Source organism: Mytilus californianus, unplaced genomic scaffold (assembly GCF_021869535.1).
Source record: "Mytilus californianus isolate M0D057914Y unplaced genomic scaffold, xbMytCali1.0.p SCAF_41, whole genome shotgun sequence".
NCBI lineage: Eukaryota > Metazoa > Mollusca > Bivalvia > Mytilida > Mytilidae > Mytilus > Mytilus californianus.
This window is the reverse complement of record NW_026262692.1, coordinates 1,363,349-1,435,437: the sequence shown is the minus strand read 5'-3', so window position 1 is coordinate 1,435,437 and position 72,089 is coordinate 1,363,349. Positions and strand designations below refer to the sequence as shown.

The 72,089-nt window shown below is 32.0% G+C and overlaps 1 pseudogene; it reads right to left on the bottom strand.

Moving 5' to 3' along the window:
• Positions 1-26,360: 26,360 nt before the first annotated feature.
• On the bottom strand, positions 26,361-54,832 carry LOC127699791 (macrophage-expressed gene 1 protein-like; annotated as a pseudogene).
• Between the last annotated feature and the right edge of the window lie 17,257 nt (positions 54,833-72,089).

The window sequence follows — 72,089 nt, the reverse complement described above, 5'->3', positions numbered from 1 at the left end:
CAGTGCCTTGAGCAGACTAGACTGCTTTAAAAACTTTTATGATTGTTGCTGGGAAGGGAACACAGTTTGTTCGAAAATTAGGGATCATTCAGTGTATTTTTTTTATAACCGCCACCCTTATTTTCGGAGAGATCAGTATGCTAGCAATCGACCATTTTGTGGGTTACAACCTATTTCATAGCATATCATCTATATTATCTGCAAGAAGCGGACTCAATATTTAACACCAATTTATTGAATTCATGTCCTGCTTGGTATCAAACCGTCTTTATTTTTATAAACTGTAGATCCATATCTAGCACATTGCCAATCGGTAAAGATATTGTATTCCGTTAATTTTCGACGGTCCAAGTACGAGGGTCGTGATGGGGTTTCTGATTTTCTGATTTCTGAATTCCTTAATTTATTAGGTAATTTTTCTTTATCTTTAAAGATAACACTCATTCTGTAAAATTCTCCTGAAAACGACTTTACTATTATTTTTATCTGTAATTATATGATTTCTTTATTCTGTACATCGTTCATTTCTGTAATCAGTATTGTATTACCAAATTCTTTTATTTTCCACCGTTACTCTTTATACTTTTGCACCCCATTATACTCCATTTTTTAAAATTTTTACAAATTTTTCTACCTTCAATATGTTATTTGGCCATTATTCGCTATTATGTTTACCCAATCCAGCTAGACTTTTATGTTCATTGGTTTATTTGGCCAATACGAATGAAACTGATTTTACAGAAAAAGAGATTTAATGTGCTAATACTTAATAAGTAGTTTCATTTTTTGACGCCGACTTGATTGTTGAAAAGTTGTGATATTAACAAAATGTATATATGACATCGAGTATCAAAATTTGCATTTAAGATATTTTCTTATAGGTTACACTTTGTAAATACAGCTGTTTCACAAACCACGCCTCTTTTGGGGAGATATATAATGTTCATAGATATTTTGTTTTGTCTACGTACTGGTTCCCAGATATGATCTCTATGTTTCATCTCGTAGAGACATAACTTGGGAATGTTACCAATATAAATACACATTGTCGCGACGAAAATTGAATTCTGAGGAAGACCCAAAGTGAAAGGAGGGGTAGTACAGAACTTGAGTATAAGTTTAAACTCTTAGAAGTTCGGGCATATAAATGTTGAAAATATGCCGCACAGCCCTATGTTTTGACCTTTGAATAAAATAGTAGTGCATATCAACTTTCAATTCTAGGATATAATTTTTTACGAAACTTCATAGTAAAAGTGGCACAGCTTTAGCCGTAAAGGGAGTTCCTATAGAAAATTGCATTGTCCATATTTACATATTAAGTGAGACCTATATTGGGTGAAAATAGAGAACATGTAGAATTTCACCAAATCTGGTTTATCTCAGAGATTTTAATGAAATTAACTCAAATATAAAGTTTGATAAATATTTTATGAAGATTGAGAAAACCCTGGGCCTTTACTTTGATGACTCAGCATAAATTCACAGTTTACAGTATGCATAGTTTACTGAAAGCCCTGAATGCGAAGTAAATTCATTATATATGCATATTTGTAATCTTAATTGTTTAGAAGTGCTTATATTTACTCTTCGCAGTCATTGAAACTCATAAATCCTTGATGGATATTGTTGTTGGGGTGTTTTAGTCCTGTCGATAACCCAAAAGTAAGCCGTAACACCTGAATTTGCTTTTTTGTGACCGCGGCATAGAAAAATACAAGCTAGAAATACAAAAATACCTCAATAAAACTAACATTAGTGTGCTCTATCCTAAATATGTACTAAATATTCCATATTCACAGAAACAGCAGAATTATTTAGAAAATGTAAGGCCCCAATGGCAAAAAACAAAGAAAAGTGCCTACCACCTGGGTCATAAAACAGATAATTTAACCTGTAAATGCTATGATTTTATTATTATAAGAGTCTTTTGTATAGAAAACAATAACTGTGCTTGGAAGTTATGGAAAAAACAGATGTTAGCAGTCAGTTCTATAAAACTTTTAGTTAAATCATACATCAGACTGGTAACTTCATACAAACAACTTTTTGCAAATATGGCTTTGTTTAAACACTTCTAGTTCATATATTAGCTTAATTATGTTAGATATGATTACAGATGATATTGTTGTGACAAGATTTCTAAACTGACCATTTGAGGCAGAAATTGTGAATTTTTATTGTTAAATAGGCATACAGTAAGATGTGGACTGGAGACAGAGGCAGGATTGGATACTTTATATAATCTTGAATGTTGGAATAATTAACTACTAAACTTTACATTTATAGTATTCTGAACTGCTTTCAATTTGTTATCAGAATAGTTTCAAACAGGTTCTAGACATTTCATGTCAGAAAACATGCACATAGGATAAGCTGACAATAATTAAAGTCATGTTTTCAAATTCTTTAAAAATTGAAACAGGGATGGGGTTATAGAATGTACTGTAAAAGAGAATTTAGAGTATATGCAGTGATTTCTTTAAGGCTATGATTCTGATAAATAAGTATTGTTGTGAGAAAAAATGTTTTTCAAGATTTTTCTATTTGAATAAATGTTAGTATAGGTTGCACTTTGTAAATACAGCTGTTTCACAAACCACGCCTCTTTTGGGGAGACATATAAAATTCATAGATATTTTGTTTTGTTTACATACTGGTTCCCAGATATGATCTCTATGTTTCATCTCCTAGAGACATAACTTGGGAATGTTACCAGTATAAATACACATTGTCGTGACGAAAATTGAATTCTGAGGAAGACCCAAAGTGAAGGGAAGGGTAGTACAGAACTTGAGTATAAGTTTAAACTCTTAGAAGTTCGGGCATATACATGTTGAAAATATGCCGCACAGCCTTATGTTTTGACCTTTGAATAAAATAGTAGTGCATATCAACTTTCAATTCTAGGATATAATTTTTTACGAAACTTCAGAGTAAAAGTGGCACAGCTTTAGCTGTAAAGGGAGTTCCTATAGAAAATTGCATTGTCTTTATCAACATGAGTGCAACCTATAGTGGCAACACTTTCCGCTGAAGATAATACATACTATATAAATTAGACCGTTGGTTTTCCCATTTGAATGGTTTTACACTAGTAATTTTTGGGGCCCTTTATAGCTTGCTGTTCGGTGTGAGCCAAGGCTCCGTGTTGAAGACCGTACTTTGACCTATAATGGTTTACTTTTATAAATTTTGACTTGGTTGGAGAGTTGTCTCATTGGCACTCATACCACATCTTCTTATATCTATATAAGTTGACCAATATACAACGTCTGAAAGTGCACATATTTTACAATTTGAAATGAACGGATTTGTGAACAATCAACATCAATGGAAAGCGTTTAGCGTCATGAACGGTTTTGTTCTATTTTTGTTGAAGACCGTACTTTGACCTATAATGGTTTACTTTTATAAATTTTGACTTGGATGGAGAGTTGTCTCATTGGCACTCATACCACATCTTCTTATATCTATATAAGTTGACCAATATACAACGTCTGAAAGTGCACATATTTTACAATTTGAAATGAACGGATTCGTGAACAATCAACATCAATGGAAAGCGTTTAGCGTCATGAACGGTTTTGTTCTATTTTTCTTATTCTTTATTTTACAGAGGGAGGGGTAGCGGGCGAAGGGGAATAGGGTCTACGGAGACACGGACCAATTTGCTTGTTTAATTGCTCAAGTGCCATACCAACATGTAAAGGTGTAATACCACCATTGATTTTCCCCCATTAGTCTTTGTTAAATTTGCACTTTTCAAAAAATTGTGTAGAATTTATCTTTGTTTCAAATAATGAAATACTTGGCATGAGTGAAGTTTTATCCTGTCCACTACTATAGACAAAATTTCACATGACATTTCATTGCATATAAGACAGTAACCATCACTTGAAGCTAACCAATCAAATGTTCACCTCTTTTTAACCTGTGTACAAGCTTTAGTAACAATGACTTTGTAACCTCAAGTTTCAAAAATATAGAAACACCAAATAAAAAAAAAATATTGGTGCTTTGAAACACCCAAGATATATGTGTATGACCCAGAAATTTTTTAATGCAATGAAATGAAGGATTAATTTCCTACAACTGTCAAATTCAAGGGAATATTTTTTGTCGACCCTTTTTCGTATGCAACCGGATGTGACGTACTATGATTTCGTGGTTTTTCACCTAAATTGAACAGCTTTGTTGGGATAAGACCAGGATGAAAATGTCTAGGTTTTTTTTTTGGCTGTTTTGGTTGTTTACCATGAAGAATTGGATAAACGTTATCCCGAGGATAAATAATTGAATAAAATAAGAAAACTTACATACCTGATATCTATCATATTTTTCCATATATGGAAAACATACACACACATTTTTATTTTCAGACTGTAAAAATATTCAAGTTCTTTTGTATCTCAGTGTTAACCCTTCTTTTGAATGCCATATGGGAAATCTTATTTTTGGGTCAATATTTCTAAATGCATAAACCTTGGAATTGTCAGCAGTAAAAAACTGTCATACGCACTCTTATTTCTTTATTTCAAAATATGTTATCCTTAATTGTCGTCCAAACTTTTAAAATGCTGTTCTGAAAAACTGTGCTGTCCTCCTCACTATACGCTGATTCTTCGATATCGAAATCCTGGAGGTAGATAGTTTTGCGTCTTTCATTTTTCCCAATAATCTAAAGTATACAAAGCTGCAACTTGTTTAGAGATATACAAATCTGACATAATATACGAAAAAAAAAACATTGAATAATGTGTTAAAAAAGAGAGAAAGAAAACCACACTAAATACAAACGTAAAATACCTATTTCACCACTAATAATTCAATCGTTGTGTACGTAACCGTTACATATAACTACTATGGTTGACGTTATTCATTTTTGTACTCCATGTAAATTTGGTAAGCTGTGTTTTAATTAGCTAATAAAAAGTGTTAATTTTCTTATCACCTGGCTGAGAGTAAGTAGGTTGCATTGTGTCAAAATATTCCTCTAGTCAACGAGTTAAAGTTATCGGAATAACACACTTTTTTTTTTTTTTTTGTTTTATTTTGCAAATTATTGGAAAATCGTTATATTTAATTTGCAATCTTGATTGTCGTCGTAAGTTCCCGTGGTCACGATTTTCTGAATTTCGTGCTTTACAGGCTACCCCCAGATACCGTATTGTACGATATAAGCGACAGGAAAGTTTTGCCGGATTGACCATTTTTTTTCATCTGTTGCTACGCATGCTTATTTTTTTTTCCGCGGTTTGCTGTGCGAAAAATTTATTTTCACTTTTGTACATGTACACATTTATATCTTCAACTTTTCTGCATTTCATGTTGCAGAGTATTCATTTTCATCCTGTCTTGTGCAAAGTCATTTATTTTTCAGTTCATACCATGCCAAATTATTCATTTTGTAAATCTTCCTTCCCTCCCCCCTTTTGAAATCAGATGGTCGTCCCCTTACTGAAAGCTAATGAAAAGCCGTCATCAATAGTCTGAGAAAAGTATGATAATAAACATCATTACCGTAAAAACTAGGATTATGCAGCATGTTTTACTAACTGCTTGAAATATGTCGAAAGTCTTAGAGAAAAGGATTATATATTCTTTATATGCCTGTCATAAGTCAGGATCGAGCCGAAATTTGAGTGGTTGTCGTTGGTTCATGTCTGTCATATTTTTGTTGGTAAATTGTTTTGTTATAAATTAGGCCGTTAGTTTTCTCAAATGCTTTGTTTCTAATTTTTCATATCGGGGCCTTTTATAGCCGAACATACGGTATGATTTTCTCATTGTTGAAGGCCGTACGGTTGCCTCATTTTTATATTACACAACAAGTATTTCATAAAATAAACATTATCAATGTTCCATGTAAATGAGGTAAGGTCAGGTGAACTCTACCACAAAGACATGTACATCTTGATACAATTCCATACACCACATATATATATTTCATCCACTACTTATAGTATCTGAGATATGGACTTGACCACTGAAACTTAACCTTGTTCACTGATCCATGAAATAAGGTCGCGGTCAGGTGAACCATGTCTGTCGGACATGTAGACCTTGAAAGGATACCATATATTAGTAACCAATTATAGTTATCCTAGAACTCATGATAAGTGAGACATTCACATGACGAAAAAAGACTATATAGACTTTTAACAGTCACTTAACCATGAAAATGAGGTCAAGGACAATTATTTAATGACAGACGGGAACTTTGTAACACAATGGATCTATATACAAAGTATGTATCATCCAATTCATCTACCCTCTGAAATATAAAGATATACAAATAGTTTACGGTGTTGCCACCGCCACCATCAGATTGTTTTATGTATGTCTCGTGATTAAAAAAAAAATAACTGAAATAAGCTCTAACCTAAACCTGGTCGGTGGGCTTTCACTTAACAGTAGACAATGAAACGTCACAGCTACTACTAGCTTTGGCAATATTTCTATGTTGTTTCAATCTGATTAAAATTCTGATCTATATTAACTCGAGTGCTCGTATATATAACCTCATATGAGGTTATTGAAATCAGAGATCTATATTTCAATTTGATTAATGTTGTTTACAAGTGTTCGTAAAATACATCATTGCTGTACATAACCCTCTTTTTGTAGATAATCTTTAACTTCATGTCATTTGTAGGCCAGTTTATGCTCAATAAGTCTTATAAGTGTGTAAGATGGAGTGATTAACCTGTTTCTATTTGTCATTTTGTTTTCATAACTTTGACAGAAACCCTCCACCTTTTTGACCGTTTGCGTTTTGTTTTTTTTTTTTATTTCTATAAAGCAAAGATATACCCAGACCTGCTTATTCAGTCCATTCTGCGTTGATATTACATCAGTTTTTGGAACTAAGTACAATTTGAAATATTTACCCAGAAAATCATTACGAACACCTTCTATCATAAGACGGAAAAATAACATTTTGGGAGGGCAACTTATAAATGTTAATATCTAAAAAACATCTTTAGAGATCACTTGTATCAGAATCTTATGTAAAAATTCCGAATTTTGAATTTTAATGGGTCAAGGTCACTGTTATTTAACAGCTGAATGAAAATTGTAAATGTGCACCCTTTAAGTACAAATGTCAACCTCGAACCATATTTGGCAACATAACTATCAAATAATTCCTAAAAATAGAAACTATAGTTAAAATCCTTTGAAATATTCGAATTTATTTTGCTATAAACGCATATATGTAGGAGCGGCAATGTGGCAAATTTGTTGAATTTTACACTAATACCTAAATGGTTTACCTATTTTATATCGCATCAGATTTATTTTAACATTGAAGCTAGATTAGACTAGTTAAACATATGCCAGAAACACAGGAGACTATTTTTACTATTTCGAAAAATGATACTAACTAATTGTATTCTTATTGAACTTTTTTGCAACGTAGTTACACAAATCTTTAAATCTTTAACTGTCACTGAAGTCATGTCATTTAAATGATATATGACACCTATTTAAAATACTGGTTGCTTATTTGCTTATATATATATAGTAAAATGAGGACTGAAGTGTCATAAAAAGTCCTAGTTGCTCATAAAAATACATAAGGTACCTTTTTAAATTTAACAATATATACATCGTATACATTTAAGTTAGAGTGCACAATCAAAATTTAAATCAATTGATATAAAATTCTAGAGAAATGTCGTTTTATGTAGTATAGAACTTTCAAGTAGTAGTTAATTCAGAAACAATCATTAACGAGCGACGTCAGTTACGAGTTGATTACCGATTCCGAATCCACTTCTTCTCATATATTTTATTACTTTAACCAGTTTTACGCTTTTTTTATACAATTCTTTTCTTAAATTAAGAACTTTAGCCTTATCCTATGCCATTCAAACATCAGAACCTAGTAAAACGTATCTCTTAAGAATCACAAAATCTTAATCAAGGTTTCAAATATGACAAAAAAAAACGGTTTACAAAATAATATCATGGTCTGACTTAAAAAAATATGTAGTTATAGAACATAATATTTACCATATTTATTTTATTGAAGATCAAAATAATAAGCATATACTAAAATTATATTTAAAATCAGGGATAGATTCATCACTATGTATAAAACATTCATCATTTAGTAATAATACATGAAATAAAAAGTTTTGAACTCATCCCTTGAAAAAGATATAAATATTTAAGTTTGAGTAACAGCTCATCAAAGATTGAATGACAATGGACAATTAAGTCAAAGTTTTGTGATAATTCGACGAAAAGTGATGAGAAGATAATTGGGATTTTTTTCTAATGTATGAGGATATATCATCTAAGTCTGAGAATGAAGAAACTCTTATCAAAATCGATTGATGAAGAGTTATCGTCTGCGTCAGACGTAGACATAATGTGTACTTTGGTAGATCGTGTAGACTATGAACTGCGCATTAAGCTATGATCATCAAGAATAAACAAGATTGTTTCCGGCAACCAAATAGATGAACAGTCTGTTAGATATGTTAGAAGGTCAGTTTCATATTTACTTGAAATATTACTTTGCCTTTTTTTTTAATAACCCCGTTTTTAGGCTTCCTACAATAATGTACATAATTAAGCTTGCTAGACCCGTTTGGAGACTACGAAAATTTACCTGATAAGGATTAAATCATCTGAGAAAAGTAGTTCATAGTAAGTTAAATATGTTTGGCAGTCATTTTTTTGGTGGAAATTATTAAGAAACCAATTATCACTTTAAAAATATATAACATTATACCCGACATAATAAAATGAACCTCCCCTTCAAATTGAAATCTGAATATAAAATGTATTTTTTAAAATATATAATAAATATATCTGATAAAATTTTGCCCCTCTACAAAGAAATTTGTTTTGCATGCACAAGTTTAAAAATTGCGGTTTTTATCCAACGCAATCATATGTTTGAACGTTGTTTTCAATTTAGGCTTGTTTTTATTTTTTCGTTTGGGCTTGTATTATATTTGCCTTCGGGTTTATATAATCCGTTCATCCTATTTCGACTCTTCAAAATTCAAGAGTCTATCCTAAATTGAGGTAAATTATATGGCCTTCCAAATACCGTTTCGATTCATAACATCACTGAAGAGACATTCATTGTTGAAATCCGGATATGGTGTACCAATTTTTGCACCTTATGTTTACGGTATACCATCTTTTCCGCAAGTTTATTGTTTTCTGTTTGGTATTAAAGTAATAATTAAAGATCCATTTTGTTACATCTGGTGATCCGTTTAATTGGCAACCGCCATGGCAGTCAGCAGGGTTTAAGAACATATGTTGTTCGACCAGCTAGTCAAATGCGTTTTGTTAAAATATACTTTTTTTTCACTTTTTTGGTCTTTTGAAAAATGTTGTTTGTGCTGTATTTAGACCCCTCTAACAAGAAATTTGTTTGGCATGCACACGTATACAAATAGCGGTTTTTATCAAACGCAATGATAGGTTTGAAGGTTGTTTTCAATTTAGAATTGTTTTAAATAAATATATATATAAATAAGGAGATGAAGTATGATTGCCAATGAGACAACTGTCCACCAAAGTTCAAATAAAGTGGATGTAAGTAATCATAGGCAGTCATACGGCCTTCAACAATGAGAAAAACCCATACCGTATAGTCGACTATAAAAGGACCTGAATGAAAAATGCATATATTTATATATGTATAATTATGTATATATATGTTTTTGCTTAATTGTATTATAATAAGCTTTATCACCTATAAAATGATTTTTTTTCAAAGTAGTTAAGAGTATTATAAAAAAAAATGAAATGTGAATATAACCTTGTCGACAGATGGGAAACAAAAAGAAATATTATAGCCGTGGTTGATTTCAGTCTTAATATAAGCGTTATTTCAACATATCAAGAAGTGATGACAAAGGATGAATTGTGTTATGCCTTTTCTAAGTTCATTTGTGAGATTAAAAAAGAAAATGGGGAGGAATACCATGGGAAACTCTTTATGAACTTTTGATAAGCATAAAGTTATATTTAGAGATAATGAAAAATATTTGAATTTTCTGTATTGTTTCATCCAGATAAAAAATACACTCGATTACACTATGAAAGAACGAATGCGGTCTGGTTTCAAAACTAACAAGGAAAAAGCACAGGGAATTACTTATGAAGAAAACATGCTATGGAAGAAGGGAATTCTTTGAAATACTACCCAGCAAAAACTCCTTGATATAGCTATCTATTTATTTGTTATAAATTCCCTCTTCGTGCAGGAAAGTAGCATCGAGATCTTAGATGAGAAAATAGTCAAATATCAGAGCACATGGATACAAATGCTGACTGAAATCTTGGAAGTGCAAGCAAAAAAATGGTTTTTGCCTATGAAAACAAAGACAATCATCAATTGTAGAATGTTATAGAGACTGCATATATCATTGATAGGTTTTCCTTTTGCGACAAAGTACAAATCATTAGTGTACTTATTTCCATTGTCAGAAATTTTCTATCCACAAAAAAGTGTTTTTTCATGAGTAAATTTTGCACAACTTGTAGCTTGACTAAAGGACGGAGAAACATATATTATGACAATAAAGAGATGTGGTATGATTGCTAATGAGACAACCATCCACCAAAGATCAAATAAAGTGGATGTAAGCAAGTATAGGCAACCGGGTGGCCTCCAACAACGGGGAAAAAACATACCGTGTAGTCGGCTATAAAAAGCCCTTACATGTAAAATATGAAAAAAAAATTCATTAAGAAAACTAACAACCTACTTTAAAACAAAACAATTTACGAAAACAAATATGACAGACATGAACTAATAACAACCACTGAACTACAGGCTCCTGACATGGGACAGGCACACATAGCACGTAGCGGGGTTAAATATGTTATTATATTTTGCAAATAGCATGGTAAAATCTACATTACAAGTATGAGGAAATTCTACCAGAGAGGAAATATTTATTGATGATCTACCTTAATCATGTAGCGCTGAATTACAATTTGATTTTTATCGAAACATGTACAATTGTTGACAACGGAAATTTAAGATTAACTTTTTAACATTCATACTCAAATACGATTTGACAGCTTCAGATTTTGACCATGACAGAAGAGGTGCTTGTAAACATTGAAATATATTACACTTAGAACTATACATTTTCTAAATTTCATTCATGTATTTAAAACAAAGAAGAAACGAAAAGTACCGATGTCGTTTAAGATAATTCGAAAAGAAACGTCAACGAGAAAGGTGCAACACAAACAATAATTATGCAACGAATATCTTTATTTGTATAACACACATCTGTTGACTCTATTAGCTAATTATAAAAAAAAATGTGACAGGCTTGTTTTTGATAATAAAATAAAAACCAAGACAGTTGAAGTTTAAATTAGTCCTTGAATTATACTTGACAGATAATATCAAGTGTTTTGTAATTTCATCCCCAAAAAAAGACAAAAACATGCCTTTTATTTGAAAGCGTTTCAAATATCGACTTGAAGTGTTTGATTTGCTGCTATGCCCGTGGGCATAAATATGCTGATTGCAACCTTTGCAAGATTATGTAAAGAAGCAAGGCTCCAATTCGAACCACTCGCTTTGCGCTACGGCTTTTAATAGATTGTACGAGGATGGACAGGGCGAACAACTAATATCAGAAATAACAGTCCACAAAAGCAACGATGTGTGAAAATACACACAAACGAACACATACATGAATCAAAAGGCTTATCAGATGACACACAGCAAGTCAACAACAACAAAACAAATTTTGTCAGAACGGCAAAGCGAAAAAAAAAGGATTGTTATTACTAGAGATGTTTAAACAGAGACACAAAGAGGTCATGCACGCAATGAATTTAACTAGAACTATCTGATTTTTTTTCATAATTCGTCTCTATTAGATTTTACTCTTTAACCGTTAAATTTGTTTTCAATCAATCATGTATTCTACACACACGCGTTCCATTTGATTGAGTTTACAACCAAACAAATGTTAAGGTTACCCAACACAGTTGAAAAAATTAGCAATTATGGTGTCTGAGAGCATTTGTTATCATTTCCTCTGTGTTCTGCATTGTCAACAACATTTGAGCTTTGGATACATATCGATCTTATGCACGTACACAAGTACATGGTTAAGACTTTGATTGATTTTGGAACATTTAAATACAAAATATAAGGTGAATTTTGGTCTGTTTTGTAGGGATTTTATATTAGCAGATATAGACTTTCGTTAGAGATTTTTTTCAACCCGAAATAGGTTAACATATGAATAATTTTGGTAAATAGGCATTCCCTAATTAGGGATATTATACAATTGAAAAATCCATGATCTATTTCCAATAGAAATATAGGGATTAATGCCTACAATAACATTGTTTGTAGTTAAGTGTTCTATATCCAAAACAGGATGTGCTTTATATTTTTATGGTGCTTGTCTATTCAAAAGACAATTGAACAAATAGTTACTCTTCATGTCCATAAATTCAATTCCTACATAACTTTATATATCTCTGTCAAATATTTAAGATATCGCGTTTTTAAATATCATGTTCAATTCCAAACCTTTTAAAAATGGGACATACAACAGTCTAACACTCACACAACGATTTGTTAATTAGTAAACATAAGTTATTTATTTCTTCGCTTATAATGTAATCTACTCACTCATCTCTTTTATAATTGAATGAACCGTGGTGAGTAGTGTAACATTACTAGTTAGTCATGATAGAACTTCAGTGGATTCTTGAAAAAATAATCCAGTTCCTTAAATATATGATGTCACAACAATAGTTTAGATAATATCTATATTCTCAAAATAAAACCTTAGCGTAGCCGTATTTTGTTGAATTGAGTTTATTTTCAAACAACGTCGAAAGCCAAAATTTGATTTTCCTTTGAAGGGTTTGAATTGGTATTTATTCACAAAGTTTTTATTTTACATATAGCACGTTTTAATCAAACTCTAACGATTTTTGGTCTATGAGTTTTGTTTTTTTTAAACCATAATTCTAAGAAATGAGTCAAATTGATAAGATTACAACGGAATTATAATTCATCCCCATCTGATGCAGTAAAATTGGTACCGTTTATATCACAAGGCAAACTGTTAACAGCCTATAACAATGCCTTTTCAATCGGTTTTGGTAAATCACGGAATTAACATATCTATGAATTATATTACTGCAACACTCGAACCGATGCATTACAATTATGACATTTTCTCTTCTTTATTTGAACTTTAAAAACATGAACGTTACTCAAACTGTTTAGGTATATACAATCTCTTTATATTCTTATTTATCAAGCGAAGAATATCTCGCGTGAAAAGCCCGAAGCCGAATGATTTATTGAGCAATTCAAGACGTTTTAACTTTCTTGTCCACAATTATAAGTGATAGAAACAAGTTATGATTTCATCATAATACAACTTCAACGAAATAAGTCTTGTGTAGGAGACTTGGTTATTTTTTATTTATTGGTATTATTTTTTTAATTTTTGTTTTAATTGTTGTTTTATTTTTATTGGTTTTTAGAACAGGTGGTGATAGTCGTTCCAGTGATAAAACGACTTATATATGTAGTCAGCACTGTCTCGATATTTATTTCTATGTAAAATGTAGATTTCGAAAAATAAAAATCTGCAAATTGTTTACATATAATCCTAATTCAAAACTTCACTACAAGTGCATCTTTTATGTTCTTGAATGACAAATTTACAAATAACGACCTTCGCTTTTGACCGACTTTAACATACAAACAGGTTTTCAGAAGTACGTTTTGTAATAGCTAAATACAAAGCATCGAACAACTCTCTAGAAATTTAAACAAAAAGTATTGAATATTTACAAGATGACCTTAAAACGTTCACTTATTTAAAATAACTTTGTCTGTGATACTTGGTAAAAAACAGAGGGGAAACTTTAAAACTTGTAGTTCTTGGAAGAAACAGTTCACGTAAATTCTAAATTAAGTCGAGGCAACTTTAATATTGTTTAGCAATAATAATACTGTTATAGTGGGTAGCGTGTCATTTTCAAAAGCGATGATATTAATATGGAAGTCATTATTGGAAAGAGATAAACAACTTATTTTAAAGGTTTAATATTTCGGGTAATTTTGACCGTACTGATGAAACAGTAGATGTAAGATAAACAGCTGTAATCTGAAAATTATCAATTATCTAGGCTTATGGTGTAACTGCTTAAACCCTTGCAGTCTGTTTTAATGATCTTTGCGGATTTGAGTAGTAATGGCATTTTGATGATACTCTATTCGTTGTTGGACAGATTTGTATGCACGCTCTTAAGAACAACATAATTTGTTGTACAATTAAGTTCCTGGTTCAACTTTACATACCTAATACACTAAATTTTGCTAATGACATATTAATAGTTAACGTCTTTTACTATTAGTCTTTCACTAATGCACGTCAACCCTGCTTAAAAAACATTTTAAGTCTGACACAACAAAAACAGCTAAACATGTGTTCGCTACAACAATGATGAAGAAAATTAAATAAACTGTAAAATATACCTACCCACATAAAAGTATTGTTTCACTTTAAATAATATATCACTGGAACACTTATGAGTCAAGGAAAAAAGAAATGAAATCTTTTGGGCATATAACTGATCGTCAGAAAAGTGAGCATTTTTTACATTGTGTAACCATAATCAGGATTTTTTTTGGCGATGATAGGAATTATTTTTGAGACTTGGAACTGTGTTTCAATATTCAAATTTTCAAACGAAGAATATCTCGCATGAAATCCACGAAGCAGAAATATTTATTGAGCAATGTAAGACGTTTTAACATTCTTGTCCACAACTATAAGTGAGAGAAACACGTTACGATTTAATTAAGATACAACTTTAAAGAGATAAGCGTTGTGTTGGAGACTAGAATATGACAACCGATGGTTCTCAATAGTTCAAAATAATGGATAATATCATGTCTTAAAAATGTCTCACGATTAAGGTGTAATTTGAAACGCAACACACCTGCATACCCAGAGTAAGATTATATCTATTTATTTTATACTTAAGAGCAGATATTTTAATCTTTCAACATAAAAAGACATTAACAAAACTATTCATCGACCTGGAAATTAGATTTCGCGTAAATTGTTTTATAATCATACTACAATTATTCTTACATGGAAATCGTAAAACTAAAGTCGTAGGCTTACAACTGTTTTACAACGAAAACAATCGTAATAAGGAATGGTCACTTACCCGAATTTAGCTTATGTTGATTATTTGATATTTAGCATTCAGATCATAACCTAAAAGACAACGGTACTTATCTCCGGATTTTAACGACCATGAACTGCACGCTCTTAGCTTAAAATTTTAAAACCTAAATCTGCAAAAGTTGTTAAACTATGATATCAGAAGCCTAGTTTACAGTAATTAAACGAACACAATGATATTACCAACATTTTAATAAATTTGTTGATTTACTTGTTGTATTTTCTTTAATTTTTGGGGGCATTTCTATTTTACTTCTATTAATTTTTGGACAGGTGGTGATGGCTATTCTTTTCTATAAAACAAATTATATATGTAGTCAGCAACTGTCCAGAATGTTATTTCTTCCTATGTAAAATTCGGGAAAACATTCGCAAATTGTTCACATATAATCCAAATTTAAGACTTCACTACAAGATGTTCTTGAATGACATTTACAAGTAACATAAACAAAAAGCGTTAAGGTTTCAGAAATGCATTGGTTTGAAATTTAACCTCTAATGGCTATTAAAAAGTAAATGCAAAATATTTCAACACTGTCTAGAAGCTTAAACAAAAGGTATCAAATATTCAGTAGATGACCTTAAATTGTCCTGCATTATTTAAGATGACGTTAGATGTAATACTTGGTAGATTAGCATGACTACTGTGTGAACAGGTGTTTAACTTGTATTTCTTGGAAGAAACGATTCATATGAATTTTTAAATTATATCGCGGTAACTTTCATATTGTTAAACAAAAAAAACTTTGATATTTGTTTTTGTGTCATTTTTCAAAGTGATGTTATGTATTTGTAAATAATTATTGGAAAGAGATACACAACATATTTTAAAGTTTTATTTATCAGGTAATTTTGAACATTTCTGGTGAAATATTTAATGTTAGACGAAATGCGGTTATCTGAAAATTAATTATTAAATAGGTTTATTGTATAACTGCACAAACTCTAACATTCCCTTTCAATTACATTTTTTTACATTTTTATCTATTTCGTGTAGTCGATATTTCTTCATTTTTTCTAAAGACTTTGTGTTTTTTTCTTTCAAATGTGTAAGTTTGTTTTTGTTTGTTAATTTTTAACCTTTTTTTGTTTTTTTTGTTTGATTTTTTTTTTGGGGGGGGGAGGTTTTGTAGTATTACATGTATAATGCACTATCCAGAAGAGTTTTGCTCCCTATCATTAAAGGGGACGCGCAACACTTTGACTTAAATAGATGTGGCTCGTTTAATTTTTATTAAATTTTTACAAAATATAAACTTTGACCTGTTGACAAAATTCTTTAAAAATCAAGAAATTTGAAACACGCAGTTCACAGGAGTAATTTCATTTGATATTTAACAGTTTAACAAACACTAATTTTGAAGTGCAGCTTGATTACTCTTTACTATTAGTTTTTGATTAAAACGTTCAGCTGATTTTAAAGAGTTATCTCGCTTAGGTGTTCTGTACCAACTTAATGCTCAATCTGATGAACATCTGAAACTCATTCTATTCAATATTCATTTTAGACATTTATTTAATATGCTTTACACTAAGACTTATAAACTAGTTTTTCAAATAACCATATTTGTTTCTGACTACATATTTTTACATAACCTGGTTTTAAGGTTTGTCAAAAGGACGTGTTTAAAGTTAATCTCAAGATGGTTACTTAGATAACCTAAAAGAAATCATCACTTTTAATATAAATAGCCAAAACTTTCAGCAAATATTTATTGAATACATTAGTTAAGAAGATAGATTACCTAATAACTTACACTGAATAGAATACAATGATACAGTTTAAAAAATGGAATTATTAGGTCACTAGCACACTGTGTAACGAGTTTATCTTACCGACTATCTTAACATGTGGTATTTAGACTAGTGGCCTATCAAAGTGATCAAGTCTTCAATACCGTTAGTATTAAGAACCTGCATCCATTGGTCATTGCAAAAACAAATGCCAACAATAAAATCCTGTTAACTTTAAATGTGGCTTATCAATTTATTTCAATCGTTCATTATCAATTTCTTCGTCTGTTGAAACCTTTCAGATTTTTCCTCAACACCGTGTTGTTTTTATAAACGGACGTGACACCATTACTAACCGTGTATTAAAATAAGCCCCGCCTACTAACCCCATATGAAATATACACGAGCTCCACGCGGTTGCTTTTAACCAATCATATTCTTAGTAATGTTTAGGAGGTAAGATAATTTTTCATATTAAGTCAGTGGTCGTATTCTATTTTAAACACATGGTCAACAAAACTCTGTTTTTCTCACAATTTTACATGTATTTTAAAACTAAACTATCATTGTTGCACATGCTTTTAAGCAGACACATGTCCTAGAGACGTTGACTTTCCTACTGTAAATATTTGAATGTTGTGTTTAATGTTGTGCTAAAATTGTTATAACAAGATATACAACTACGTCTATATTCCCCATGGTAAAATAGTCGATAAGATAAATTCTTTACACAGTTTGCTATTAACCTAATATAATATATAAGGGGTCAGTTAATTCCATATCGAGCTCGAGCTTCACTCGCACTAGCGCTATGTGGGATTTACTGACGCCGTAAATATGATATCATGTCACCAGCACAATGTGTAAGTAATGATATTATATCGAAGCAACTTTACTTTTGTTGAAATTGCATTATGGGAATAGCAGAAAAGGTTTTTAAATGGTGTCATTTAAGTACCTTTTCTATTTCATGTTTAAATGATATGCTAGCTAGTTTGAAATTGAGTTCGATTGTTTTCATTCACTTTTTTTTTCTTTGGTGTGTACACATCTTTGCAGCTTTAATCAGGAATGACATTTTGATGATACTTTGTTCGTTGTTTGACAGTTCTGCATACACGCTAATAAGAACAACACAATGTGCTGTACACTTAGATTGTAGGTTCACCGCTATCAACGAATTCCTCAAAATTGGTATTCAAATATCAATAGTAACCGTCTATTACTGTTATTTTTTAAAAATGCATGTAAACCCTGCTGATAAAATATTTGAAGTTTGACGTAACAAAAAAAACAGCTCAACATGTGTTCGCCACAACAGGAAGTCACAACTGTTGATTGAATTCCGCTGTTTAATAAAATAAAATAAAATGTAAAACATATTATCTAACCAAGCGACAATAGTGCACATTATTCATTTACTACTACTCTTATTGAACATAATATGATAAAAACTGCCCGTGCAATACAAAAGAGTCAATACAGAATAACTCGACTAATATTGATCTTTTTTCGTACTGACCGCGTTTTGATCTGATCAAGACAAGAGTTTTTATTGTCTATGGTTTTTAGGCCGAAAGTCATTAAGAACACCAACTTAGTGTTAACTATCATCTGGAATACGCTGTTTTAGACTCTCTTAAAACAGAAGCCGATACGTTTAGTGTGACAAATATTTCAGACCGAAGACACTAACCTTTATGTAAAAACGCCCTTTGTAAGCAGACAATTTAATTTGTCAGGTGTGGGAAACGAGTCTGTAGATAATCACAAAGTTTCTTTTCATGTCAATCTCATAACTGAGGATCTTGATGGGGTTTACAGTAACACAGGGGGTTAACAGTAATACAGGGGGTTTACAGTAAGAATAATAGTTAAGAAAAAAAAAAGAATAGAGAAAAATATGCAAAAAAAAATAAAGAATAGAGAATAATAGGGTGCAATAAGTGTATTATAATTATCTTCAAACTGTATATCTATTGATAATATTTTACTTTTCTTTTTTTTGGATGCATTTTTGTTACATTTGTATTTTTTTTGGTTTTGACATGTGGGGATGGTCGTTGTTTTTATAAAACGACTTATATATGTAGTCAGCACCAAGAAGAAAGATATGTCTTACTATGTTTAATTCTGACTTTAAAAAACATCTGCAAATTGTTTACATATAATCCTAATTTAAGACTTTACTATAGGATGTATCTTTTATGCTCTTGAATGACATTTACAAGTAACAACCTTCGCTTTTGATCGACTTCAACACAAAAACACGGTTAGGTTTTCAGAAGTACTTTTTTTAAGCTAACTCCTAATGGCTACTAAAAAGTAAATAAAAACCAGGTTACTAAAAAGAAAATAAAAACCAGGTTACTAAAAAGTAAATAAAAACCATCGCGAAACTGTCTGGTAATTCAAACAAAAGACATTTACCTTAAATAGTTCACTTATCTTAAACAACTTTGTTCGTGATACTTGGTAAAATACAGTGGGGAAACTTTTAAACCTTTAACAATTTGTTATTTTTGGAAGAAACGGTTCATGTGCATTTTAATGATGTCGAGGCACTTCTAAAATTGTGTAGCAGAAATATTACTTGGATATTTGATAGTGTGTCGTTTTCAAACGTGATAATATTAATTTGTAAATTGTCATTAAAAAGAGATCAGCAACGCATTTTAATTTTTTTTATTTTGGGTAGTTTTAAACACTTCTGATAAAACATTTGATGTAATGCATGAAAATATTGATTAACTTGTTTTATGGTATAGCAGAACAAACCCTTATATTCCATTTCAGTGATATTTTATGCATTTCAATTTACGTGGTGCTAGTCACGCTTTTCATTTATATTATGATTTTTTGTATTTGTTTTTCAAGTGTTTTTATTTTATTTAGTTTGTTTTTGTGTGATAACTTGCAACTTTTGTTTGGGGGGTATAGACAGTTTTTTTTAAATTGCTTTATTTGTTTTTCGCTTCTTTTACATGTATAAAACACCATCCAGGAGAATAAATCCCCCTATTATTAATGCCCACTCTAAAGAACATCTGAAACTGATTCCATTTAATATTCATTTCAGACATTTACTCAATATGTCTAACACTTATAATCTATACTAATAAACAAGTGTTTAAAATAACAACCTTTAATTCTGACTGAATATTTTTACATAACCTAATTTTCGTTTTTTCAACAATACCATATCAAAAGTTAACCTCAAAATGGTTACATAGACAATCTAAAACAATGCATCACATTTACTATACATGATATAATTAATCAAAACGTTCAACAATAGTTAATGAATACATTAGATAGGAAGATGCAGTTAAATGTCCTGTAATTTTAGATTATCTTTTAACGTACATAAGTTATCATACAATGAGATATTTGTAAAAATGGAATTCTTGAACGAAATGGTTCAATAGATTTACTTATTTTACCTCCAAAAAAAGTAAAATAATAAAATTACCAAGGAAAATTCAACGGAAAGTCCTTTATAAAACGGCATAATCAAAAACTCAAACACATCACGAAAGAATAAGAAAATGACCATACCAAAATCACATAATGGCGGGATGTATAAATACCGAGCCACCCCAAAAGTATAACCAAAAATGGACTAGACAGAAAAAGTTAAAAATATGCAAAGAAAAATGAAAAGAACGGATGTCAAGTCGGTTCACTATTCAACATTCAACATTCAACATTCAAATTTATTTATTATTTTTTTTTTTTTCAACATTCAATTTCAACATTCAACATTCGTTTTCAACATTCAGCATTCGTTTTCAACATTCAGCATTCGATTTCAACATTCAACATTAAAATATTTTGTTTTTTCATTTTTTTTTCAACATTCGATTTCAACATTCAACATTCGTTTTCAGCATGAATATTTCATCCCGCCTGACCAGGTGAAAATATTTTTTTTCGTCGGGAAGCTTCGTTATATAAACCAACAATGAACTGATCAATTTTGATTATCAAAAGAGAACTGGAAGACTTCTATTCAGATTCAAATGGGCGTCTGCTTATTCAGTTGTAATATATATAATTCATGTTTCATATATTTTAGACATTACTTGCAGCACTACTTTTGTGACTCGTAAATCGAATTTTGTTCCTCGCGACTCGGCTTTCTTAACTTGCAAACCGACTTTTGTAACTCGCAACTCGCCTTTTCCTAACTTGAAACTCGACTTTGTAACTCGCAGCTCGACCATTTAATACTTGCAACTCGAATTTTGTTAAATCGCAACTCGACTTTTGTAACTCGCAACTCAACTTTTTCAACTTGCAACTCTACTTTCTTAACTCGCAACTTGATATAAGAAACCCTCCCTAGATACAACCCTCAATAACCAAGAAAGTATTGTCCATATTTTACTCGCATTCGAATGAAACGAATAGAGTCATGAAAACGCCCATTGTGTAACTGTTCCGGACCATATGCGTATATACTTATATGGTCCGGGTAATTAAAACGATGAACGTTGACCAGTAATTGCGTTAATCATAAATAACCCTTCAAGTTGTCATACATTACTGATGTTCTCTTGTACACCTACGTATCTGAGGTTTAATAATAAAGTATTGACTATTATCTTTTAAGATTTCATAGCTCGCTAAAAAAGGACATTTTGACTTAGATAATAGTTTGGTAATGATTGTAACGTGATAAATGAAATACAATAAATCTTACTCACAAATTAAAATTTTAGTAGAAGCATTTTTGCATGGTCATTATTACCTTGCCTTGCCTTTACGAAAAACAATATGTCGACTCCGAAAATAACTGAATAGAAGTAAACTGTTTTACACAATAGCAATTGGAGCATTGAACCCTCCTTTTTTTCTTTATTTTGGTGTTTCAATTTGGTTTTTGTAAATTAAAAGGTCTTAAACATTTCAAACTAATTTCACTTAAGATTTAATTTGTTCATCATCCTCTTTATACGATTAACAACTACCGGTCAGGATGTCCATGCCCCAAACACCTGTGATTTCACGTACGGACGAAACTATTGACAGGATAAAGGTGGTTAAAATTGACTCTAGATAGCGAAGGCGAGACAACAAATATACCATCAGTTAATAACTTGTGCCAGTTTTAGTTCAGAGAACGATCTGTGTGTTTAGGAAGTTTGAATTCATTCGAAAAATACCTATATGGTCTAAATATTCATATGGTCCGGCCCGTTAATAACCAAACGAGTATGTACTCATATGGTCCGACCATACTGCTGAGTGATGAGTGAAATTAACGGTTATTTTTCACTTTAAAACCACGGTATTGTATTGCAACCAATGTAACAATACCTTATGATATAAAAACGAGAATAGATGCATTTAATGAAAATCTTTCATTTGAGGGGTCCATTGCCAATTTTATCATGCTGATTCTTTTGAAAATCTTATTGCTAATCATTTTTTGCTGTTCAAAGTTTATATGGAGTCGATAGACAAATTCGGATTGATGACTTATTGGCAGTTCGACCTTACTTGTTATTATCGTTTGGTGTGTTTACAGTTCCAGCCTATGCCACATCTTCTTATATCTATATACGATTTTTTGAGGAAATGGTACAAAATGAAAACAAAAATGGCAAAAAAAGAGTCAAATACGTGTAGTATCTCTTTTAACGAGTCAATTGACAATTTCATTCATATTTGTAAATGTTTTCTTTGTCTATTATAATTTTCAAGGCAATTACTAAATATGGTAACTAGCGTTATTTTAGTGCAATAACTACTATTAATTTGTTGATCATTTTTATTGTTGAGGTTTCTTATCTATCTATGAAAGTTTTTAAGATGACTAACAAAAAACACAAAAAAAAATATTGAATGTTGAAATCGAATGTTGAATGTTGAATGTTGAAAACGAATGTTGAATGTTGAAATCGAATGTAGAAATCGAAAAAAATAAAAAAATAAAAATTTGTTGAATGTTGAAAACTAACGTTGAATGTTAAAAACGAATGTTGAATTCGAATGTTGAAAAAGGAATGTTGAATGCTGAAAACGAATGTTGAATGTTGAAAACGATTAATAAAAATAAATAAATAAAAAAAAACAAAAAACAAAAAATTGAAAACAAAAAAATTCACAAAAACAAAAAAATGATTGTTGAATGTGGAATGTTGAATATTGAACCAACTTGACATCCGTATGAAAAGAACACAATTACACGTAATTAAGAATGGAAACAAAACGTCAGTACCTAGAATCTATACTCCAATTCTAGGAATATCATTTTTTAAAATCGAACATGTAGGAACCGTGTGTTGTTTATGTTAGGTTAGTGGGCGTATTTTATTTCACATACACGATCAGTGGACTTGGCTTATTTTAGATACATGCTTTGTAAAAAAAAGTTACGTGTTCTTTTAAAGGAATTGGTATCGTTCTCACAATTAAGATGTATTGTAAAGATACATACTCATAATTGTTCATGCCTTTAGACAAAACATGACTTAGGGACGGTGACTTTCTTACTGTAAATGATTGAATATTCGGTTAAATGTTGTGTTAAAATTGTGATAACAAGGTTTATAACTACATCTTAATTCCCAATGTTATGGTAGTCGGTAAGAACAATTCGTTACACAAAGTGGTATTGACCTAATACGAAATGTACAGGGTCAGTTAATTCCATATTGAGCCCGAACTTTATTCGCTTTTGCGCCGTATGAAATTTACTGACCCCGTGTGGCTTTTTCTTTCGTGCGTTCAATTGTTTAGCGCATTTAAGTAGAAAGGGCATATTTGTTACTTGACAGTTATGCATACACGCCCATAAGAACAACACAAATTGTTGTATATTTAGATTCTAGGTTCACCTCTATCTACGAAATACACTTAAAATTAGTATACGAATTTTAATAGTTACCGTCTTTTACTGTTAATTTTAGTAATGCATGTCAAACATGCCGATAAAACATTTGAAGTTTGACCTAACATAACCAGTTTAACATGTGTTCGCTACAAAAGGAAGTCACAACTGTTTGTTGAAAACTGGTGTTAAAGACACCAAAATAAAATATAAAACATTTAACAAGATAATTATTGTGTTGGTTTATAAAAACCGGTGGTTCTCAATAGTTTACATTAAAGGAACATGTCATGTCTTCAAAAAAGGTGTAGTTTGAAATGCAACACAACTGCACAACCATAGTAAGATTATATATTTTGAAAATATACGTAATACCAGGTATATCATTATTTCAACATAACCATTTTTCGTTCTACAAATTCACAAAACAATTAATCGATATAGATATTAGAATCGGGATTAATTGTATTATAATGTTACTCAAATTTTCCTAGCATTGGAAACTCAAATCTCCAGTCGGATGCATAGTTTTGTACTGCAACGAAAACTACGAGAAATGGTCACTCACCCAAATTTTAGCTTACTTTTATAGTTTGGTATTTACAATTCAGATCGATTTCCAAAACTACAACGATACTTATCTCCGTAGACGGACTTAAACGATCTTGAACAGCACGTTATTATTTAAAATTTCAAAACCCCCAACTGCAAAAGTTGTAAAATTATGATATCAGATGCTTTGTGTACCATAATTTAAATGAAGAAAATGATACACTTTACCTAAACTTTAATCAATCTGTTTCATTATTGGTATTATTTTTTTCCTTTTTTTCGTGCCTTTTTTATTCAATTGTATTAGCTTTTGGACAAGTGCTGTTTGTCGTTCTTTTTATAATAGATATAAGAATATGTGGTATGAGTGCCAATGAGACAACTCTCCATTCAAGTCAAATTTATAAAAGTCAACCATTATAGGTCACAGTACGGTCTTTAACACGGAGCCTTGGCTCACACCACACAGTAAGCTATAAAGGGCCCCAAAAAATTACTAGTGTAAAACCATTCAAACGGGAAAACCAACGGTCTAATCTATATAAAAAACGAGAAACGAGAAACACTTACGAACCACATCAACAAACGACAACTACTGAACATCAGATTCCTGACTTAGGACAGGTGCAAACAAATGCAGCGGGTTTAAACGTTTTAATGGTATAAAACTATTTATACATATAGTCAGCACTGTCTAGAAGGGTATTTCCTCCCTATGTTTAAGGCAGAAATCTGCAAATTATTCACATATAACATGTATAATCTAAATTAAGTCGTTACTACTTGATGCATCTTTTATGTTCATAAATGACATTTACAAATAACGATCGTAGCTTTTGAATCTGTCTTAACATAAAAACGCGTTTATGTTCTCAGAAGTACTTTTTTTAAGCAAACTTCTTATGGTTACTAGGTTACTGAAAAATAAATACAAAACATCGCAAAATTGTGTAGAAGTTCATACAAAAGATGACCTTAAATGTTCCCCTTATGTTAAACAAATTTACTTCCTAAAAGAACGTTTTAGATACCTGTCTATACATATATTTGACAACGACACTCACAGGTAAAATGTAATGGGACTTCACAAAGAATGCAATGCTTGTAGTGGAATATTAGTAGAAAAACAAAACGATGTGGTATGATTGCCAATGAGAATTTCTCTATCAAAAACCGCATGACGTAGAACTTATCAATGAAAATCCACAGTACGGCATTAACAATGAGCAAAATCCATATCGCAAAGTAAGCTATAAAAGGCCACAAAATAAAAATTTAAATCAATTCAAACGAGAAAACTAACAGCCTGATTTAAGTACAAAACAATAAACGAACAACAAATATGATATACAGCAACAAACGACTACCGATGAATAACAGGCACCTGACCTGGTACAGAATGTTGCGGGTCTAAACATATTTGCTGGTGCAAATCTCCTATGACACATTGTTGTCAATATAATGGAATTTTATGCGACTGTCATACAAGTGAGAGGTTTAGCTAGTTATAAAATCCTACATAAGGAAATGCCTATACCAATTCAGGAATATGACAGTTGTTTTCCATTCGTTTGATGTGTTCGCACTTTTGATTTTGCCATTTGATAAGCGACTTTCTGCTTTGAATTTTCCTTAGAGTTCGGTATTTTTGTTATTTTACTTTTTTGTAATAGTGCAACATAAGAACTAACCATAAAAATCAGTTGGAAAGGGCTTAACTCATCAGAAAAATACATTACACAAAACTACGAAAGGAAACACAAAAGCCACTCTGGCTTGTCAACTACTTCTTGCCTATATGTCTGTTATTTTTGGCCCAGCGACATTGTTTAGTTTCAGATATACAAGTTCTGTTTATTAAAAGTCTTTTTGTTTATTTTAATTGAGTATCATGGTAAAAGGAAAGGCCATAACAGTTCTCATGTCTTCATCTTTTTGATGTAAAACGAAAAAATATTTAAGTGAAGGAATTTCAAATTAGATAAACAACTTGTGTGAACTCAATACATTGTTTGGCAATGGTTGTCAATGGTTGCTAAATGGTTGCTGTATCCATAAGGACAAGATTTCGAAACAATAAGCGAAGCAACCGGATTACCATTTGTACAACTGTAAAATCCTCCGAATGGAACTGCAAACACTGTCCAAAGTTCGTAATCATCACTGAAACATACTCGAACGTTAGATATAATTGTCATTGGTAGGTAAAATCGCGGACATGATTGAGATTGAGTAACAAAACTGTTGGTTTTATCAGAATATAATCCTCCGGAGAAATATCCGCTATCCTAAGATACCATTGAATCTTTTGGAGCATGACACCAATAGGTGGTAAATGCTGCTATCCGGAGTATGATTCGTCTGTGCAGCAAACTAAGAGCCAATATGCCAGAAACCATGCAAAATCAAAAATATTTTCCAAATGGCATGTCGGAACTGTTGAAATATTTTCATATTTTTGAAATCTTATATATAAAGGAATGTGAAAATATATCATATACTTTGTTGCATCGTGTCTTTTTTAAGAAACAATCTCATTTGCATAAATGCCTAAAAATCACTACAATGCTAGTGAAAAATGTGTATAGTTTCACATAAATTCTGTTTTTTAACAGTTTTACTGGCCATTTAAACTTACATTTGCTAAAAATGACCTGGATAGACAAAACAAAACCATGTCAGGAAAGGTTTGTCCCGAATGATTATGCAGTGCGAGGGTATTAAAGAAGGTTTGTAGGCCACAATGAATTGTTAATTAAGTTTGAGCCCACCAATCTCCTAAAGTGGCCTTTATTTTTCATGAAATTATCCAAACTTAAGTCAATTACATGTCAAAGTAATTAATTACATTTTAATTACATTGATTTTCAAATGCAATTAATTACATTACAATTACATTACCAATGTAATTAATTACATTTCAGCCACTTTTATCCAAAGGACAAAATTTGTTTTAAAAAAAAGTTATAATTTTTAACGTCATTGTTACATTTAATCATCATTAGATTTTCAATGCTTATTATTTGATTGCATTTTTTATTTTTATAGGAAAAAAAATATAAAGATGAATATCGAAGGCTATTTGTTAAGCCGAAATATTTGTCAACACGATTTTATAACATCCTCTTCGTATATTACCGCCTTGTATTAGTACCGTTGTGTAAATCTTTAGACTTATATATTTTTTTCCTTATCTGCGCAGTATCGTCTTTTTTAGACGATCCGGTACATAATAAATTTGCTGGTTGGTCCTTTTTATAGACTTCTGTATCATGTTATGTGATACAACTCTAGATTCCACTGACGAGGAAAGGTACCACTAGGCCACCGAAAGCTGAATTATCAGTTCAGTCTAGATGGCCGAGTGGTCTAGAGCGATGGACACAGTGCAGGCGGTGTTGTTTCGATATCCCAATAGCTCGAATCCCGGACAGGGAAGAACAAAAATTTGCTACCGCAAATTTACAGATCTAACATTGTTGGGCTGTTATTTAGACGAATTATGTATACAGAATGTGTTTTCAGCCTTGTATCACCATCACTGGTGATCCGATGGATAAAACCTGTCGTAGAGTTGTCACTGGTTTAGACGTACTTATAATATAATTATTTCTGTGATTGCATCCTACATTAATTTGTAAGATCCTCTACGATAGATAATTCAGCTGATCTGTAATATTCCAACCTCATGCCTTATATAACATTTGCTGTGTTACGACGCTAGATAAAAACTGACGAGGAAAGGTAACACACGGCCACCAAAACCTTGATTTTTGTCGAGCCTAGGTGGTCGAGTGGTCTAGCGCGTCGGGCATAGTGCAAGGCGATTTGGTGTCATGATATCTTAGTAGCATGAGTTCGAATCCCGGCCAGGGAAGAACAAAAAATGTGCTTCCGCAAATTTACAGATCTAACATTGTCGGGCTGTTATTTAGACGAATTATATATAAAAATTGCGGTTTTTATCCAACGCAATCATAGGTTTGAACGTTGTTTTCAATTTAGACTTGTTTATATTTTTCGTTTGGGTTTGTATTATATTTGCTTTCGGGTTTATATGATCCGTTCATCCTATTTTGACTCCTCAAAATTCAAGCGTCTATCCTAAATTGAGGTAAATTGTATGGCTTTCCAAATACCGTTTCAATTCCTAACATCACTGAAGAGACATTAATTGTCGAAATCCGGATATGGTGTACAAAAACCTTTGCACCTTTTGTTTACGGTATACCATCTTTTCTGCAAGTTTATTGTTTTCTGTTTAGTATTAAATTTATAATTAAGATCCATTTATTACATCGGTGATCCATTAATTTGGCAATCGCCAATGGCAGTCAGCAGGGTTTAAGAACATTTGTTGTTCGACCTGTTAGTCAAATGCGTTTTGTTAAAATATACTTTTTCACTTTTTTGGTCTTTTGGAAAATGTTGTGTGTGCTGTATTTAGATCCCTCTAACAAGAAATTTGTTTTGCATGCACATGTATAAAAATTGCGGTTTGTATCCAACGCAATCATAGGTTTGAACGTTGTTTCCAATTTAGACTTGTTTATATTTTTTCGTTTGGGTTTGTATTATATTTGCTTTCGGGTTTATATGATCCGTTCATTTTATTTTGACTCCTTAAAATGCAAGAGTCTATCCTAAATTGAGGTAAATGGTATGGCTTTCCAAATACCGTTTCGATTCCTAACATCACTAAAGAGACATTAATTGTCGAAATCCATATATGGTGTACAAAAACCTTTGCACCTTTTGTTTGCGGTATACCATCATTTCCGCAAGTTTATTGTTTTCTGTTTAGTTTTAAATTTATAACTACGATCCATTTATTACATCGGTGATCCATTTATTTTGCAATCGCCAATGGCAGTCAGCAGGGTTTAATTACTTTTGTTGTTCGACCTGTTAGTAAAATGCGTTTTGTTTAAATATACTTTTTCACTTTTGGTCTTTTGGAAAATGTTGTTTGTGCTGTATTTAGACCCTTCTAACAAGACATTTGTTTTGCATGCACACGTATAAAAATTGCGGTTTTTATCCAACGCAATCATAGGCTTGAACGTTGTTTTCAATTTAGACTTGTATATATATATATATATATATAAATATATATAACATTTTCCAAAAGATCAAAAAAGTGAAAAAGAATATTTTAACAAAACGCTAGTCAAATGCGTTTTGTTAAATTATACTTTTTCACTTTTTTGATCTTTTGGAAAATGTTGTTTGTGCTGTATTTAGACCCCTCTAACAAGAAATTTGTTTTGCATGCACACGTATAAAAATTGCTGTTTCTATCCAACGCAATCATAGTTTGAACGTTGATTTCAATTTAGACTTGTTTATATTTTTTCGTTTGGGCTTGTATTATATTTGCCTTCGGGTTTATATGATCCGTTCATCCTATTTTGATTCCTCAAAATTCAAGAGTCTATCCCAAATTGAAGTAAAATTTTGTGGCCTTCCAATAACCGTTTTGAATCCTAACATCACTAAAGAGACATTAATTGTCGAAATCCGGATATGGTGTACTAATTTTTGAACCTTTTGTTTGCGGTATACCATCTTTTTCGCAAGTTTATTGTTTTCTGTTTGGTATTAAATTAATAGTTAAGATCCATTTTGTTGCATCTGGTGATACGTTTATTTGGCAATCACCAATGGCAGTCAGCATGGTTGATGAACATCCGTTATTTGCACCTTTGTTTGCGGTATGCCATCTTCGCCGCAAGTTTATTGTTTTCTGTTTAATATTAAATTTAAAGTTAAGATCCATTTATTACACCTTGTGATCCGTTTATTTGGCAATCGCCAATGGCAGTCAGCAGGATTTAAGAACATTTGTTGTTCGACCTGTTAGTCAAATGCGTTTTGTTAAAATATACTTTTTCACTTTTTTGATCTTTTGGAAAATGTTGTTTGTGCTGTATTTAGACCCCTCTAACAAGAAATTTGTTTTGCACACGTATAAAAATTGCTGTTTTTATCCAACGCAATCATAGTTTGACCGTTGTTTTCAATTTAGACTTGTTTATATATATATATATATATATATATAGATCAAGATTAATATTTTTTTTAATTTATTCTTAAAAAAAAATTCTGAAAAATTCAAATTTCTACTAAAAATGTTAATTTAGATTTTAAAGGTTTTCTTATGTACCTCATGTGACATTTTAAATAAATTTAAAGCTTTCATTTATTACAGAAGAGTAATGGTAGCATTTCCCAGACTTGTCTTTTGGCGAGTCAAAATTGTCAAGTATATTGGTTTCAATTCTTGTATGTTTTTGATTGCTGTATTTAAAATTTTGTAGAAAGTGCTTTAATGATATCCATCTGTACATATTCTAATATATAAATATGATGGTTTAAAAAAATTGCCTTTGGCATTTTAATCAAGGGACAAACTTGTACATTATAACTTGTTAAGTACAGCTATTTGCAAGATACAGGCAGGGGGTGATTCATGTATGTCTCAGAACTGCTTTATTCTTTTATATAATAGACAGCTCAGATTGAAAAAAAGGTTGCAAGCTCATTTTTTTATTTTTGTTGAACGGTTGCTATGGAAACATGCAGCCATTTTTTTCAGGAATTTATGATAAAATCAGACATGAAAATCGGAAAATGTCTGCTTTTTGGTTGCAGCAATTTTATGATAATGAGAATTGGAAGAAAAAAATAATTTCAACACATAATTTAACACGTTCAGGTTGTGAAATTTTTTTTTATATAAAGCTAAAATGGTATTTCAAAAAGTTGCCAAAATCTGTATTTTCACATTTTCTGAAAATAGCTTAAATATCACATTTTAAATCAAGTAAAATTGACATTGGGCAGACAATTTTATTATAAACTATGATTGCAGCTTAAAGTTCGTATATTGAATTATTGAAAACAGAAAAAAAACATCTGTTTTTTTTTGTATTTTTTTGTTACCATGGCAAGAATAATTTCTAAAATTCATAAAAAATGACAAAACAGAATACTTGTTCATTATCAAGATTTTTGCTATTTGTAACATTAATGCAATTTAACAGACTATAACACCTATAATTTGTTTGAAAATTATAAAAAAAATATATTAGTTTTAATTAAAATGGCTAAAAGACCATAGCAACAGAAAAAAAAGCCCTAGCAACCGACCTGATATTGCTGAAATAATTCAGAATCAGCATGAAACACATGGAAATCAATGTATTAAATACATTTAAAAAGTGGAGTTTGACTTCTATACTTAACATTTAGGTAGTTCACTCTGCTTTTGGTAACCATGGAAACAAAAAAGTTCAGATTTGATACAAACCGTTACCTTATAATATCTGTTTTGCAGTACTGTAAATGTACGTCTTTCAACAATAATCAACAAGCTATTATATTACTCTATATTTACAACTCATATCTCTTGATTTCATGAAAGGGTCATTTGGTTATTGTAATAATAAGGTATGGCATAGAAATTTTAGATGGAGGGACAGAGTTAATAATGTAGGACTGCTGAATTTGGTGGTTCCTCAAAAACTTGTATTCCTAATAACATGGATTTTTCTCAATATCTCAAAAATCTAAATTACATTTTGGTCTAGAATCGCAATAGTAAATGCATGCAATAATTTCTGAATTTACAGTATCATCCAGAAACAATTTCCAGTGACACATCTATTGGTAAACATTGTGATTTTACTGTTGACCTGCAGAACTCAAAATCATTATGATTTTCCTAGTCATCCCTCAAGTTTCATCTCAATCATTACAGGGAAACCTTATGACCAATTGGAAATACAAGGATTCTTCCAGCTTACAACAGTTGTCATAATATACTGAATGACAACAGTGCACTTGTCAAATATATATTCTTTTCTCCCATTCCAGAATATGACCATTGTGAGAAACACAGGGCTGTCTGACATGAAGCAAGACATTCTTACTTTCTGGAGCATCTGATGTTGAAACTATGAAAACGTTAAAAGTAAATGACCCATTACTGAATATGTTAGGTCTTTTAATACAATGGATACTATAAATGAACTATATATTTACCAAATATCATTGATTTGACACCATTAGGTTCCCTTACACTAACCATATAAATTTTAACCATGTCATAAACCATGAATGACTAAAGGTTTAGGCAAATCTTTTTTAAAACATAAAATAAACATTGAACTTATAAGATGTACCTTATCAAATGACATATGAAAAATATTTTATAACTAAAAATACTCCATTAGCAATATTTGATTTGTGGTAGGTCAAGTTTACGAGTTTATTCCATCTACGCCAATAACTTATAACCTTACGACTTTTCACAGTGCGCCAGAGGGTTGCATCCTGTTCTGCAAATTATATTTTGTATCCATAATGAATTTGTTTCATCAAAAGTTAAAAGATACCAAAATAACTTTTATAGAGTTACATAAATGCTGGTTTTTAGAATTTTCACTTATCATCTGTCATTTGAAAAGATATCATTTTATTTTAAAAACATTGCTTCATATCATAAACAGTCTGGTTAATTCCTTTAATAAGGTGACTTGTCATGGTCTGTTTTGATGAGTCAACCTCTACAACTGCACACTGACAAGCTTTGACTCCAGTTCCATCCACTATTGCTGCCTGCATTTTAAAAGGACTGGTGATGTTTTTCCTTGATGATACATACATGCACATTTTCAATCGCATATGGGCCATCTTTGCATCACAGATACTCTTTCCAGACTGTGCTTTACTAAAGTCGTAATGTGTAACTCTTAGTCCTGAAACATAAAACATATTTTCTTTGATCACTCTTAGAATCTATCACGAACATTACATCAGAAAAGTGAACAAAAAGAAGTAACTCTAATGACAAGAATAGTTTTTACTAAAAAAAAATAATGATCAAAGTTGGTACATTGTCTGCATCTGTTAGTCAAAATTTATATATCCTTGTTTCACATCAAACTGTTCGACACCTTCAAATTATTGTACCAATTGTTTTGTTTTTATATACAGCAAACACCAGCTTTATTCGAAAACTGACCATCATGCTTCAAACTTTGAACTACTGATTTTGATGATTTATCAGCAGATTACAATTCAAACAAAACTTTGAACTTTGATAAGGAGATAGTCAATCCAAGTCAATAAAGATTAGAATCTTGTGCACCTTTGCCTACTTTTTTTTGAACTCTTAACCTAAGTGTTGAGTGGCTAGTTATAACAGAAAACGAACAACTTATACCACTTTGCCACTGAGGCCCACATTTTTATGGTTATATTGTGATGTTTTAAAAAAATCTGAAATGGTCTTTTCTTAAGACGAGCATTCTCCAGATTGACAAATAAAGTTTAATTTTGAATGAGATTAACAAAGGATAACATTAAAGCAATTTAAACATGAAAAGTCTTATGTTTGCCCTTTTATTTATTGACCTCTTTTTTCTGTTTTAATAAAAGGGCCGAGTTTCAATTTCCCCCCATGTTGCACAGATAATATTTTTCCAAGGGCATAACTCTTTTAAAAAAGTCGATCATTCACCATTACAGAACTTGTCCGAGGTATTGCTGATATTTACCTACAGTATAAGTTTAAAAATAAATTGGCGAGAATTGTACCTGTGAGAGTGCTAGAGGCCATTTTCCATAAATTTGATATTTCCAAGGGACATTACTCTTTAAGAAAAAGTCGATCGACCACAATTATAAAACTTGTTCCAAATTTTGCTGAAATTTACCTATAATAGTACATGTTTAATAAAAATCTGGCAAGAGTTGTACCCATTAGAGTGCTGACTAGGCCATTTTCCATACATTTAATATTTATAAGGGACATAACTCTTTTAAAACAAGTTGACCAGCCACATTATAGAACTTGTCCGAGATATTGCTGATATTAATATATAGTTGAAATTTTATAGATTTCAACCTGATGAACATTTTTACCCCATGTCAGATTCGCTCTAAATGCTTTAGTTTCAGAGATACAAGCCAAAAACTGCATTTTATCCCTATGTTCTATTTTTAGCCATGGCAGCCATGTTGGTTGGCAGGCGGGTCATGGGTCATGAGTTTCAGAGAAGAAGATTTTTGTAAAAGTTAACGGAAGACGACAGACGACAAGTTATGAGAAAAACTCACTTGGCCTTTTAGGCCAGATGAGCTTATAAAGGAAATACCAAATTCCCTGACTTCACTATGGGGGTATTTTTTTTACCTGTGATGATACTTCATTGAGTCCAAGTGTATCAAAAACAACTAACAATTTTTCTGCGTGGTCTCTTTGTAACAGGCTCTTCAATTGTCTGGAAAACATTATTGTTTTGTTTGCAGTCACTAAATTTTTTTTTAACTATAACAATTTGTACAATTAGTGATATTTTTTGAAAATTTAGATTTAATAAATATAACTTTAAAACTAGAGGCTCCAAGGAGCCTGTGTCGCTCACCTGATATTTTTGTAAACATTAATGCAAGAAATAATGCAACCATTTTACTTTTGCTTTAGTTTCAGAGATTTAAGCCCAAAACTACATTTTACCCCTATGTTCTATTCTAAGCCATGTCGGCCAAGTTGGTTGGCAGGCTTGTTCATCAGACACATTTTTTATAAGATATCTTAATGATGATTGAGGCCAAGTTTGGTTAAATTTGTCTCAGTTGTTTCAGAGAAAAAGATTTTACATAAATTGTTTAAATTGACTATAAAGGGCAATAATTCCTTCAGGATTAATTGACATTTTTGATCTTGTTGACGTATTTGTAGATCTTACTTTGCTGAACATTAGAGCTGTTTACAATTTATCTCTATCTATAATAATATTCAAGATAATAACTAAAAACTGCAAAATTTCCTTAAAATTACCAATTCAGGGGCAGCAATCCAACTACTCATTATCTAATTTGTCTGAAAATTTCAGGGCATATAGAATTCAGCCTGATAAACATTTTAACATCCTGTCAAATTTGCTCTTAATGCTTTCGTTTCAGAGATATTTATAGCCAAAAACTGCATTTTACCCCTATGTTCTATTTTTAGCCATGTCGGCCATGTTGGTTCGCAGGCGGTGTCATCGGACACATTTTTTAAAATAGACACGCTGATAATGATTGTGGCCAAGTTTGGTTAAATTTGGCCCAATAGATTCAGAGAAGATTTTTGTAAAAGATTACAAAATTTACGAAAAATTGTTAAAAATTGACTTTAAAGGCCAATAACTCCTTAAGGGGTCAATTGACAATTTTGGTCATGTAAACTTATTTGTATATCTTACTTTGCTATTTAAAGTTTATATTTATTTCAGCATGATGAATGTTTTAAAAGTATTGAAATATCAAAGTACCAAGTGCATACTAATTGAAGAAAAATAAAAGTTATAAGTTGCATCAGAAAAGCCAAAAATGTTTAAAATTGACATGCAATTATTTAAATGTAGTTCAAAGTAATTGAAAAGTAATTCATAATTACATGGCAAAAAGGCAATGTAATTCGTTACTTTCAATTACATGTAATTAATTACAGCTAATTACAATTACATTGATGATTACGCCAGGTCTGAAATTAACATCCGTGAATAGACCGATGGATATTGTCAAAAATATCAAAAATCCAATTTTGGAAAATTATTGCAAGATATTGAAATTTGCATCTAACTTTCCGATATTTTGATAAAGTTCTGATTACTTTAAATTATAATTAAAACCCAATAACCCTAAGCTATGAATTAACTTAAGACATGAATAACATACATATACTACATGACACATTTGACATACAATGTCATTTTTTATTTTTATGCAATATTGCCAAAAAATCTATGAAATTTGCAAAAAAAGGTCACAGGTATTCTATGAGTTATCTCTCCTTATTAAACTCTGCGTTGTGAAAACATATTGTTACCATAAGGTGTCTGTCATGGAGAAGGAGAACGAGAAATATGATTTCTCATATTTACTGGTATTTCTTGTGGAACTAACCAAATTATGACAATGACACACTCAAAATACCTTTTCACATTGCAATGAGAACACGCATATACATTTGATTGACGTGCAGTGTCTGGGAAGAAGTCAAAGTGAACCCAGAAGGTTTACTTGATGCTAGATTGCTTCAGTAAAACATATGCCAGCAACGCAGAGACTTTTTTGGCAGTTATTGGAGAGGAAGCTTAAGTAAACTGAAATGTTGCTACCTAGAACATCCAGATTTCAGCAAGTCAACAGAAGACAGAGGTGCCTCTTAGAGAGTCTGCAAGACTACTAGTTGTTGTACAATTAGGTCATCAACATAGAAACAGGTAAGAATAGACCTCTTTCCATACACGAACACATAAAAAGATTCCAGAAGACCATTTGATTTCTTTCAGAAAAGGGGTGGGTTGGGGGGTGGGGTGTGGGGGTTGGGGGGTGGGGGTTGGGGGTTGGGGGGGGGGGGGGTTGCTAGTTATTGTAATTGTGACTTTCTTCTAGGTACATATTATGACATAAGTTACATAATTACACAATGCTTGATTCTCATTGTATAGTTTTTTGTAGAATTCACATTTTCCCCAGCCAATACATAAAGGCGGCTACATGTACACTTCCGATGCATAGAAAGTATAGACTCAGATATTTGCAATTTGTAAAACAGTGGCTGAATTCACAAGATTGTGTAAGTTAGTCGTTGCTTTTTTGAGATAGTGAATAGCACTTACAGCATTATGTCATGGTGTGCTATTAGGATTAAACTGGGCAAGAAGAAATTTGTGCTTTGAACAAATAGCAAACCTTCTATTTGTTAGAAAAACCACATTACTGGATTACTGTGAATACCTTGGATAATTATTCATTTGAAGGAGCAATTCATAGTGTCAGTGAATATTTACAGAGCATCATATCTGAATTCATGAATACCTTCGATAACTATTCATTAAAAATCACAATTTGGATAACGAAACCACATCTGAAGTTAATGATGAGATTGCAATGATTTACTACTACTAGGGAGTGTTAAACGACGTTGACTACCCATGAGAGTCTCGCACGGTCGGTCACTATCGTTTAGTGTCAAATGACTGCTTGCTGAAAATGTATATTGATAATAGCCTTAATTACTGTGTATAGCTAAACTGACATTTCAAACTGATCAAGCATATTAAACAATACTTCAAAGTATCATTTTATTTACATCCTCATTGATCATCGCTGCTTTTTGGTTAACAAAAGTCAGACAACTGTTAACAATCATTTAATAATATTGTAGTCTTGTACGTGTAATGGTATACATTTCAAGGAGACAACTATCAACCGTAGACCAAATGATGTAATTTGTAGCAACTACAGGTCACTGTACATCCTTCAACAATGAACAAAACCCATACTGCATAGCAAACTATAAAAGGCCTCGCCATACAGGTAACACAATGTAAAAAAAAAATCAGACAAGGAACTCAACAGTTTTATTTACAAACAAATGCAACAAACAAACAAATATAAAACAAAAACAAACGAAGCCACTTATGATAAGCCTGTGTCGCTGTGGTCCAAACCACCATATTAGCATAAAAGAATAAAGTTATTCATAAAAAAATGATTGATACAAAAAAAAATTGAGAAGAAAAAAAAAAAACATATGACTACCAGCATTTTTAGATGTCACCAGTTGGCGTTATAATTTAACAAAAAATAGGTCAAGGATATGAAACAATAATTCCTTGATGATCATTTCTAATGTCTCTCTTTTTATACGCCAATATTCAAGTATGTTTTTACACATCTATTTTATTTGCTACTGAATAAATGCCTTTTAAGTTCTAAATATCCTATTTTATTTTTGCAAAAATTCAACAAACACAACAAGCATGATAAGGGCATACCATGTGTTATTGGTGAGCTATTTATTCTAATTTTAATTATGGGTCGGAGCATATTTTTGTTTGTTGTGTTTTTGCTTTAATTTTGAAAACTTCTAGCAAAATAAAGAAAATAACCAGAAATACAATAAAAAATGGTATTAAAAAAATGGTTTCAAGTCGGAGGATGAGAATGGGATTTTTCTTCTTATGGCTGAACAATTATAATTAAACTGTATCTTCCGTAGCCATGGTGATTACACAGTGTTTATATTTATACATTATAGAATGATGTGAAAAGCTTATGAAATACAAATAAACTGAAAGCATGATAATAAAAGGGGTGATATTGAGTATACTGCTATGATGAGACATCAACCAAATAACAACAAAAACATAATCTAGAGGTCAACATATATCTTTAAACAAACACAAATGTCTTTTCAAGAAGACAGTCTATATATTTTATGCCCCTGCCGTCACCAGAGGAGGCATTTAGTGCTACCCTTGTCCGTACGTCCGTCTATGTACGTCCTGAAATTGATTTCCGTTTCTAAATTTAGTTTTCCTCAACCAAATGTTATGCTATTTATACACAATGCTTATTACCACAATACACAGATCTAATTCGAATGTGGGTGGCCTCACTTTTACTGTTCTCGAGTTATGCTCTTTTTAAACGTTATATGCAAGCGCGGGCATCATATGTGTCCCATCGACACATTCTTCATTTGTTTTTAAATAAGGTCATAATAAATAAAAATATGTGGTATATGTTTGCCAATGAGACAAATGTCCTCCAGAGACCAGATGACGTGGAATTAAGCAACTCTAGTTCACTGTACCGCTTTTAAGAATGGGAAAACCCAAATCGTATCGCAAGCTTTACACTTTTTTTTCTGTAGAAACACTGAATTGTCTCCTAAGGCGGCCAGTTAATATATTTTCACTCGGACCAGGACCAGAATATTTATTTTCTGCCCAGTTATAATTTAACCAAAAAAGTACCCTTCATGTCCACCTCCACCTCAAAATCAACTTTTCATCCCTTAAAGTAATTTAAATTTTTAGACACAGATCACCCTTTTAAAGGATACACATACAACTTCAAACAAATAGAGCAGTCAAAATGAAGACTAGAACATATATCTATACTATTAAACGAGAAAACCTCGCTTATCTTCCTTCCACAATAAATAAATCATCATGCCTCTGTGTCTTATAGGTACCATGCATAGTCGCATTTGTCATCCTCGCTTATGATTATTCAGTTTGGGTTATTTTGGGAGGAAAACGAAAATAAAGGCGTCCGGATATTGCTTCCGTCATCGGACGGACTTTTTAGTCATAGAAAAAGACTTCCGTTTAGGACTGTTTCAAAATTACACATAATTTTAAAAAAGTACTTGGGGGGACAGGACAATTATTTTCGCGTTTTTCTGTATACTATGATCATTCATCTACTATAAATAAAGTGTATTTGCTATTTACTATCAATTCCAAGTTTACTATACACGACGGTCACTGATATATTATATAGAGAGTCTCTATATAATATATCAGTGACCGCCGTGGATAGCCTCTTAGTCTATATAACATATCAGTGACCGCCGTGGATAGTAAACTTGGAATTGATAGTAAATAGCAAATACACTTTATTTAAAGTATATGTAGGATCATAGTATACAGAAAAACAGAAAAGAAAAAATAACGGACTTTGGAAAAAAAGGGAGAGGGCTAAAAAATATTGTCCTGTCCCCAAGTACCGATGACTTTTGATACCTTTCCTGAAATTCTCCAGTCATAAATCTTTTACAAAAATTCATCCTACAACAGTTTACATACTTTCAATTACGCTGTAATGCCCGCGATATCCCGGGTGTGTTCTAGTTCTATTTATACGAAAATATAACAGCATTACTATCAAGGGTAGATCCAGGGTCCAAGGAGAGAGGGGTTTTACTATCCAAAATGGTATAATTTCTTGTGAGCGTAGTAAATTCTATGCGCCCGACAATATCTATATCAATTGGATACCTTTGTAAATACATGTATGGTGAGTCGAAAATATTTTGAATATTTGAATATTTGGGGCCATAATATTTATTTTGTATGTGTGATAAGGCAATATTATTTATTTTCACCTAAATGGGGGCAAGAATATTTATTTCCACAATCTGCCATTGCAAAAGTATAATTTTCTGGTTCATCAATTACAAATAAGTCTGAGTTCAAGGGTTCTTTATTCATCAATTGTACATCACAGTCATTCATCTTACAATTACATACACTAACCCTGGAATAACAAATTAACAATAATTAAGGTAATGAAGTAAACCCAATACAATTAAGTTTAATAAAGTATTAAACATAACACTCTTAATATCAATTAAATTCACATGATCTTGTATATAGTCAAAAGTAAAATCACAAGAATACTGAACTTCGAGGAAAATTCAAAAAGGAAAGTTCCTAATCAAATGGAGAAATTAAAAGCTTAAACACATCAAACGAACGGACAACAACTGTCATATTCCTGACCTGGCACAGGCATTTTCTTATGTAGAAAATGGTGGATTGAACCTGGTTTTATAGCTAGCTTATGTCAAAACATCCTACATCTTGACCTTTTAAGCGTTTATAGTTATACAACAACTCCAGTCAACCGATCAGAATGAATAAATACTATCATCTTTTATTCTATACAAACGGTATGCGGTTTGAAAATATCAACACGTAAATTTACAAACAATAAACATCATTTTCACACAAATTATCATTACAGATAATTTGAGTTTCTTATATAATGTCTTTAAGGTGGTACCCAACACCTTGACTAATATTAATTTGGCTCGTTTAATTTTCATAAAAATTTGACAAAATGTTTACTTTGACCCTTTGACAAAAATATAAAAATTTCAAAAAATTTGAACCAACCACTTTATCAGAAAAATTTCATTGGTTATATAGCAGTTTGACAAACACTAATTTTGATCATTGAGAAGCTTAATATTTCCTTAACAATACAACGTAATTAAAACGTTTAGCTGATTTTTACAGAGTTATCTCCCTGTAGTGTTAGGTACCACCTTAAATATAGTATAAATGAATCATCATTTATCATCAATATGAATATACATTTTTAACTTCATGCAAGTCTAGCTTGAATGTTCATAATCAGGGGAGATACTCCCAGTGTAATATTTCCAAAGTGACAATGAAATATTTGTCATAGTCAAAAGTAAAATCACAAAAATACTGAACTCCGAGGGAAATTCAATCGGAAAGTCCCTAATCACATGGCAAAATCAAATGACAAAACACATCAAACGAATGGACAACAACTGTCATATTCCTGACTTGGTACAGGCATTTTCAAATGTAGAAAATGGTGAATTGAACCTGGTGTTATAGCGCTAAACCTCTCACTTGTACGACAGTCTTATCAAATTCCGTTATATTTACAACGATGTGTGAACAAAACAGACATTATAAATAAAATAGTCAAAATATGGGTACAGCAGTCATCACTGTGTTACAATATCAAAAACAAACAATTTATACAGGTAAATATAAATAAAATACAATTGCAAGTCAAGTTATACAGGTAAATATAAATAAAATACAATTGCAAGTCAAGTTATACAGGTAAATATAAATAAAATACAATTGCAAGTCAAGTTATACAGGTATATATAAATACAATACAATTGCAATCAATTTACACACTTAAGTAAACTCACCAATTTGTGGAACTGAGTTTGTACAATATATAACACCAACAGCTACACTATTTAACTTCTATCCTAGTGTCCTTATACAGATCAATATATCATGGATCTACTGGTCAATATATAATAGGATAACCTGAAATCAATAATGCAATTCTAAGTACAAGATTCTATTAAACAAATAAATCTTTACAAAAAGGTACTATCATTTATAAAAAACATAATATCATCTGACTTGTTTACATTAATATGTCTACGTCATTATTGATAATACCGTACCTTAACATAGGTCAAGGTCACTGTTAAAATAAATCAAACTCACCCGTACAGCAAATACACAAAACTCTCAAAACAATCAAATCATATAATCATCTCTCAAACTCAAATCTCACACTCACTTGGACATTGGAGAAACTTACTTTTACCTTGCATGTTATTAAAATATCATAATCAGGATTCATACTTCATCCATCTGTCAGAACAAAGGCTCTCAATGAAAGTAAATGTAACTTACCAAAATATGCTTTATTTGTGGTTCCTGATTGAATATAAATGTATCCAATAGAACTAAATGATTCAATCCTTATACGAAAAGTAAATACAGAGACTGGATACTAAATAATTAAACGTATGAAACTTTTATAAACAAAGACCAAAATTGACTTGCTATTACATTAAATTTCCCTTTGTCTAAATAATCACGAGACTTCCAATGACCAATAAAATAAGACCTAATCACAAGTAGATTACAAACCAATCACTTACTAATAGATAAAACAATATATAGTCTGCGAGAGGTATTCAAAATTATTACATATAGTATAACCAATGCAACCAGTAGAAATGGCAGAAAATCCACTCTACCACATCCTCCCTCTGGTTGCAAATGACGTCCTCGTCAACCTCAAATATAAACTATACAACTCTTTCCCCCTGGTCTTGAGAGAAAGAGACGTCCTCGTCGAATAAATAAATAAACATAAAAACATGAAAATATGAAAGGGAATGTTTATCTGTATCAGTGACAATCCTCAGTAAGGCATCTTTAACTCTGTCTTCAGATCCTCGGGATACTCCACTGGATACAGCATCCTTCAAAAACTGTGCTATCATCAACCAATCTGTCTTACGCTGAGTCTGTTTACACACAAAATCCTTGTATCTAGTCGTCGCTGTTGATGCCTTCGTGCGGACAGATCTTCGTGGAATGTCAGGTATTTCATCTTCATCATCTTCTTTCCCAGGTTCATCTTAGGTAACAGCTTCCTCAACTTCTACACCTGCAGTGGCAGCTGCTTTCTCTGTTTGTTCTGGAACTGGATCTTCTATCTCATTAGAAGAAGGAGCGTCCTCCCTATCTCCAGCTTCCTCTTGTCCTATGACACCCTGCTGATCTCCATCAGTCTGCTGTTCATGGACTTCAGCTACTGGTTCTTCAGACTTGTCATCATCATCACTGTTTGTGCTGATATCTGTGTCATCAGTATGCTGTCGTATCAAAATCATGAAAGAATCATCCTCGCTTTCACTGTCAGTGTCTAATGAAATACTGGCTGTAGGCTGTTGATCCTTTGTCGAAGGTTCTCTTCTTATCGTTCTTGGTTTCGGTACTGGTGTAGTCTCTTTCCTGTGTCGTAGTCTTGGTTTTGGTACTGGTGTATCTTCCGTTTCTTGTTCATCCATGGAGACGGAACCAATTAGTAGTAACAAGTTGCGATGCAATGTCCTCTTTCTCCCTTTACCATTTTCTTTTCTAACTACGAAAACAGGTATCTCTGTGTTTGGCTGTTCCAATATGATGTAAGGATCGTTTTCCCATCTATCTGATAGCGTGTGTTTTCCTTCAGACGCTAAGATCTTAACTAGTACTCTGTTTCCTGGATTTAATACTGCTCCTCTGATCTTTTCATCATAACCTTTCTTCTGTCTAGATTGTGCTTTCTCTGCTGATCTTCGTGCAAGCTCATAAGATTTTTGAAGTCTCTCTCTTAGTTGTTCAACATACTTCGTCGTGTTTTTCTGAGTAGTGATGTTTTCAATTCCAAACACAGTATCTATTGGAAGTCGAGGTTCTCGTCCAAACATTAAGGAAAACGGTGAATATCCAGTAGTTTCCTGTTTAGTACAATTATATGCATGGACAATTGGACCAAGATATTGTTTTCAGTTGCTCTTTTGATCATTTTGCAGTGTTTCTAGTATGTTCAGAAGTGTTCTATTGAACCTTTCACATTGGCCGTTTCCCATCGGATGGTAAGGGGTTGTTCTCGATTTCTTAATTCCTGTAAGTTGACATAGTTCCTTGAGAAGTCGACTCTCAAAATTTCCTCCTTGGTCCGAATGAATTCGTTGAGGAAGACCATAATGGATCACATAGTTGTTGAAAAAGGCTTCCGCAGTTGTTTTGGCTGACATGTTCTTTGTCTGTGCATATCGTGTGAAATGATCCGTGATTACAAGTATATGATGGTACTCCTTTTGATGTTTCTAGTGTTAAACAATTCATGCAAACGATCTCTTGTGGTTGTGTTGTTCATATACTCTTGAGTGGTGCTTTATCATTCGGTAATCTTTTCCTCTTTAAATATCCTGGACAGCGTTGAATCCATTCCTCTATGTCTTTATGTATTCCACTTCAAAAGTATCTGTCTTTAACAAGCGATGTAGTGCGGTCTCGACCCTGATGACCCATGTCGTTATGCAGGTAATTCAATACGGTCTTTATCTGAGATGCTGGCAGAATTAACTGATCTTTCGATTCTCTATCTACTGTTGTTCTTCTAAATAATATTCCATCTTTCAATATAAGTCTGTTGAAGTTTGAATGGAGTAGACGATGAAACGGTACTGATGAAATATCTTCTTTTCGAGGTGACTTCTTCTTCATAACGTTGTTTATCCAGTATCGTATAACAGGGTCACTCAGTTGTTCTCTCTTGATATCTACTTTTTCGTCAGTTTCTGTGATGTCTATATCCTCCATTACATTAGTAGATTTTGCCAAGGATTCAATGTACGGTTGTCGTTGAAGTAAACTGCATATGGCCTTAACAGATGTAATAGGTATCTTGCTGATCTCACTGATATGGCTGTAAATCTCATTTGGCGTGCATTCCTGGCGTTGCAGGAAGTCTAGATAAGGCATCTGCGTCTGTGTTCTGCTTTCCAGGCCTGTACTTGATATCGAAATCAAACGCTGATAAAGCTGATATCCAACTATGCCCTGTTGCATTTAACTTGGCTGAAGACAAAACGTATGTCAGCGGGTTGTTGTCTGTAAGTACAGTAAATCTGGCTCCATACAGGTAATCGCTGAATTTTTCGCAGATGGACCATCGTAACGCTACAAATTCCAGTTTGTGTACAGGGTAGTTCCTCTCGGACTTCGAAAGACCACGGATGGCGTAGGCAATGACACGCTTTTTACCTTCTTGTAGCTGGTATAGAACTGCTCCTAATCCAGTTTGGCAAGCATCCGTATGTAGTTCAAATGGATTCTGGTAGTCTGGGAATCCTAATATAGGTGGGTTAGATAAATGGTGTTTCAGTTCCTGGAATGAGTCTTCTTGTTCTTTATCCCAGTGCCACGGTTTCACTTCTACTGATGTCTTCTTGTGTCCTTTCTTTCCTTCTCATTTCTTGTTTGATGTTGATGGCATCAAATCTGTCAATGGTCTGGCTTTCTTGGAGAAATCTCTTACGAATTTTCTGTAATATCCCACAAAACCTAAGAACTGTCTCACTTCCTCTGGATTTGTAGGTCTTGGCCAGTTCATAACCTCATCAATCTTCTCTGGATCCGGTTCAATGCCTTTAGCTGACACAATATGGCCCATGTACTTTCCTCGCTGTTGGAATAGGGAACATTTCTTTGGCGACAGCTTCAGTCCAACTTCTCTTATTCTCTGAAATACTCTCTCAAGTCTATCGAAATGCTCGTCTACGGTCTTGGAAAAGATGATTAAATCGTCCATGTAGATGAAGCAAATCTTGGTGTGAAGATCTCCCAAACATTCCTCCATTAATCGTTGGTATGTTGCAGGAGAGTTGGCCAATCCGATTGGTAGACTGTTATATTCTAAGAAGCCTAGCGGTCCAACGGTAAAGGCTGTTCTCTCTTTGTGTTCCTCTAATACTTCCACCTGAATGGTACCCACTCTTCATGTCTAACACTGTATAAAACGTGTTCCCTCCTAAAGAATCAAGGATCTCCTCTATGCGTGGCAATGCGTACGAATCTTTAATGGTGATATCATTCAGCTGACGATAATCAACGCACATTCTTAAGCTGCCATCCTTCTTCATTACGAGCACCACATTTGAAGATCACAGTGAATGAGATCGTCGTATAATTCCGGCTGATAACAGTTGACGTAGATGGTTCCTAACTTCATCAATCATTAAAGGCGAAATTCTGCGATGACGTTGTTTAAACGGTCGATTATCCACTAAATCAATTCGGTGTTTAACCGCTGATGTGTGGCCAATGTCAGTATCTCCTGTTGAAAAGATTTCCTTAAATCTGTTTATCAAATCTTTTCCTCTATCCATTTCATCATCCTCAAGTACATCAGTTGGTATCTTTACAATATCTAAAATATCAGTAACGTCTGATTTCTCGGTTGGTTGTAAATCCTCAATGCTGACTGGTTGTAACTCGCAAATAATCGATCTTGGTGCTACTGTTACTGTTCTAGTGGTTATGTTCGATATGCGTACAAGTATAGCTTCTTTACGTTGACTGTTGTAGTTGACTATAGCTGGTACAATGTCAAGATCTGTTGAAAGGGTTGATTTTCCTGTAGCATGAAGTAATGCACAACCTTATGGGTATTCAAGTTGCTTGTCCATATATCCTTTTATGACTACTTCAGAATTTGGCTGGATGGTTATTGGTTTTGTCTCTGCTGATTTGACTATAGCCAATCTGTTGTGTTGTTTTTCCAATTCCTTGTTCCTTAATGTGATAAATCTAAATGCGAGATACCATGGCGTATAGAGATTTGCGTCCTGTAAATACCTTGGCCCAATCGCTTTCCTGATACCCTCCATATCTGCACTTAAGATGTTAGTTCCTATAAGCAAGGGTGAAGTAGCATTGTAATCGCTGTCTATATCTACGAGAAATAATCCTGGATATGTTTTCATGTAAGGTGTTGTAATTCCTTCCAGTTGAAGTTCTGCCTCTATAATCCTAAATACGGTAGTTGTAAGCCGTCTGCACATTCAATCTTTAATAGTCCTGAGAGTTGTTCTAACTGCATTGCTGAGCAGTGTTTGTTGTAGAATGTCTCACTCATCGTAGATACAGTTGACCCAGTATCCAACAATCCGTGTGTTTCCATTCCATTCAAGTAAACTGTTACCTCATTTGCCGTTCCTGTTTATCGTTGTTCCTTTGTATTTAGGCTTCAACTTATGTGTTGTTCCTCGAATGTTACTTGTCGAAAATTCAAAGCATGTTGTTCTTTTCCTTAAATTGTCCAATCTGACTCTGCATCCTACGGCAATATGACCTTGTTGTCCGCATCTCCAGCATATACTATCTCCTTTATATCTTTTTCTCCGACTGTTTATGTCATTTGGTCGTTGAACTATAGTTTCGTCCGGAATAAATGTTCTAGTTGAAATCGGGTTCTTGGTGAGCTTTGATGTTCTAGTTTCGTTTTCCTTTATTTGTGCAGTCAATTTCTGAACCATAGCCTTCAGTTCTGTTGTTTCATCTGATGAGATATTTTCTATGTCTGGTGATGTGGTGCACTTTTCCTTAAACACACTATCTTGATGGTTTTGCTCTTCTATTTCTCTCATGGCTATCAATAATTGGTTGAATTCTTGAATACGGTCAAACTTGTGCATGAAAACCGTACGTAGTTCTGGTCGTAATCCTTTCCAAAATTTAGCTCTTAACATTTCATCCGTATCATGTTCGTAATTATTTCTTCTTTGTAGTGCTTTATTCAGAATGTTCTCTATTCTACAACCCCATGGTGATACATCCTCATCGTTTCCTTGACATGCTGTGTAAAACTGTGCAAGAAGGACTTCTTTGACGTCTACAGATCCAAAGATGCTATCCATTCTGTCTGTGACATCATCAACTGTTGCTTCAACTCCTAATCACATAACAATTCGACTAGCTTCTCCATGAACAGAACGTCTATTGGCTTGGACTATGATCTCATGTCGGTAATTCTCCTTGATATGACATGCTACTTGGTATCTCCAAAGATCGTATGAAACATAATCTCCTTTGTTATCTCCTGAAAAGAAAGGTAGCCTCGGTATGTATGGCATATATAATACATCGTCCATCTTTGAGGTGGAAAATTCCTTCATCCAATTCTTAAACGCATCAGTTGTATCGGCATTCGGTTTGACTTTCATATCCTTAAAAGCTCTAACGATGTTCTGTATATCCTGTTCCGTCAATTCCTCAGACATGATGCTTAGCTAAATACTCACCTCAACGAAATAAGTTTTCTGAAATAAATTAAATAATCAACAAATTATTTAATGTACCTACAATCAAAAAGAAATTGAAATGATTAATAGCTATCTGGTACAATCTATCTGAAAATACAAGTATATTGATATCAATGTGGAAATATATATATATATAAGTATATTCACTCACCAGTCTGTTACTTTATCTTCAATCACACAAACTGAATACCTACCATTGTCAGATCACACACATATATCTATATATATATATATATATATATTATAATACCTGATGTATCATGAAGTTATGCTAGGCTTATAACCTAACACATATATCAAACCACTAAACACCAATCAACTAACCTAAGCCAAACTCAACCAACCAATATACCCACAGTACAACAATAACTGAACTCTATGCACTGTACTAACCTTTACAATAATATCTTATCCGCGTTAGGAAACAAATACTACTTGTACTATACTTACAATAGTGTACTTCTATCTATGCACATGTGTATATACTAACACTGCTAACCTAAACTTACATATCCCAAACTGATGTAAATACAAAACACCTAACTCCAATCTACTGTCTATATGTACCTACTGAGTACGGAGTATACCTACTATGTATTCAACTAGTGATGTTATTGTCTCATATAGCTCCTTGTACTAAACTTGTGTTTATTGTGTAGATCTTACCTTTTATCTTTTTGAGTACGAGTATGGGTGTATGCTATGGGTTTGGGATGGGATAGCTTTCTCTCAGGGGATAATCTTTATCCAACAATGACCTTTGTATTATAGTTACAAATATCAAACTATAAGTTACAATTATAGATAATAATGCTATAAATTACAAATATACAAAGTATACAACATCAAATAAACTACCTTCAAATCTTTAAATGTAAAATTTTACTTGTAAAATTACTTTTAATTCCAGAACTGTAATTTTATTAACTTTCTGAAAATTAAAAAAAATAAGCTAAGTCTCAGAATAAGTTCCAAAAATATTACAATGAAAAATGAATTCTAAATAATTTTTCAATCAATTTATTTTTAATCAAATAGTTTAACTGTTTCCCAAAATTTAAGTATAAAATTAAGTAAAAATCAAAAGTGTACAAATAAATTATCTACACAAGGTATATCAGTGATTACAATGTACAAGTAAAGCAACCAAAGTTCATGCAATAATCTATCAAATGTTCAAATCAAGTTATAAGTGTCTTCTTCTTTTATACATTCAAGTATTTGTAGTATTTAAACAAATGTCATGTAATACCAATCAGATATACAACTGTACTAATATACTTTCAGGCCACATTTATATATACATACTGAATATTCTAAAGTCAAATTAAAATCTATCAATCAATTCATTATACATCAGCAAGTAATATTCAATATAAAATGTATGTCATTCCAATTTCCATTGTGAAGATCCATCCTTGGAATAAATCAATTACGTGGGCGCCATTGTAAAAGTCTAATTTTCTGGTTCATCAATTACAAATAAGTCTGAGTTCAAGGATTCTTTATTCATCAATTGTACATCACATTCATTCATCTTACAATTATATACACTAACCCTGGAATAACAAATTAACGATTAGGTAATGAATTAAACACAATACAATTAAGGTTAATAAAGTATTAAACATAACACTCTTAATATTAATTAAGTTCACATGATCTTGTATATAGTCAAAACATCCTACATCTTGAACTTCTAAGCGTTTATAGTTATACAACAATTCCAGTCAACCGATCAGAATGAATAAATACTATCATCTTTTATTCTATACAAACGGTATGCGGTTTGAAAATATCAAAACGTAAATTTACAAACAATAAACATCAACTTCACACAAATTATCATTACAGATAATTTGAGTTTCTTATATAATGTCTTTAAATATAGTATAAATGAATCATCATTTATCATCAATATAAATATACATTTTTAACTTCATGCAAGTCTAGCTTGAATGTTTATAATCAGGGGAGATAATCCCAGTGTAATATTTCCAAAGTGACAATGAAATATTTGTCATAGTCAAGTAATACAGGTAAATATAAATAAAATACAATTGCAATCAATTTACACACTTAAGTAAACTCACCAATTTGTGGAACTGAGTTTGTACAATATATAACACCAACAGCTACACTATTTAACTTCTATCCTAGTGTCCTTATACAGATCAATATATCATGGATCTACTGGTCAATATATAATAGGATAACCTGAAATCAATAATGCAATTCTAAGTACAAGATTCTATTAAACAAATAAATCTTTACAAAAAGGTACTATCATTTATAAAAAACATAATATCATCTGACTTGTTTACATATAACAGTATAATCAGTTTGTTGATTGTGGCCATTATCTGACAGAAGCAGAAGCATTAATATGTCTACGTCAATATTGATAATACCGTACCTTAACATAGGTCAAGGTCAATGTTAAAGTAAATCAAACTCACCCGTACAGCAAATACACAAAACTCTCAAAACAATCAAATCATATAATCATCTGTCAAACTCAAATCTCACATTCACTTGGACATTGGGGAAACTTACTTTTACCTTGCCTGTTATTAAAATATCATAATCAGGATTCATACTTCATCCATCTGTCATAACAAAGGCTCTCAATGAAAGTAAATGTAACTTACCGAAATATGCTTTATTTGTTCCTGACTGAATATAAATGTATCCAATAGAACTGAATGATTCAATCCTTATATGAAAAGTAAATACTAAGACTGGATACTAAATACTTAAACTAATGAAACTTTTATAAACAAAGACCAAAATTGACCAGCCATTAAATTAAATTTCCCTCTGCATAATTAATCACAAGACCTTCAATGACCAATAAAATAAGACCTAATCACAAGTAGATTACAAACCAATCACCTACTAATAGATAAAAACATAAATCGTCTGCGAGAGGTATTCAAAATTAGTACATATAGTATAATCAATGCAACCAGTAGAAATGGCAGAAAATCCACTCTACCACACCAACCCCCTCAGAATGATACAGTTCAAAATGTTCCCTTCACTGGTTGGAGATGAATGTTATCAGAATACTGATCCCATTGCTTGATCTATGTGTCAATTTTAACATTTCCAAAACAAGGTAAAAGTGTTCGTTCACTATCTTCCTGTTGAATAATATATCAATATCCGACCGGCATTTCTGTAATCAAGTAGAAGTTTTTGGTAAACGTCAGTATGACATCAACTGTTACAACAAAAATCACAAAAGGACATCTGGAGGTCAGCACGTAGAATTCAACAAAAGACCGGAGTTTAAAAGAATACAAGGTCTAAATCATGGTGTAAATAAATAAGAGAGAAACAGTCAAAGATCTGCTCTCCTTGTCTGAAACAATGCGTGTCTTCTTTGAAAAAGTTTTACTTCTGTCTAAATCACGAGAGTTATACATTATGTATCCGAAAGGTATCCTGTCCTTAAGTACCTGTGATGAAAATAAGATAAATCAGTTGAAAAAAAATCGGTGAATATATAAATTAATTCGAGTCATAATATTTTTGCCTTAATGATGCAATTTATTGCCATACCAATGTGAAGTGATATTTATTAAGACAATTGAACTTCAGATAGACCACTCAGTACAACAAACAACATAAAGTCGATTTAATATCTAACTTAACTACTATTCAAAGGTAAAATAAAAAAAAAAAATGAATTAAAATATTTTTTTCCCTAGCTGAACGAGAAGGTGTAAAATGTTCAACATAAGATTGAAAATTAATTTTTTTTAAAATCTTTTCAACATAAAAATGGTAACAGTATATTGAACGTTATGATGCAGTTAGGTGATTCGTAAAACTCCAGGTATTGGAGAAAAATGGAATGCATGAAAAATTTACACCTTAGACTTACTTAAAAAATTGTCATTTTAGTAATTTTGAACAGTGTTAACTGTTACAGTTAAAGATAAAATTGGTTACAAAATATATTGTAAAACCTTTTTCGATTAATCTGATAGGTGAGATTTTTCACATGTCGTATAAAATGCGTATAAAATAGAGTTTTTGAACAAGATTGCAGGTATCTAGTGCTGGTTCAGATTTTTTTTAGACGAGTTGAGAGGCAAGGAAATTATTAAAAAAAATTTATAAATTAAACGCATTAAACACATTAACGGCGAATTGCAAAATGTTCAACGGCAAATATTTCAAACTATTTCTTTTTTCCAAGCAGTTAAAATTCAAATCAATATATTAAATGGGTATGACATTTTTGTCTTTTTTTCAACAACCTTCATATATTGCACACGGTGAAAAAGATTGACAAATGATCCAACCTATCCCGGACTGTCAGTCATTTTGTATCCGTGGCTTTTAACAGACTTGATAACTGTATCAATGTTTTGGAAGTTGAGACACTTATATATTTACTATTACTATCTAATGATTGTAGCAAACAAATTTTATCTGTAACAATGTATGACTGTTTCAACGTTTGCGTTGGAACGGTTATAAATTAACTGCTTCAACTTTCAAATGGTTGCAGCAGTTTCATGATAACTGTGACAACTTTTTTTGCGTTTAAACAGTTTATTTAAGACTGTTGCAAAGTTTTTCGATTAAGGAAAGTTATGATCAACGGTTACAACTTTAAAAGAGTTGTAACAGTCCATTTATTACAGTGACAACTATTTGCAGCGTTGTTGTTGTCGATTTATGCAAGAGACAAACACTTTTTGAGTTGGAAAATAACTGCCACATTGAAATTTAGCTACTGTTAGAACTTTGACAAATAGTATCAGTCATAAAATGACTGTTACTGGTATGTTTCTTTGTACAGTAGTGTATGACCATTTGCCTAAATTGGATTTTTTATATTATGTAGATATATGATTAGCGTTTAAGAAAAAGCAAATGGCATTCAAATATTTTTGCCGCTTTGGAAAAATATAGACTTTCAAAAGTCAGCAAATTTTACCATTTTAGCAGTTTTGTATAACTTCGGATATTTCGACCAGAATGAACAAATATAGGAAGTTGACCTCAGGTAATAACATATTTTGACAGTTAAAATACAGTATTACAACATATTCTTACCAATAAAACAGTAACATGTTAATAAACACTAGTATTTGTCAACTTAAAACTGCTAAAGTTTGCTAATGTTCAGCTTTATTTTGACCATAAATGGCTATATATAGATGGCGCTCCATAAAGTGACTGCAGTGTTGCACAGAGAGTAGTTGTCATGAAACTATCACGTATGCAAAATTTCAGGTCAATATGATAACATTGTATTTGGAGCTATTATTGGTTTTCTGGCAGACTTGCTCTTAAGAACATATAACCAGTTTGACATGTATGCTGTTGATGAGATTTGGATGTTTTACTGGTGTGTGAAAGTATTTGTTAGTATCCAGTTGCACAGCTGTAACTTTGTGTTTCGGTAATTTTTGTTCCAAACTGACCGCAAAAGTGCTCATCTATAAGATCGATGCTTTGTGATAACTCACGAACAAGATACTTGGATAATTTAGGTAATTTTGTTGTTACGAAATAAACAAATGGAAACCCATTTCTGTCAACTGCGACTTAATCGTCAGAAATTTCTGAGACCCTTTTGCCAAGCATAATATTGCCAGGGTTACCGGTCCTCCGTATGTCCTGATGTTCGAATCCGTTAAATGTGTTATGTACTTTTAAATCTTGTTATCAGAAATTGATTTTGAATTTTTGATGATGCATTATAGTCGTCAAGAATTGGAAAAGAATAGCTAGTGGCTAGTGAGATTGACAGCTTATTCATAGTAGGGTCCTGTTTAACTCAGATAATAATACCCGGTCAACGTTAACAATAAATGCCCCAGAGTCAATTGTTGTGATGACATGTGTTCCGTAATCGAGAACGAGTAACTCGATTTCGTAGCGTGCTGATGACTTGCGGTTGTGTTGTATATGATTGGCTATTTTAAGCAAACATGAACAAAACGAGGGATCTAGTTGAGCATCAGATAAAATGTCCGCTTTATATCGTACGTAACTTGCTTGAACTTTTGTTTTTAACGATTTGTCCTCAATCTGTTTTGATTTTACATGTTAAAACTCGGCCTGAAATCGTTCCTTCGTCTTCCACAGATCCATCCAGATTGATGGAAAATGAAGTATCAGTTTTGTACACGGACCAATGAGTGAGAACACATGCATACTACTTAATTTGATCGCTATTGTAACAATTCCATCTGGAATCAAAGAACGTTGGTCCGCAGTAGTTTTACATTTGGAATAGTTAAAATATATAACCATTTATTTGTTCTTGTTGACGAGATTGTCCCATCCTATACCTGGTAGAACCTCAAAAACATATAGTGGTTTTGTCTCGATGTCACACGCTCTCGGGTGTCTTATCTGAAAAGTTCTGTATGAATGTACATTGGATAAAAATGATGACCAAAAGAACATTTGTATAAAATAACATTTTATGCATTGTACGTCTGAAATAAATGAACATATCGTCTATAAATAAGAGGAAACAAAAGATAGCCGATATTAAAATATCAGGAATCAATTTAGAAGATGTTATTTCAGGTGAAAAATATATATTGATGGGATCACATCAACACTAAAAAGTGAGCATCTATAGGTTAATTGTCTCCTGATAAGCATTTATCAACTGCTTTGCCCATCAACATTTAATAAAAATGATACAGTCGGGTAAAATGACAGAATAAACGACGTGTCTGGTATTATATATATGTTGCTATTGAGTTGAGACGTCATCTTTTCCATGAAAACTTTGCTTGTAATTAAGTCGAGGCATTTATAATAGTATTGAATCCCCTTATTTAAGTTCTTTCATGACAATCCCCGGTAAAATGATCTTGAACAATACATGCGTAAATATAATCTAAACTCATAGCTTTAAAAACTATGGACTTCCGTATATATACAAACCAAAACCGGGGTTTTTTTTTCTTGGACAACGACTGTGTGGGAACTATTAATGAATTTGGAAAATTTTCAATTCTTTAAATTTATTTTCATTATCTTCTGATCTTAAAAATCATTAAACAACCAGCAGTTTTCTACGTTATAAACGTCTTGGAGATCAATGCTTACGTCTGGAAGAACTGTTTGTACTAACAGTTATTAAGGAATAATACCACTAATAAATATCCCCATTGCTTTCAATGTTAAATTCTGCAACTTCAAACATTTATAACTATTTTGTCTTAAGTTCAAATCTATACCTTATCCTGACATGTGCTGAAAAAATCAACATACCTTTAATTGCATGTTAGAACGCACTGGTTCCCGGAATTTGGGTAGTAAACAACAGATACTTCTGATCTAAGCAACTTGCTATATTGACTTTTGTTTTACTTATTTTAATTCAACGATCTATTTCACTTAATTCAAGCTCAAATTGGACTGGTAGTAACATATGCGTTATACAATGAAGCATGCACATGGATGATAAAAGTGACCAAAATGAGACTCTTTTCACTATTACAAGTTAGAATTTGTTAATGTCTACTCAAATAACAACGTTCATACCTACATGTGTATATGTCTTATGTTTTCAGAGATTGTTAATTGAATTGAAATATAGTAATCCAAATATAAGATGTAATTGAGACAGTTGGGAAAGAGGTATTTTAGTAATAAAAAATCATACTTGTAAAACGGACCAACAAGAGCAATGTTTGTATATCCAATAAAATATGAAAACTCACTAGATCATTTCACCAAAAGCTATATTTTTAAATTATTTAGTCATAATAGCTATGTTTCATTGGTTTCAGTCTAAACTATTGCAAACATTGAAAATTCAGGTTAAGGTTTGATGTAAATGAAAACATATTTGCCAGTGTTCGTCGCTTTCACATCGATGTATTTTCCTTATATTAGATAGGAAATATTGATATTAACCAAAAAGTAAAATCACAAAAATACTGAACTCCGAGGAAAATTCAATCGGAAAGTCCCTAATCACATGGCAAAATCAAATGACAAAACACATCAAACGAATGGACAACAACCAAATTATTCTTTAAAATAGTTTTCAGTAAGAACTTAAAAAATCTCTGTAGCAGCACGTCTTGCATTTAAAGCACTATTCCAGATCTAAGGTAATGATTTTGGTTGGAGAAATGCATGCATTTGTTAAATTGCTCCCCATTTCATATATTTTAGTCCCAAGTCAAGAGGATATAATTCAATAGTCATTTCGTTTTTGTCGTATATTGTTAGGCTGAAAATAAGGCTGTTTTTTTTCGTTTGATTTTCTTCCACCTTTTCACATGTCTAGTCTTTTGTAAAGGTGACTAGACGGTTTGGGATTTGCTCACAAAGATCACTTAAAGGACTAAAGACTGCGCATCATTAATCCCTTTCAATATTGAGGGGGAGCGTCGTTTTACCACAGAACACCACAGAATACCACAGAACACCACAGAATACCACAGAACACCAAAAATATACCACAGAACTTCGAAATATAAATACTTCAGACATTATATTATTGTTATTGTTAATTCTTTTTATAATTTGACATTTAATTTTTCTATTTAGGGTCGACTCACTATCGCTACGCCCCAAACTGAATTGGCCTATTACTGGGTCTATACCAAAAACACCTATCGGTATTAAAACAATTGTAATTCTGGGGTATTTATCGTTGTAGTTGTCATTTTTGTTTAATTTTATGTTAAGAGTTGTAACAATATGAATAAGTACATGTATATTATTAAATATTGAATAATAGTCCGTGGAAAACGTTCTCTGACAACACTAGCGGCAACTGAGATGGACATCACAAACTAGTAAATTAGTTTGGCTTTTGAAACACTGAATAGATTCTTGATACACTTGATGCAGTTCAAAACCAAATACTGTCGGCAAGTCAGATGAAACATTGTATACACATACTTTACTTGAGATGAAATAAAAGTCATTGGACAATATTTCAGATTTTAACATAATTTTGTATGCATTTAGAAATAGTTGAACTGCATCTAAATAATTAAAAACTAGCATATGAAGCATTACTATATAGATTCTATATTTTGAGTCCAAAATGATGATCTGAGCAAGTTCAACGGCACATTAAAAGAACAAAAATCTAATTAGATTATCTAATTTTGACACTCGTCGTAATCACCAATTCATCAAGCCAATTAACATGTCATTTAAGTTTTCACACCTGAGACATCAAATACATTTAATGGGGTGTCTTCCTGCTATTCCTTCATTTTGAAAATAAGTATTCCTTCTATTCCAATCTTTCAAAAACAATGGCAATGCTTAATTCGACTATAGTGCCGTTTGAACAATATGAGTTTTAATCAGTTGAAAAGAAAAGTTTTCATATGGACAGACATTATGAGTAAAAAACACAAGTGTATAAAAAATTGGAATTTTTATGTAACGAAAACATTTTCAGAGTGTAATGCAGAACATTTGTGTAACATTACAGAATATGTTCATAGTACTTCAGTTGTCAATACTATTATGTCTAAAATGTTTAGTAAATATGTTGAACAGTGGCAATGCAATTTACAGTCAGAGAAAGCTTTATCTGGTAAAGGTGGTAACAAACTTCGAAAATATAATTTATTTAAGAACAGTTTTGAAACGGAAACTTATTGTGCAATTCCAATGTCATTTTCACAAAGGAGTTCTTTTGTCAAATTTCGATGTGGTGTAGCACCACTAAGAACCGAAACAGGGAGATTTGAAAAATTACTTTTAGAGGAGCAAGTCTGTGATAGTTGTAAGGATATTTTAGAAGATGAAGCCCATGTTATTTTATCGTGCCCTTCAGTTATATGACGATTTTAGAAAAGAATTATTTGATGAAGACATACATTTTAATAGTGATTTTATATCTTTTGATGATAAACAAAAATTAGTGTTTTTATTTGCAGATGTTAATATGATTCGTAGCTGTGCCAAAGCCTGTATATTTTCTACTATTACTATTTTCAAACTGCACATTGATGAAAACTAACTCGTTAGGTTTGATTGATATTTACCTGAAGTTAATTAGCATTATGTTTTGACAATCTAATCTGATGATACCCTTGTTTATTCAACTATTCCTTTTATTCCTACATGGATTTCTTACAAATGACCCACATACAAAATTTTAGGAGGAATAAACCATTTAATTGAATTATACCTTGCATAATAAGATCGCAACTAGTTGATTATTTTGAAATTTATTAACATGGCAACTAGAATTCAATCAATCAATTGACAATTTTGTAAATAGTTGATTATTTTGAAATTTATTAACAGAATTGGGAGAACAAACTTAATCTTAAAAGTGTAATTGGCGCCAGGAAAATTCATCATGTCAACTGTTTTTTTTTTTTAGAAAAAAGCATTTTTTTATAGAAAAACAATTATTTATAGAAAATCATTTTTTTTTTTATAGAAAAACTTTTTGTTTACAATAAATTGTTTTTAAAAGATTTTTATGAAATATAGTTTAGTATCTCTACCTAATAACAAAAAGAGTTATGATCATTAAAGAAATTTATTATCTCATCCGGTCAAATTCGTCCTGTCATTAGTGTAGCCCGAGTTATAAAAATAATATAATTCTGAATTATTAGTTTTGCATTTTGTAAAGTAATTCAATGTTCTGTGGTATATTTTAGTAGTTTTATTGTATTTTGTGTAGTTCTGTGGTATATTTTGGATGTTCTGTGGTATTATGTGGTGTTCTGTGGTATTCTGTGGTGTTCTGTGGTAAAAAGACGCTCCGATATTGAGGTGCGTACGTTGACATATAGTGACTGAGATCAACTAGACTATTTGTTCTATGGCAATCATATCACATCTAATTTTTATATAAACATAAGTAGATGTGGTATGATTGCCGATAAGACAATTATCCACTAAGGTTCAGGTGAATTGGATGTAAGCAATTATAGGCAACCGTATGAACTTCAATAAAATAAGAGAAAACAGAAAACCCATACCGTTTAGTCCGTTATAAAAGGCCCCGACATGAAAAATATTTAATTATTAAATTGAGAAAACTAATGGCCTTATTTATAACAAAACAAATTTACAAAACACATATATGACAGACATGAAGTATTATACGATGATCTCTTACTAGACAGAAGTCAATGTTCAACTTTACATCGATTGGTAACAATGCCTAAAATGGTTATTTTAGTCCAGCAGATCGGTGACAAAATTATGTTTTTGATGATAAAAGTACCAAATTTAGTATTGTAGTAGTTTTGGGCAGATGGCTTGAAGCAGATGATAATGAAATCATTAAATATGTCTTGACACCATTCTACGCATGTACAGCAAAGACAAAAGGTCATCCGCCTGTATTTATCAGTTCTCATTGACCTATGTTTCAGGAAGAGATCTAATCTGTCATAACGATTCGACATTCCATCAATACAATCCAACAATGTGTTAATTTCTGCAGAGAATGTATATAAAATGGAAAATCAGAACAGTGGAACGGGGCAAACTTATTTCAGAAAAGCAATCGAATAGTTTTATTTAAGGTCTTCATCATGTTCATATAGAAATTTTGCGCTGAGAACCTAATGTTATTGGTTAGAAAATAGTGGTTGAACAAGTGCTCAATCAAGGAAACATAGTACTTCGTGAAGAGCAGATTCTTTTTACATGCTCTTATTCATCATGTATAGGACATTTCCATGATGTTATAGTACGTGTACTTCTCATTCTTATGCAAAGATCATGATATAATTTTTTCCGAGGAACTAGACCGTGGTGAGAACTATGTAGCATTGAAAAGCGAAGTAAAAAGAGGGAAATTGAGAGTCCACTTAACCACAACTGGTCTGTGACATTAAAGGTTGAACTGGACAAGTTGATGTGAGATTATTAACAGAATGTTCCTTCTGGCTATACACAGATTCCGTTAAACTGCTTATTCATTGGATCTTTGCATTTTCCGTCCAAATTATGGCTTTCAGTACCCGTGCGCGATTATATGCCATTTAAATTTATATTTTAAATGTTGCACACGTATTCTAAAAATGATAAATGTAGACCAAGCCCATGAGTAGAATTACACACTTAAGCTTGTAAAAGGAGAAGGTGGGGCAATTAGATTGACCATCAGTATCGCACAATTACAGCATTTAATGGTGTTTTGTCTAGAAATGGCCATAGTAAATAACAAGTTTCAATCCACCTTTAAAATATTATGGCGTGATCAGGTAAACCACATGATGTTCTACATCAGGAACGGTTTAACATCAAACACACAACATTCTCGAAGCATGCAAAAACTTTAGGCGGGGGAATGTGTCGGCCTTTAATCCAGTGTGCTACTTCGAGTGAATGTTGATGGCATATGCCCTATTGGACAGATGTAAAACGTATGTCACGGTAGATTAAAATGCGCTAGTACAATGATGGTATATATGGTACTGTTTATAATGTGGTGGGGAGTGGGGCAAAGACTAAATGGGCTGTCCTTAAGAAACATTTTTAAAAATGAATTGAAAATAAGTTGTTGTGTAGATGATGAAAAAGACGAAGAAGATACTTAGGCACTCAAAAATCATTAGTTAAACAAAACAAAATAAGAAAGATGATGAAGAAAACCGCTAAAAACGACTAATAGTAGTCAAAAAAGTACTCACACTACACACAACACCTGAAAATTTGAAAAAAACCAACCCTTCTTAAACCTGGGGATGATTTCAGGTGCTTAAGAAGGGTCATCAGTTTCTGTTGAATATGTAATACTTGCCTAAGTGCTCTTGTTTAAATAGATTGATGAGTCATATCCAGTAATGATAATATATCATATAGTAGTGGATTTGTAAATGTTTCTTTTCTAATAACAATATTTAAAACATTTAAAACCATTGGAACATGTAAATATCTAAAACTTGACCGAATGTGACAATTTGAAATGAAATAAGGTATCCCATGCCTGTACAAAGGATAAACAAGACTTTCACTGGTTGACAACACAGACATTGAAAATGAAGAGCAAATAACACAACATTGACTGCATAAACAACAGGGGTCAATGCAGGTGTTCCAGAAGAATGTTTAGTTTCAGGCCAACTTGTAGCTCTTGTGGTGTTACTTATTGCAAGTAAAACTCAGTGACTAGTCGTTTTTATTGATCATCTTGATGACACCACAATCAAGGAAAAAGAAAGGATTATGGCAAGGAGAAGTGGAACATTATCATTTGTGACTCAGATGGTACTTCACGGTCAAACACATTCTGCTGGCGTCATGAAAACGTTCGAATGATTCAATTTATGGGATCTTTGATTAAATTGTCTTGCAAGCAGCATCTCTAGAATATTGTATGAACTGCAAAATGCAATTCAATAAAAATAATATTAGCACAGCCTTGTCTAAGTTTTGTTCATTGTCACTTTTTGGTTGCCATTTTGAAATTGTCAGTCATTTCCTAGAAACGTTGGATTACATTTTATTAGTTTTTAAAAGATTTTGTTTAAATATCATTTGCTATAAATTATAAAAGGTTGTGAAATTTGAACTGATTGGCAGACATCTTTTAAAAGGCCCAGATAATTGTTTTTTTTCAGAGTGGGTCCATAACTTAAATTGACTACCAAATACATATTTACAATTGTGCAAAGTTTCATGCTTTTATCATCAAACCAACATTTTTTCTAAAAATATGCACGAATCAGCTGGACTATTGGATTAGAACAGGATGTTGTCATGACTTAAATGCAAATCAGATAGCATAATGATCTCAATTATCGGTTTTGCAAACCTGTTAATTGAATGTTTCAACGATGTGCATATACGATTTCGGATAATAATGGGCATTGATTAAAAAACAACGGGTAGCTCATCAAGCTGTTCAGCTTGAATAAGTGCTCGATAGTTATACTTTGAACGCGGGGCTGTGTTTAATATACAAAAACCTGACTGTGGTTGGTAGTAACTCGTGTTTGAATAATGAAACTCTGTATTGCATAGTAACGATCAGTATACTAGATTGCAAAGAAATAATCCTCCATTAATAAAGTGTAAATTTGTCGTCTCTGCCAATCACTGCATTTTTTCAATGGTATCCAAAACAGCTAATCTATCTTTTTCCGTCCCTGCCTTTAGTAACATCAAAATTTCGTTATTGATGGTTTGCATCACTAATAGGCTTACCATATATACAACCGGACTTTTGAAACACAATTTTGAATCTATCAGTTGTAGCGTCAAAATAAAGAAATAGAGCCTAAGTCAACTTTACCTTGTAACTGATAAAACAATATATTTATGGATAAAATAAAAAAAAAAACGTCAATTATTCAAACAAAACGTAACGTGTTTTCGGTTTTCCTGAACGAAGTAACAGAGTGAGGTGTATACCCATTTTAAAAAGTAGGCGATGATACTAATAGATATTCTGTTGAAGAACAGAGTATGAAAAGAGCCATTTCTGGCCCTCTTCTTCGCGAATTTTTAAATTTTTAAGATGAAACCCATCCCTTTAATTTCCATTCAGTATTTTTTTCAAATATTCAATTTAATCTTCCGAGTTGATTTTAAAATAAGGTCTTTATGAATCAAACTTGATACCGACCGTGCGAGGGAATTTACAGCCAGTCAAGGTCGTTAAAACACATCAAGCATCATTAGAATTTTACTATTGCCACCGTGCAAAACCCTTAACTAAGATTCGAAATAGAAATATAGGTCCTTTAAAAATTGTTTAAAATGTAATAAAGATTGGTGCATACTCCCGTAGCAGTTTTCGCAAACATTCCTGCGGAATAAGAATAAGCCTATACTTAAGATAAAAACACAGGTCAAATAAAATCAATGTAGACCAGTGTCTTGCGAGAATAAAAAAATATAATAATTCTCATTTAAATTTAAAAAAAAACACTCAACGATTCGTATTCAAGACAAAGTTTTCAAATAAGTAAAAGAAGACACTGTGTAAAAAATATGAAGATTGTAGTATGACATAAGCTTACCACTCACTAAAGGACTGACTTTGGACAAACATATGCACTAGTGGAATTTTAACACTATTTAGATCGAAGCATCACCCTTTTTATATTGAATAATTGACAACATAAAACCTACGTGAAAAACATGCAATATGAAAAAGTGCAGTTAAAGTATTTAACAACAATGTATTGATATAATAGATTACAAGAAGCTGTTTAAAAGGAAAAAAATCCGTCTAAAGTAAAGTTCATAATGAAAGCAATCTTAAGATACTTAATATATACTGTAAATGTATGTTGACACCCTATTTATATTTCATACATTTTTAAAGATTATTTAAGGACTCTTTTGTACTTTCTGAATGTGATAAGTTGTATTCATAAAATGAAAGATTGTTATTGAAATAGCATTTCTTTTGTCTTAGCTCTTGTTGTGATTTGCCAATAAAACACACTATAGAAAAATGTTTTAGTTTCAACATACTTTTCTTGCATATATACAAATTGGAAAATACCCATGGCAAACAGACTTATGCAATATTTGCTAAGTAAGTATCTAGGAATATGTGTCTTTATTGCTGCAGGTTCAAGCATTTATAGCTATTTTGTCTAAAATTAAATTAAGGGACAGTCATTGATTGTCAAACCTATAACTTATCCCAGAAAGCACTGGTTCTTAGAGGTAAGGTAGTACAAATATATTTTTATATCCCAGGGGGCAACATGAACCAAGTTTTGTACTGTTGCTAGGCAATATGATCGCTAGCTTATTGCTAAGAATTTTTTGAACTGAAATTGAAGTGACTATTAATTTGTGACTTCAAGTTAATCTTAACCAAACAATACTATTTTCAGTTGTGCTTTTGTACAGATAAAGCAATGTATAAGTTAAATCTCTCTCTCTTTCTCTCACTCTCAGTCTCTCTCTCTCTCTCTCTCTCTCTCTCTCTCTCTCTCTCTCTCTCTCTCTCTCTCTCTCTCTCTCTATATATATATTTGTCTGTCTGTCTGTCTGTCTGTCTGTCTGTCTGTGTCTGTCTGTTAGTCTGTCTGTCTGTGTTTGTCTGTCTGTCTTTTTATCTATCTATCTATCTATCTATCTATCTATCTATCTATCTATCTATCTATCCATCTATCTATCTATCTATCTATCTATCTATCTATTTATCTATCTATTATTCATCCATACATCCACTCTCTCTCTCTCTCTCTCTCTCTCTCTCTCTCTATATATATATATATATATATATAAACAAATCTAAATTTAAAACAACGTTCAAACCTATGATTGCGTTGGATAAAATTTTCTATACGTGTGCATGCAAAACACATTTCTTGGTAGAGGGGTCTAAATACCACAAACAACATTTTCCAAAAGACCAAAAAAGTGAAAAAGTATATTTTAACAAAACGCATTTGAGTAGCAGGTCGAACAACGGATGTTCTTAAACTCTGCTGACTGCCATTGGCGATTGCCAAATAAACGGATCACCAGATGTAACAAAATGGATCTTAACTATTAGTTTAATACCAAACAGAAAACAATAAACTTGCGGAAAAGATGGTATACCGCAAACAAAAGGTGCAAAAATTAGTACACCATATCCGGATTTCGACAATTAATGTCTCTTCAGTGATGCTAGGAATCGAAACGGTATTTAGAAGGCCATATAATTTTCCTCAATTTAGGATAGACTCTTGAATTTTGAAGAGTCGAAATAGGATGAACGGATCATATAAACCCGAAGGCAAACATAATACAAGCCCAAACGAAAAAAATATAAACAAGTCGAAATTGAAAACAACGTTCAAACCTATGATTGCGTTGGATAAAAAACGCAATTTTTATACGTGTGCATGCAAAACAAATTTCTTGGAAGAGGGGTCTAGATACAGCACAAACAACATTTTCCAAAAGACCAAAAAAAAAATGAAAAAGTATATTTGAACAAAACGCGTTTGACTAACAGGTCGAACAACGGATGTTCATCAACCATGCTGACTGCCATTGGTGATTGCCAAATAAACGTATCACCAGATGCAACAAAATGGATCTTAACTATTAATTTAATACCAAACAGAAAACAATAAACTTGCGAAAAAGATGGTATACCGCAAACAAAAGGTTCAAAAATTAGTACACCATATCCGGATTTCGTCAATTAATGTCTCTTCGGTGATGTTAGTAATCGAAACGGTATTTGGAAGGATTTATATATTTTGGATATATATATATTTGTTAAATATACTTTTTTCACTTTTTTGGTCTTTTGGAAAATGTTGTTTGTGCTGTAAATAGACCCCTCTACTAAGAAATTTGTTTTGCATGCACACGTATAAAAATTGCGGTTTTTAACCAACGCAATCATAGGTTTGAACGTTGTTTTCAATTTAGACTTGGTTATATATATATATATATATATATAATTCGTCTAAACAACAGCCCTACAATGTTAGATCTGTAAATTTGCGGAAGCAAATTTTTTGTTCTTCCCTGACCGGGATTCGAACTCATGCTACTGAGATATCACGGCACCAAATGGCCTTGCACTATGCCCGACGCACTAGACCGTTCGACCACCTAGGCTCTATAATAATAAAGCTTTCGGTGGCCAGGTGTTACCTTTCCTCGTCGGTTTTTATCTAGCGTCGTAACACAGTACATGATATATAAGGCATGAAGATGGAATTGTTACAGATCAGCTGAATTATCTATTGTTAAGGATCCTACAAATTAATGTAAGATGCAGTCACAGAAATAATTATATTATAAGTACGTCTGAACCAGTGACGACTCTACAACATATTTTATCCATCGGGTCACCAGCAGTGATAGTGATACAAGGCTGAAAATACATTCTGTATATATAATTCGTCTAAACAACAGCCCAACAATGTTAGATCTGTAAATTTGCGGAAGCAATTTTTTTTTTCTTCCCTGGCCGGGATTCGAACTCGTGGTACTGAGATATATTAAGTCTTAATTGAAAACAACGTTCAAACCTATGATTGCATTGGATAAAAACCGCAATTATATATATATCTATACTGTTAAACGAGAAGACCTCATTTTGTGTGTCGCTTCTCTTCTTTCCCCAATAAATTAATCATCATGCCTCTGTGTCCTATAAGTACCATGCATAGTCGTATTTGTCATCCATTCTTATGATTATTCAGTTTGGGTTATTTTGGGAGAAAAACGAAGAAAAAGGTGTCCGGATATTGTTTCCGTCATCAGACCGACTTTTAAGTGATACCCAAGACTTCCGATTTTAAACTTTACAAGAGGGGTAAAGGTTTTTTTTTCGAGCAACGTCTTTTGCCACTTTTTATTTCACGTGCAGCCGTGAAAAAGATTCGTTATTTACCGTGTTTCTTGAAATCGATAAAAAGATCAACGTGCAAGAATTTTTTAATTGTTCGCTCATCGTGAAATGGCAATTTTATTTCGCGCTCTTTCGTGCAGATACCTCCCTTTACTCCCCTCTTCAAACATAATTTTCATAATTACTCGGGGACAGGACAATTATTTTCGCGTTATTCTGCATGTATACTATGATTATAATCCTATAATATAAAGAGACTCTCTATATAATATAGCAGTGATCGCCGTGGATAGAATTGATAGTCAATAGCAAATACACTTTATTTATATTATATGTAGATCTATTTTCATAGTATACAGAAACGCGAAAATCATGCAATTTAACAGAGAGCAAGAAAATAACGGACTTTGGAAAAAAGGGAGAGGGCTTAAAATAATTGTCCTGTCTCCAAGTGCCTATGACTCAGTTTGATACCTTTTCTGAATTTCTCCAGACATAAAATCTTTTACAAAATTTCACCCTATAACAGTTTACATACTTTCAACCAAGCTCTAAATACCCGCGATTTCGTGGGTGTGTTCTAGTATATATATACATGCCTATGAATGTAACGTTAACACACTAATGAGTGTTATAAAAGTAGTTGTTTTATTTTATATATTCACGCAATATTTCGCTTAACAAATTAGCTGCATCAGGCGCGTGCAGCCATCCAGGTAAAAGTCGGATGCTGTAAAGATATTTTTGCAGCTAATTGTACATGTCTTTTAAATATATTTTTGCAGCTTATTGTACATAGCGATTATCAAATCAAAACAAATAATTGTGCTAATTAAATAATAAGAAGTTCAAGATTTATTCCTTTGGTTTTTATAAAACTGTTTTTCACCACTCTCAATCAGTCCATCAGGTTCAAGAGTACGTAGCTGATGCATCCAAAATCTCTCTCTCTGTTTTCTAGTTTGTGTGTTCCAATTTTGGTTGACCTCTATTATTTGAAAGGTGATATTTACACATATATAGTCAGTTATTTCTAACTCTCGATAAGCTACTTTTTATGAAATTTTAATAATATACGGATTAAAATACATAAACTTTTGTTTATGTTGGAATAGGATTGCATATATTTCTTTATTCTAATAGACAAAATGAACCACCGTTGGATTTTGATACTTTTTGTCTTTCATAAAATATGACGAGTATCAAAATTATGCAATGTTATTGACAACCAGTTATTTCAAATGCCTCTGGATAAGTTATTACTTATAAAAGTTTAAAAATACAATAAGGATATAAATACTTTTAAGAAATAACGTTTGTTCTGTGAAAAAGGAAAACAACTATTTATTTATTTTAACGGAAATCATGAACCATCAAATGTTAGTTCTTTTTGTACATCAGAGTGTGTTATTTTTCATATTATGATGAATATCAGAGAAAACTTACTAAAATGATGTTCGCGTTGTTTATAAATGCAAGAATTTCTTCTTTTGAAAAAAAAATGCAACGTTATTTGCAATAAGTTATTTCAAATGCCTCTAGATAAGTATTTTGTTTTTAATAAGATATGAATAATATAAAGATGAAAGTACTTAAACTTTTGTTTAAGAAGAATAAGAATGCAATTATTTCTTTATTTTAATGGCAATCATGAATCGCCATTGAAGTTTAGTAATATTTGTACATCAGGATTGGTTGGTTTTTTTTTATATAATATGATGGATATCAGAGAAAAGTTATTAAAATATTTTTCGCATTGTTTTGCAATTCCAATATTTCTACTCTATATAAAAAATAAAGCACTGTTTTTGCAATCAATCATGTTAAATGGCTCTCTATAAGTTATTTTTATAGAATGTAAAGAATATAAGGATAAAGATAATTAAACTTTGATTTTGTTGAATAAGAATGCAATTGTTTCTATATTCTAAATGGAAATCATGAACCGCCATTGGAATTTAGTACTTGTTGTACACCATAATGAGTTTTATTTCTTTTATTATAAAATATGATGAATTTCAGAGAACAGATACTAAAATGTTCCTCACATTGTTTAAAAATGCCAATATTTCATAAATTAAGCACTGTTGTTTGCAATCAGTAATTTCAAATGGCTCTCTATAAGTTATTTTTTTATAAAATGTAAAGAATATAAGGATAAAGATACTTAAACTTTTTGTTTGTGTTGAATAAGTATGCAATTGTTTCTTTATTTTAATGGAAATTATGACATCAGTCATTTCAAATGACTCTGGATGAGTTAATTTTTATACATGTGAATAATATAAGGATATAAATGCTTAAATTTTTGTGTTTGTTGAATAAGAATGCAACTATTTCCTTATTTTAAAGGAAATCATGAACAACCATTTGATGTTTGTACATTTTGTATTCCAATCTTTCTAATCAAAAATAAAGCACTGTTGATTGCAACCAGTCATTTTGAATGCCTCTATATAAGTAGTTCTTTTTATAAAATGTAAAGAATATAAGGATAAAGATACTTAAACATTTGTTTGTGTTGAATAAAAATGCAATTGTTTCTTTATTTTAATGGAAATCATGAACCGCCATTGGATTTGAGTACTTTATGGACATCATGATGAGTTTTTTTTTTTTTTTTTATAAAATACGATGAATTCAAAAAAAAAGTACTAATATTTTGTTTGCATTGTTTAAAAACGCTAATGTTTCGTCTTTTTTTTCAAAAAATAAAGCACTGGTTTTTGCAATCGGTTATTTTAAATGACTGGAGAAATTGTTTTTAAAAAAATGTAAAGAATATTAGGATAAAGATTCTTATGTACTTCTCTTTGTAAGTGTCCTGCAGGTTATTGTTGATTCACGATTCATGGCCCCTCTTCAAATGTCTTTACATATTGTTTTTAAAGGAGGTATGGTATGAAATTAAGTTTCATATTTTCATCTTTTGCTTTTGGCCCTTCTTGCCATGGAAACCATTCAAACAACATTTTGCATGAACACGTGTAAAATGAAGCCTTTGAAAATTGAAAATAAGGGAAATTTAAAGTACCGTGGAAATAAAGTTAATCAATACAACAATAAGCATTTTTACAATGTTGACAACCAAAACACCGCACTATAACTAAAAAAGTTAAAATTTTAGATTTACATTATAGTTTGTTTCCAAAGCAACCATTTAAAAAATACGATTAAATTCCATGATAAAAAAAATTCATTAATCGCCAAATTTTATTTCTGTTCATTTCCCAAGACCAACAATGCCTTAACATGTCACTGGCAAATTTTGAAAAACAACATATTAGATAATAATAAAAGAAAAGAAAAGTCGTGTGTTTTTTTGTCTTTAAACACATATTTTTATTCAAAAATTGTCCATGTTCACAAAAATCCAGACTGTCATTCAGATGAAGAATCAAACTTCTTGAACTTAATAAGACCAAATCTTCCATTTATTTCTGCATTTCGGACACACATTTGTTAATTATGATTGAGAATATATGATTTATGAAGTTATATTGGTACAGAATGAAAACTAATAACTGTGGATATGGTGCACCCCCCCTCCTTTTTTCGGAAAAAAAATCAGTTTTTCGAATGATCAAATTTGTCGAAAATAAAAAATGTGGTATTTTACTGTGCTTCCTTGTGAGCATTTTGAGCATTTAATTTTCCTGTTTAAAGTTTCTTCCTATCTATTACAATTTTCAAGATTATAAGCAAATATGAAAAAAAAAATTGGTAAAATTTGTCATTTAAGGACAATAACTCGTCTGATAGTTTTGATGAAACGGACATTGTATAGATCTCTTTATTCAGAACACTTCTGCTCTTGTCAGATTTTCTCTATTTATAGCGGTTTTCGAGATAAAAGACAAAACTTGCATTCTGCCCATAAGGTCTATTTTTACCCATGTCGACCATGTTGGTTGACAGGCGGGGTCATCGGACAGATTTTTTGTTATAGATATCCTAATGATAGTTTTGGCCAAGTTTGTATGCCAAGTAGTTTCAGAGGAGAAGATTTTTGTGAAAGTTAATGATGATTGGGACGACGGACGACGACGGTTGCCAAGTGATGAGAAAAGTTCACTCACCTCTCTCGTCCAATGGAAAATCAGTTGTTTCACTTCTAATTTTCATAGTACATGGCTTTCAAAGCACTATGAAATGCTACTGTATAAATGAATGATTTTTCATTACCGACCCTCATGGGTTGTCAAGGTTAAACACTCCTCAGTAGTAGTACTTTTTATTGTAGATTAATTATGAAAGTGAACTCTTAATAACTACACTAATGAAGTATACAATCCCCTGAGAGGCAATTTCTATAGAAAAAGGGCCAACCGTAATGATTTAAGATGAAAGAGATTGGAATTATAAAAACATTTTGAATATTGCAAACGTTTATAATGATACACATGTAGGACTCAAATCTATGGTGGGTTCCAGATCTATGGCAGATTCCTAATCTATGGTAAATATGACGTCATGCCATTCCCAATCTATGGCAGATTTTTTTTAAATCCTAATCTATGGCAATTGTTCAGTTTCCTTATCTATTGGGAACTTCTAGTTTTCAAACCTATGGCAGATTTTCGGCAAATGAACGACCAGTCACTACATATCTGACCAATGATTTCAAAATAGCCTTAAACAAGTCGAAATGTCAAAAGGTAGCAACAAAGCTGCTTTAAAGTAAAAGCCAGTATAAGGAAAACGGATTAGGAGTACGACTAGGAAGCAAATCCATAACCATTTGTGAAATGAACATAGATAAGGAAACTGAACAATTGCCATAGATTAGGATTAAAAAAAATCTGCCATAGATTGGGGATGGCATGACGTCATATTTACCATAGATTAGGAATCTGCCATAGATCTGGAACCCACCATAGATTTGAGTCCTACATGTGTATCATTATAAACGTTTGCAATATTCAAAATGTTTTTATAATTCCAATCTCTTTCATCTTAAATCATTACGGTTGGCCCTTTTTCTATAGAAATTGCCTCTCAGGGGATTGTATACTTCATTAGTGTAGTTATTAAGAGTTCACTTTCATAATTAATCTACAATAAAAAGTACTACTACTGAGGAGTGTTTAACCTTGACAACCCATTAGGGTCGGTAATGAAAAATCATTCATTTATACAGTAGCATTTCATAGTGCTTTGAAAGCCATGTACTATGAAAATTAGAAGTGAAACAACTGATTTTCTATTGGACGAGAGAGGTGAGTGAACTTTTCTCATCACTTGGCAACCGTCGTCGTCCGTCGTCCCAATCATCATTAACTTTCACAAAAATCTTCTCCTCTGAAACTACTTGGCATACAAACTTGGCCAAAACTATCATTAGGATATCTATAACAAAAAATCTGTCCGATGACCCCGCCTGTCAACCAACATGGTCGACATGGGTAAAAATAGACCTTATGGGCA